Below are 72,089 nucleotides of genomic sequence, written 5' to 3' on the forward strand. Positions count from 1 at the left end.
ATAGAGAAATTATTGATAATCGATCCTAATAACATAAATCTAGGACCTCTCCTAGAATTAACCAAAATTGAGATTTGTCTAAGTATTTGGACCCTCCACTGGTCCACAAGATTTTTAGAGAGAGAAAATCTATGAAGAGAGAGAATCTTAGAGAGAGAAAGTAGAGAGAAAGTGGAGAGAAAATCTTCGTATCCTTCAAATGAGGCAATCATAGTCGAGATCATCAGAGGTCCTATCAAGATGACTTAATATGAATTAACTTTGATTGATGTTATCAATTTCAAATATGGATCGAACCGGGATCTAATCTATTATATGAATTTCGAAGCAATCTCTGGTCATTATATTTTTATCTCAAGTTTATCCTAGAGTCCGTGATGCAATCAGAGACAGAGAGAAAGACTCTAGAGAAACAAAATCTATATAAAGAGAGAAAAGATCTAGAGAGAGAATTTAGAGAGAGAAATTGGAGAGAGAAAAGTAGAGAGAGGAGAAAAAAAAGAGAGAGAACTCTTTCTTATTTTTCTTCCCTCTTTTTTCTTTTCTTTTCTTTTCTTTTCTTTCCTTTTCTTTTTCCTTTCTTTTCCCCCTTTTTTTTTTCCTTCTTTTTCTTTTCTTTTCTTCCTTCTACTTCTTTTCTTTTCTTCTTTCTCTTCTTGGCTGAACATAGGATGGACCAAGGGAGGGCTCTGTGGCTCGGCTTCGACGAAGGGTGGCGGCATGGTCGGATGTCCGACAATGGCGGTCGACGGTGGTGGGGCAAGGGATGGCCGGTGGCAAGGTTCGGCCGGTGAGATTTTTTTTTTTTAAATTTTGAAAAATAGGGGACCCACCCCTTTTTCTTTTGTTTTTCGGTCATTGGCCGGTCACCGATAGCTAAAGCTTTCGAGAAAGAGGGATAGAGGTATGAGGGTCCTATCCTAGGGGTGAGACGTTGCAAATGACGGCGCCGGTGGCCGAAAAAGAGGAGGAAGATTGTTTGGTCGAACAGAGCAAAACAGAGGTTCAGTTTTTCATAAATTTTTTGATGAGCTCGACGGCCGGCGAGGGTGGACCGTGCCATGGAAAGGAGGGGAAGGAAGAGGGGAAAGAGGAGAAGGGCTTACCTCCGACTCGGTGAGGTCTCCGACGAGTATTTGAGATGAATATGATAAGGACATCCATGGCTTCAACGAAAAAATTCAAGAAAAATAAAAGGAGAAATCCGGTGCTCGTCGTAGCTAGCCATGGAGAAGGGAAGGGGGATTTTATAGAGGTCTTCCTAGGGTTCCTTGTGGCCCTAGGAGTCCTCCTCCCAATTGGATGCGGGGAAGAAGAAGAAGACTCCAACAGGAGTCTTCTTCCAGAATTTTTTTTTTTCTTTTTTATATGGCTTTGATGGTTTGGGCATCTCAAGTTTTGGGCCAAGTCCAAGGCCCAAATGGGCCGGGTGTTACAATCATCGACTTCATTTTACAGGCCATTGAGACCACAGTAGTTGGAGCAGCATATCCAGTTGGAGTTGCTACGGATGTGTGGACCAAAGTATAAATATTGGCTGCCGAACATAGAGAAGACCACTTTCTTCCACCCAGATTGGTTGAGACACTGTGCAAGAGGAGGAATGAATCTTGTGTAGGTTCAATCAATCTGCCTCCCTGCTTCGTGACTGATCATCGACATCCTGTTGTTCTATGGTCATCACCTTTTCCTCCCAACTTCAGCTTCAATCGAAATACTGATATTGTGGCATCCGGCCAATGCTCGTACAGCTCTCAAAGTCTCCCAATGTCGAGCCTTGTAGAAGAACTTCACCTACAAAGCCATGCTCTGGGATCGGGTTTACAGTCTCCCTTTCTGCCTCCTTCTTAGTCACATCCTTGTTATGAGTAGTTCCATTTTGTTGGGCTTATTCATCTCGTACCAACATGTGGGAGACTCCCCTATGCTCACTGTGGCCATGCCTTCAGCTTAGCCACCAAAAACTCTGCATGTTTGGATGGAAAGTTCCTGTATGTAACCTATCATTATACATATTTACTACTAAAAGAAGGGTGGCCCACAACCTCCATCTTTTAAGTCAAAAAAAAAAAAAAATCATAAGCCACTGCTATATGCTGTTCAACATTGTTTCTTTCCTCTCCTTCTATTGGTACCATCCTAGAAGAGAGGATAGAAGAGAGCAGGTGAATGTGAAGGCGGGGGTCATCAAGAGTTTTTTTGATATCAGACTTTGAAGCAGAAGAGGATTCTTCCATTTTAGAAGATAAGACTTCGCTCCATCACGGCCCACTAAGGCACCGAATCCTTTGAGCACACCAGATGTTCAAGTTTCACCTTGAGTCAGGTGCACTTGAATAGACTTCCAACTAGGATCAGATCTAAAAAGTTGGTTAGACACCATAATCACCTTCAGCTGGTCATGAACATTGGAATCAGCAGAATGTGATTCACCTAATTCTTCAATAATGAGCAACTTATTTTCCAGTTGTGTAGGAGTTCCTTTGTGGGGAGCATTTCCTTTTATCTTTTTTATTTTCATTAAGAGATGGGTAAATCAACAATAAATGTCTACCAGTTAACTACCAATAACTCTATCCTTAATATGGGGTGCAGATCCTCTACGGTACTTAAAAAGTACTATAAGATGCTGTGCATGGTTGGGCATCGTCCATTTTAAGATGGACGGCCAGCGTGCTCATTTGCATATGTTAAAAGAAAAATAAAAAAAAAGAATGTATAAACCCCAAAGATATTTGGATAATTTAGACAGCTATCCATTATATGATGGATGACATGTAACCATGCACAGTACTTTATGGTACTTTTTAAGTACCGCAGAGAATCCTAGTCCCTTAACGTGATATTCAGTCTGTGCTTGAAACCGTGATCTACCTTCCTAACCATTTGCTAATGAGATTTGCATCAGGAAAAAAATCAGATTTAGAAGGTGTGGTTTGCAAACTGGACTTTATGAAAGCTTTTGATAGGATCAACCTAGCTTCATTATCAGATGGTCTCTCGAAGGAACTTCCCCCAAAATGTAAATAGAGATATCAGGGACTGGAACCTCTGTAGACATGGAGTTAGACAAGATGATCCTCTCTCATGTTATCTATTCATTCTGGTAGCTGATCCTCTTTGTAAATTACTCAATGCTGCGTTTTTTAGGGGCATGGGAATCCAGGGATCTGTCGGGGAATAAAAATTTTGCAGTATGGTTTTCTTAAGAGCCACCAAAAGACACTGTGCTGTACTGAAGATGATCCTCTATTCCTTTGAGTTGATCTCTAGATTGTCCAAGAACTTCCACAAAGCTCAATCTCTTCCATTCCATTGGCAGAAGATCAGAAGGTGGTTTAGATTATGCCGGGTGGCTCAATTGCCTGCTTGTCCTAACTCCATTAAAATACCTTGGCCTCCTTTAAGTAGAAGGAAGCCTACAAAAGCTGATTGTTTGATATTGCTGCAAAAAATGGAGAGCTGGCTAGCTTTATGGAAAGGTAAACTACTCTCTTGCGGCAGATGGCTAACTTTGGTAAATGTGATCTTCATGTCTCTGTTTAAACTCCCCTCATCGGTAATCAAAAAGATTGATAGATACCAAAGATCTTTTCCATGGGTGAGTGATGCAAAATCTAATGGGATCTCTTGTAAGGTCAAAACAATTGGAGAACAGTGTGTACAAGGAGAGGAGGGTGGACTGGGTGTGAAAGATGTTGCCCAATCCAATAAGCCATTGCTTGCCAAATTGGGATAGAGATAGCAGAGATCAAGGTACATTGAGGAACCAAATTGAGTTGCTTATCATAGGAGAGTTAAACTCTCTCTGTCTTGAAAACCTAAGTGGTGCCGTTTGGAAAAATGTGGTCAATGTGCTCCCAGCCTTCTAGAATAGAGGGCATTCTTCCATTGGAAATGGGCAAAACACTATATTTTGGAAGGACAGCTGGTTATGTGAAGCCATGCTCCAAGTGGTCTTCCCCTCTCTGTACTCTAAGTCGCAAGAAGAATGGGTTAGCTGCTGATTTCTCTGATGCTAGGAATCTCACTTAGAAGATCAGAGCTCCTTCTTCATCTAACGGAGAGATTTGGGATCAGTTTCAACATCCTTCCTTGCAGCTGGCTTCAGTGTATCTGAACTCCAAGGAGGATTTGGTTTGGAAGCGAGTGTCTCTGCTCTCTACATATATATCAAATCATAATAATACATCGGGTGGACCTCCCTCTCATTATTCATAAAAAAAAAAAAAACTCTAAGTGGAAAGGCAGCAAAAATGGTCGATTCTCTTCACCTTCCCTATATCTTTTCATCAGCACCGGTGGAATTAAGTGCTATTTTGCTAGTTCGCTTGAGAGTATCCATTGTTGTGCCTCTCTGACAATGTGTGATGGGGCAGGACAACTCGGATCGCCCATCTAGTTAGAGTTGATCGGCGACAGCTTGGATTCTGATCACCTACAAAGAAAGTCTACACACACCAGAGAAGGAGATGGGGGATTCTTCAGTGGGGGACCCTCTGATGCTTAAATCAAAGAGTGTCGGAGAGGGAGAATAGTGAACAAAGACAGTGAGAATAGTCTAAATAGTTAGTGTTCAAAGAGCTCTTTTCTTTCTCACTTTTTCTTTTTTTATAGGAGAAGGTTTGTTAGACGGTTAGCAACCACTATAACTAGAGTAGTGGGTTCTTGGTAGGTTGCTAGCGATTGGTTATTGGGCCAGCTATCCATGTGTGGAAGTAGGCTCCATCATAATCAAATGCTAACTCAGCATCATCTATGCTCCAATATCTTTTCATAGCTTCTGAATTATAACATCGCTTGTTGGAAATCCGGGTGGAGATAAGATGAGATTGGTTGAACACTGATGATTCACACCTCATCCAAGAGCCGACCTTATGTGGTTGGTCATCAGATGATGATATCATCACTGCGAAGGACACATGTCCTAGGTTATCTATGTCATGATGTCAGATATCTATCACATCTTTGAAGATCAGACATATCATCAAGTGGATCAAATTTGGCCCAACACTTGCCCCCACTTCCCAGTTCGAAAGCATTTCGTATTGGGAAGTAGATCATAATTTAGATTACAAGGTCGGATGCCATCGTGAGCTCCTCTACCTTTGTGAAGCTTCATTGATGTAAGTGAAGGAGTAGAACATCACTTCGGATCTTCACCGATGTGGCAAGAGTTCTACTTCGACTTAAAGACATTGACGATTAGCATCGGTTTGTTGCCAAAATGGTGCTTTGACTTGGATCTAGGGTTATTAGACACTTTTGGATCCAATTACCATTTAGCACTTGTAACGACATGATTCCCATTGGTGAACCATCGCACTATCATTCTATATTAATTATCGATCGTGGCATATAAGGGGGCATGCCGTTTGATTTCAGAAAACTAACTGGCTTATCCTCTTGCAATAATGTCAGAGCAAGATTTAAAGAGTTGTAATGATTTCAAAAAGAGACAATTTCCAATCTGCGACCTCAACCCACCAAATGATGCTGAGTGGTAATGCCTTAAGCATTGGATGGTGAGAGTCAGAGGATCACAGCCGTTGATATTTCCAAATAAATTCGATCATTTGTTCTTGGCTTCCATCTTTTTGCCATTGCTACTGAAGTTCTTGCTCTCAAAGATTTCTTCCCAGATAGGGTTTCACTGTCTTCCAAATACACTTTCGATAAGAAGTCTTTCGGCTAGTTCATTCTTTCTTCTTCTTCTTCTTCTTCTTCTTCTTCTTTTAAGTTTAGGTTCTTTAGCTTCCTTGTAGTTTCATAAATTTCTCATCTTGTTTTCTTGGACATCAAGGCTCCCCGTAGGTATAGTGAAACCAATAGTTCTGACCCTACTAGTTTCTCATCTTCGAAAGGGTCTAGGGTAGCACCAAATAAGGATGATAGGGTCACTATTCCTATAGAGGATTGTGTCGCCTTCTATATGAGGAGGCACTTCTCTCTGATCTTCAATTTTCTCTTCATCCCTTTATTTGTAACATATTAGATTGCTATAGGATTCTTCCCACTCAGATAGCTCCGAATGAGATTCAGTCCTTGATGCCTTCATTTTGATATGTGACGTTATCAAAATTTCTCCTAGGTGTCCGCTCTTTAGGTCCTTATTTTTCTTAAAGAAGCACCCCTATATTAAGGATTGGTGGTACTTCTTCCCCCGTTCGAAGTGTAAAATAGTAGCTAGCCTCCTATATTCCATTTATAGTTAGAAAAATAGGTATTTCTTTGTCTCTTTGGATCGGCCTTGGGTCTTTAGGACCATTCGGGGCAAATCTTGGCTCAAGCCAAACTCTAAGAAGGATCCTCCCAAAGAGGATCTAAAAGATTACCAAAAATTAGTTGGTATCTATGTCTCCTAGTTCAAGAATCTTTTAATTGAGCAGGGACTGTACAACATAGGCATCAGCCATATCACTCCCCAACATAGGTTATTATTCTTCATGCTTTTTATTATTTTGTTTCCTTTTGTTGTGTGCCCACTACAACAAAAATGGCCATTAACGGTATTTTTTTACTACCGCTATAGGTTAGAAAGAATGCTATAAATATCTTTACTTATATTTTTATGGCATTTTCTTATGTATTGTCTTAATATGGTGTTAGCAATTAATTATCGATATTTTTAAAAAAGTATCAATAAAAATTTTTATTTTAGCAGCATATGTGAGTGCTTTCAAAATTTTAATACTGATATTTTTTATATGTTGAAAAAAATTATCAAAAAATAAAATATATATTCTAAAATTAGAACAAAAAGAGAGAATTCAAATTAGTGATCTCTTTTGTTTGAATGGTAAGCTCTTGTCCACCAATCTATAACTTATATTATTAGCATATAAATATAGTTTGTTTAACTTAGTATCATATATTCATGTCATTAAATAAGTAATACTAAGAATATATATGTATAATAACATATTTTATGAGATTGATATGACTAAATCAAGTCCTATATAATAATTAATAATTTAAGATTTAGCGATAATTTTTCAAAATCCTACAAAATATGATATTATTTACTTGCATATTAGTTAAATGCCATAATAGTAGTTTTGATTTTCTAACTTGAAGTAATATACCATAAAATATAAATTTATAACAACATTTATAATTAAGTATCATTAATAAAAAAATACTTATTAAAAGATAGCGGTATTTTTACCAAAATGCAGTAAAAAATAAGATTTTAGCAGTATATAGTAAGAAATTTCATAAGTAATTTACTGCCAAAAATCATTTTTGTTGTAGTGGGGCTTCTAATTCTCTTTTTATTTTCATCATTATGGAGAGGAAGTTAACATTTGACAAGATCATGGTTCCATAGGCGAAGAAGAGCGAGAAGAGATCGGGCCCGCCTTCAAAAGCCAAGCCCTCAAAGAGGAAGAAGGTAGTCACTTCCAGTCCACCTCGACCTCTGTCGAAGCCTTCTGCTGTGAAGGTTGCCTCACCAAATGAGGCTTTGAATCATAACAGACCGAAGTGGAGGTCATCATCCCTATTGGTGTGGCTTTGGGGCCATCTTTGGTGGACAACCGATCTCCTTCTGACCCTATCATTCAGGAGGAGAAAGTAACACTGATGAAAATGCTAAAGAAGAATGCATCAGTATTTTTGGATGCTCAGCTTGCTAGAGAGCTGATGAGTCTTTTGATTCTTTCAACAAATCGAGAGATGTGGAGGAGTCTTTCTGCTGAGGATGCACTAGATGCTTGTTCGATTAGCATCATTTTGGTGAGTTCTTTCTCCTTTTTCTTTTATTTATCCTCCTCCTTTTCCTATCTTTCTTCTTCTTTATAACTTGCATTCCTTGTGTAGATGTCACACTCAATTGTCTCCATCGGGAAAGCCTTAGCCTCTGCTAGGAAAACCTTAGTTAAATGTGATCAGACTAAGGCTTCTCTAGAGGAGAAGCTGAAATCAGCGAAGGAGGAATTGAAGGCTACCTCCAAGAAGGTTGATGAGGCTAAAGAAGAAAAGGCTTGACTGGAGGCCAACCTTGAAGGTTCTCAATGGAAGATAAAGGATTTGGAGCATAACGTCGAGAAGGAACAAGCAGAGAGGAGGGACTTGGCCGAACACCATCGACATAAAAAGAAGACCAAAGCGTCTCTTCTTGCTACTGAGGAGAGAGTTAAGCATGCGGGAGTGAAGGTGGTAGAGGAGTATAAAGCATCTCACGAGTTTAGGTCTGAGGTTGCTAAAGGTGCCATTTTCTCTTACCACATTAGCTCCAAGGAGTGCCTTGGAAAGGTAAAGGAACTCTTTTTTGAAGTTGATGTTAGCCACATTGTCCCATGGATGAGTGAGCCAATAGAGAGCGAGGGCAAAGAGGATGAAGCACCTATTCTCGAAGCAGTTACTTCTTTGGAAATTGGTGCCATAGCCGAGGCCACCCTTTCGGACGTTGCTGCTCATGGCGAGGTGACAATCACTACCATCATCACTTTATCCCTCGACCAGCCACAAGAAAAAGTATACTTCGAGGTCACTACCGATGTCCCCTCTGCTCCAGCTGAAGACCTCGAGATACAATTGCCCGAAGATTGGCAAAATCAAAAGGTCAACTGATAAACATTTGAGTTAAGTTACTAGAAGCATACAATTTTATTTAATTATTTTTTATTTATTAAAAATTTAATGCTCTCTAATTTATTTTTCAGGCTTTTGGGCTGAAGCTATGTGACTCATGGGCTAGACACCAAGGATGGGTGCACGCACAAAAAGAAGAGGATGCACACGTGAAGGAGGAACGAAGTGTCTAGCAGGCTTCCAAAAGAATAAAGACAGGGAGATGCTTTAAAAGGAAAAGAAAGCATGGGGCCCATGCGGTTTGGATGCTGAGAAGTTCGGCTTTAAATAGAGGAAGTGGGCATATGGCTTGTACGGGTGCTGTGAGCAGTGGTCCCGCGGTCCGCAAGGGAAAAGAAAGGGACGTGCACAGCTTCATGAGATGCATGGACACAGAAAGAAGCTTAGGATATGGAAGCTGGTGTACAGGCCGGAGGCCTGAACATGGCAAGCATTTCAAATGTAGGAGCGCGCGCGGTTTAAACGCGTGATGGGATGCTGCTTTATGCAGAAATAGAAGCGAGGCTGTTGGGTTGTTTCTTCACGTGGGATTTAAATGCCTGGGCAAGCCGGTGCAAATGTGGAAAGTGGGTGCTATTGGAGTTTGAAGTAATGCGGAAGTCAGCAGGTTTTGATGCGGTACAGACGCTTCTCATTGCCTTTAAAAGGGGGCAGCAACGCACGGTTGAGAGGACTGAATATTTTATTCTTTCATGTCATAAACAATGAGCCATCCACCACCATTCTCCATGCCTCCACCATCTTTCTCCACACTTCATCTAGCCTAGCCATCCAAACACCTAAAAGCCTCCACAATCCATCACACGCCACCTCCTCTTCCATCTTCAAACCTTTAAACAACCAACCTAAAGCCCTCTTCTTCTCCGCAAAAAGCTCTTCTCCGGCTCTTGATCCTTTTTTCAAGCTCTTGGAAGGAAGCCCTCAGAGTTTCAGGATGAAGAATTCAGCGAGAAGAATCCCCATAGCCAGCTAATCATCACGTCTCAGAAAATTGTTGTAATCTTAATCTGACCGTGTGCTTTCTTTTCAATTTTTTTATACTTCTCTCTTAATATGCAATAAAGATCTGTTTTGCTTGTATTTATCTTTATGTCTTTATTTTTCTTGCATAAGAACTTTTATCTGAAATAGTTTATGACTCTTGAGATAAGTCATGATCTACGGGTACGGTTCATGCTCTTGAGATAGATTATATTTAGATAAAATTTTTTATTTTTTGTATCTAAGTAATTTTGACTAGCCTATAACTTTAAGAGATGGGCCGTGATCCAAGGATACGGATCGTGCTCTCTAAGATATGTTATATCTTTATTGATTAGATACCAATCCAAAGTATGTTAAGAAGGGTACCAACTGTCTAACAAGAAAGTAGTTGAGATCCTAAGAATCCATCCTCATACTTGAGACCAATCTTAATTAGTCTTAATTTATTTGCTCTTTCAATTACTAGTCTTTAATCAATTTTTATTCTACTTTTAACTTAAATCTCAATCCCTTAAATGCAATGAACACGATCCCTATAGATATGATCTTAACTCACGCTATCTACACCGTAGTGAGTTAGTTTATTTTTGACATCTCTGACAGCGATCAAATTTTGGCATCATTATCGGAGATCATGGTATAGTTATTTTTGAGTCTAAAAAAAATCAAAAAGAAATTTATTTTCTTTTTTTGCTTTCTGCCTTTTATTCTTAGTCTATTTTTAGTTTTTAGTGCTTTCTAACTTACCTAGTTTACTTAGTCAAACTTACATTCCTGCAAAATCAATAAAAAATCTCTACATTGACATCTTAGAAGCCATTTAGGGAACTAGAGACCTAACCACAAAACTTACAAACAAAAACAAACTAAACTTGAGTGTGTGCTAATTACAAGCTTAGACATCTTGGTTTGCTGCATTGCATAGTCATAACATATTCTAAGGGCTAACCCATTAATTAGATAAGGTGAAGATTTCATCACCTCTCTTTCGCCCACAAACCATAATCTTTATCTTGCATATCCAAGCCTAACATAAAATTAATTAAACATTGACCACTAAGGTGTTCTAGCTTACTAGGACAAGGCTTGTGGAAAAGTTAGACCGGATCAGAATTGGCTAGTTGACTGGTGTCTAGAAAAGGGGTTTAGGGATAAGAGCTTGAAAAAAAGTGGTTACTTAATTAGATTAATTGTGAAAGCATGGAGAACCTTCCCGATGTTATCCTTATTTGGCTAGTTAGCTAGTTGATTTTTGACTTAGAGGGCTCTAAGGTAACCTTGGTAGTTAGGAGCTGTCTAGATTTAGGATAACCTAGGATAGATGTTTGCTTGAGTAAGTGTTTGACAAATCAAAAAAAAACTTAACTCTTCTCTTTTCTTGGATTAAGGACTCTTAGGCTCTTCTCTTTGGACTTCTTTTACTCTTCTCTCACTTCTAAAAAAAATTCTATAAAAATTGAAAATTTCTGTATTTGCTCTAAGGTATAATTATAGAGTGTATGCTTGATCGTAGATCATTACGATCAAAAATCTAATCTTTTGATCCAGAAATAGAAAAAATCCTTAGAGCCAACAAATGTAGAAATATGGACCAAAATCAGAAGAATGATCCATCTAGGTAGTTGAAGGAGTACTTTACTCCTTCAACATATACCTACTCTCCTTGCATTCAGATGCCTCTAGTTGAGGCCGTACAGTATGAAATCAAGTCTAGTATTATACAAATACTCCCATCTTTTTATGGACTTGCCAATGAAGATCCATACAAATATCTTGATGAATTTTTGAAAATATGCTCAATAGTTAAAATCCAAAATTTCTTTAACAATGCTTTCAGGCTGAAATTGTTTCCTTTTTCATTGAAGCACAAAGCCAAATATTCGTTGAACTCTTTAGATACCATAATAATTTGAACTTGAGATCAACTTAAGAAAAAATTCTTCAAAAAGTACTTTCCAATAGGAAAGACTAATCAAATCCGTAAGGCCATAACTAGTTTTTTCTAGTTGGATGGGGAGATGTTTCATGAGATTTGGCAGAGATTGAAAAAACTGATTAGGAAATGCCCCTGCTATACTATACCCAAATGGTAATTAGTCCAGTGCTTCTATGATGGTCTGTCAGAGAAGCACTAGCAAATGGTTGATTCCTCCTGTGATGGAACCTTCATGCTAAAAAACAAGCATGAAGCCTGATAGCTTTTTAAAATATTGAGTGAAAATTCACCGCACCACATGTCTGCTGCCAGAAAAGACCTTCCCATGACTTGACCTAAACATGTGGGATTTATGAAATTGGAAGTTCAATGAATATCCATAGTAGAATGGATGAATTATCTCAAAAATTAGATCGATTGCTGCAAGTAGTACCCACCAGCACCCCACCTACACCTTTGATAGATGTTTGTTCCATATGTTCGAATTTTGCTCATACTATTTAGATCAGGACATAACCCTTACTCTAACACCTATAATCCAGGTTGGAGAAATCATCCCAATTTTTCTTGGGCCCAACAACCTGTTGCTAGGCCCCCAATGCCAAGACCAAGTTATTCTGAGGGAGTCTATAAACCGGCTCCATATCCATAACATGCACAGAACCTATAACCTTTTTCAAACACTATCTTTGAGGAGAAAGTGTTGCAAGCACTGAAAGGGCTCAAGATGAACACCCAACTCCTCTACTTCTATACTCAATCAATAGCCAAGCTAGAGACCCAAATAGATCAACTAGCCACTACTTTTAGTAGGAGGAAGGTAACCCAAAAGGGCAGTATATGGCTGAAAGCTCTATTGGCCCAGAGACTTTTCTTGCACATGCTAAGTCTATCATTACCCTTAGAAGTGGAAAAATCATAAATCAGCCTGAGATAATCCAACAACTAGAACAACTAATGCTGGCTGAGCCAGAAAAAAAAAATTGTAGAGAGGGAAGAACCTACTGACCTAGCACTTGCACCTAAGGCCCCAATCCCAAGTACTTTAGAATCTCCTTTGCCTCTCAACAAGAAGGGCATGAAAGTGAATGAAATGCTTGAACTATTTAAACAAGTCTCAATAAATTTACCCCTTCTTGATGCTATTAAACAGGTCCCAACCTATGCTAAATTTTTAAAAGATCTGTGCATATAGAAATGAAGAACTAAGGCATGCACACCAAAGAAGGTCCATTTGACTGAATAAGCTAGCTCAATCTTTCAACAACTAACCCCATCCAAACTTAAGGATCTTGGAACCCCAATAATACCCTATGTCATAGAGGACCTAACGATTAAGAAAGCATTATTAGATTTGGGTGCGAGTGTTAACCTTCTCCTGAGCTCTGTCTATGACCTATTCAAATTTTGAGAATTGAAACCCATGATGGTAACCCTACAATTAGCAGATTGATCAATTAAGGTACCATATGGAATGTTGGAAGATGTGTTGGTTAAGGTAAATGAATTTTACTTTCTTGTAGACTTTCTGGTACTAGATATGAAATCTGATAGCAACTCCAATCAAATATCTATCATCCTAGATAGATCCTTCCTGGCGACTGCCGATGCTTGCATAAACTTGGGATTATAGATGTGTCTTTCAGAAATAAGAAGCTAAGGTTGAATATTTTTAATGTGGCTCAAGGATCACCCACTTTTGACCATGATGAGATCAATTTACTAGAGAAAGTTTTAGAAGACAAAACCCCTACATTGCTCGACCCAGATCCTTTACAGGCATGCTTAGCACATTTTGGAGTGGATGATTTCGATATTGATGAGTACACTAAAGCAGTAAATACACTTTCAGAGCCACCCAATTTTAGCACCACTCCTCCTTGGACTGTAAAGTATGAACAAGTATCAATCCGATCAAGCCCTCTAGTACCATCCCTAAGAGCTCCATCTATCCTAAAGTTAAAGCCTATTCCTGATACATTGAAATATTCATTTCTCTGGTCCAATAAGACCCTGCTAGTAATCATTTTCTCCAACCTAACTATTGATCAGGAAAACTAACTTATAGGTGTGCTCAAAGAGCACAAAGAGGTCATAGGGTGGACAATTGCTGATTTGAAAGGCATTGATCCTTCTGTTAGCATACATCATATTCATTGCGAGGCTGAGGCCAAACCACATAGGGACATACAATGTAGATTAAATCCAAACATGTAGGAGGTAGTAAAGAAAGAGATAATAAAATGGTTAGATGCAGGCATTATCTATCCAATTTTTGATAGTAAATGGGTCGGCCTAACCTAGATGGTACCAAAAGAGTTAGGTATCACTGTGGTAGAAAATGAGAAAGGTAAGTTGTTATCCACTCACACAACAACTGGCTGGTGAGTATGTATGGACTACAGGTGATGTAATACCGTGACTAAGAAAGACCACTTCCCACTATCTTTCATTGACCAAATCTTAGAACGGTTAGTGGGTCAGAGTTATTTTTTCTTCCTGGATGGATATTTAGGATACAATCAGGTGCTTGTATTCCCAGAAGATCAAGAGAAAATCACCTTTACGTGCCTTTATGGTACTTTTGCCTTTCAAAGAATATCTTTTGGACTGTGCAATGCACTAGCCACTTTTTAGTGGTGCATTATGGCTATCTTTTTTGACATGGTTGATATATTTTTAAAAGTTTTTATGGATGACTTTTATATTTTTGACCCTACTTTTGATGACTGTCTTCAAAATTTAACTAAAGTACTTAAAAGATGTGTGGAGATGAATCTACTGTTTAGCTGAAAAAAGAGCTATTTCATGATTCATGAGGAAATTATGCTCGAACACATTGTATCTGAGTGGAGGATCAAAGTAGACAAAGCTAAAGTTGAAATAATCTTAAAACTGCCACCCCCAACCTCAGTTAGGCAAGTATGATCCTTCTTAGGACACGCATGATTTTATAGGTGCTTTATTAAGGACTTTAGCAAAATTTCATGATCTTTGTGTAATCTTTTAGCTAAATTTTTTTTTTTGATTTTAATGAAGATTGCTTAATCACCTATAATATACTAAAAACAGCATTGACTACTGCACCGATTATCAAATCATCAGATTGGACCCTAGCATTCGAAATTATGTGTGATGCTTCTGATTATGCGGTAGGGGCAGTTTTAGGATAAAAATTCAATAAGGAACCACATATGACTTACTATGCAAGCAAAACTCTCTCAGATGCTCAATTGAACTACACCACAATCGAGAAAGAATTGCTTGTAGTTGTGTTTGCCCTAGATAAATTTAGGTCATACCTTTTGGGCTCCAAGGTCATAGTTTATTTTGATCATGTCACATTGAAACATCTGCTATCCAAGAAGGATACAAAGCCTAGACTGATTAGATTGGTCCTTTTGTTGCAAGAATTTGATCTGAAAATTTTGGATAAAAAGGGTTCCCAAAATGTGGTAGCATATCATATCTCAAGGACCTTGGTAGAATACAATAATAAAATCATTAAAGATAGGTTTTCTGATGAATAACTCTTTCCAGCATTCTTTAATATTTTTTTCTGATTTGCACATATAGTTAACTATTTGGTGATAGGATAAGTTCCATCCTACTGGACCTAGCAAGACAAAAATAGATTCTTTACCCAAGTAAAACATTATTTTTGAGAAAAACCAGAGTTGTTGAAAATTTACCCAGATCAAATTATCCGGTGATGTGTCTCTAAGTGTGAAGTTTAAAGTATTCTGACCTTTTGCCACTTATTAGCCTATAGGAGATATTTTAGTGGAAAGAAAACTACAGCAAAAGTGCTGTAGAGTGAATTTTACTGGCCAACACTATTTAAGAATGATCATGATTTTTTCTGTAATTATTTGAGATGTCAACAAACAGAGAATATTTTGAGGAAAGATATGATGCCCCTGTTCTCTATTTTAGTAGTTAAAATTTTTGATATTTGGAGAATCAACTTTATAGGCCCTTTTCCTTCCTCTGATGGTTATGAGTATATATTGGTGGCAGTACATTATATTTTTAAGTAGGTAGAAGCCATGGCAGCATGAACCAATGATCATAAGGTGGTAATAAGGTTTATTCAAAGAAATATTATAAGTTGGTTCAGTTGTCCTAGGGCCATAATCAGTGATGGGGGTATGCACTTCACGAATAGGCATTTTGAAGCTTTAATGAGGAAATACGGAATAACACATAGGATAGCCATCCCATATCACTCCCAGACCAGTGGACAAGTAGAAGCCTCTAATAGAAAAATAAAGAAGATATTAGAGAAAATGGTTAGGGTCGATCGAAAAGATTGATTTGAGAGATTAGATGATGCACTGTGGGCTTACCGTACTGCTTCCAAGATCCCTATAGGAATGTCTCCTTATTGGCTTATTTTTGAAACTTTGCCATCCATCGGTAGAATTCAAACATCACGTGTATTGGACAATAAGAAAATTTAACTTTGATATGAAAAATATGAAGTTGAAAAGGAGACTTCAATTAAATGAATTAGAGGAGTTACACAATTAGGCATACGAGAGTGCTACAATCTATAAGGCTTGAACCAAAGCTTACTATGATAAAATCATTTCAAGAAAAACATTCGAACCTAATCAAAAAGTATGGTTCTTTACTTCTAAATTAAGACTCCTCCCTAGTACACTTCGCTCACATTGGGATGGCCATTTATTGTGACCCAAATTTTTCCCCACGGAACTGTAGAACTTAAAGATCTAAAGCAGAAAAATACTTTTGAGGTTAATAGGCAGAGAATGAAACATTATGTGGATGGTATAAGGGATGGAGAGCAAATCAAGTTGATGGATCTGGTTAAATCGATCTTTGAATCACCATGAACTTTGGCTTGGTCTAATTGAAGACCATAAACTTAACACTTGTTGGAAGACAATCCAGTATTTTATTTTTTAAATTATCTAATTTCTATTTTGTAGGAATCTATTAAAGACGACTAATTGGGGAGAGCACATTATCAACATCCAACAAGAATCTGATGGAGTACAAGAAAAAATCTACAAACAACAATAAATCAGATGGTATCCCTCCTTGGTGAGTATTTTTATTTTTCTCTTCTCCATTGGGCATAATGGAAATAAAATTGGGGGAGAAAATAATTAAATTAATCAAGTCCTTAAGAATGACCATAATCAATTTTGTGTACCAAATTTTGTCTCGATTTGAAGTTAATCGGATATTCTAATTGATGAATGATTAACGGTTTAGATAATTTTAGAGATATTGAGGGATAAATTATTAAGAAAGCTCAATAAATAGTAGGATTTAAATCAGAATAAATTTTGAAGTGATTTCAGAACCTTCTACCTAATGATCTCAATGAAGAATCTACTTCATGGGGGTATAAGTGAAAAGGTCAAAGTATGCATAAAATCTACCTTAAAGTTTATTTAAATTAATAAATTAGATTTTTAGCATCTCTTATTAAGGAACTAGATCCCTTCACCTAAGTAAGTATTAGGGTTCACGTCAAAAGATGAGAATATAAAGAAATCTTTTGTAGAACCAATCTTAACTCGTAATCTTTTTGACTCGAGTTAATAAGCTTGAGAGATACTCTACATCTAATATTCTAAAGTTAACTGATTTGGGAGTCATTGGCCTAAAACTGATTATAAGGATCAAATAGAAAGCTTAAGGGATTAGGACATTATACTGACTATATACGTAAAATTATTTTCTTAAAAAGAAAACTAAACTGCAAGAAGACACTACACTAAGCCCATAGCAAGTTAGAGGACTTAAAGAGTGAGGTGGAAAGTTGGCAAAAGAAAAGTTCTAGAAATTTTTATGGACTTCATAGAAATTTTTATGGACTTCACTTAACCATTGAATAGATAAAATTGATAATCCAATGAAGTACCTCTTTGATGGTCTAGTCAGATATCAACTGATTTTAAAACTGCCTAGGATAACTTTTAATTCAATGATGCGTCGGTGTATATTGTTGATTTATCTATTTTACTCGAGGATGAGTAAAGTTCAAGTTGGAGGATGTGATAAATACTTAAGTTACTAAAAATATATAATTTTATTTAATTACTTTTTATTTATTAAAAATTTAATACTTTCTAGTTTATTTTGCAGGCTTTTGGGTTGAAGCTATGCGACTCATGGGCTAGACACCAAGGATGGGTGCACCAACGTGCGGGGCACAAAAAGAAGAGGATGCACACGTGAAGGAGGAATGAAGGGTCCAGCAGGCTTACAAAAGAATAAGGCAAGGAGATGTTTTAAAAGGAAAAGAAAGCATGGGCCCCATGCAGTTTGGATGCTGAGAAATTTGGCTTGAAATAGAGGAAGTGGGCGCATGGCTTTCACGGGTGCTATGAGCAATCCGCAAGGGAAAAGAAAGGGACGTGCACAGCTTCGTGAGATGCGTGGACACGGAAAGAAGTCTGGGATGCGGTAGCTGGTGTGCGGGCCCGAGGCATGAATGCGGCAAACGTTTCTAATGCGGGAGCATGTGCGGTTTAAATGCACGATGGGATGCTGCTTCACACGGAAACAGACGTAAGACTGTTGGGTTGTTCTTCACGTAGGATTTAAACATCGGGCAAGCAGGCACGAACATGGAAAGCGGGTGCTATTGGAGTTAATCTTAAAAAAAGAGATCCGAGGGATATTCTATATTTAGTATCTTAAAGTCATCTGATTTGGGAGCATTGATTGAAAACTCGCTACATGGATCAAACAGAAAGCTTAAGGAGTTTAAACATTCAACAGCGGTACAATATTAAAAAAAAAAATTAATAAATGAAAGACAGAAGTAATAATATACTTGTCCAGATGAAGGTTAATAATTTGGAGATTAAGGTAGCGATAATTTAGAAAAGTTCAGAAAATGTTTAGTATTCTTAGTTTAACTCTTATATTGACTAGTATTAATATTCCAATGACATACTTCATTTACACTCTACTGAACATCAGTGGCCTTTTTAAAATTATTTGGTAAAATTTGAGACTTTAAGTTAAATGGTACTTAAATCTAAATTCTTTCTTTACTCGAGGACGAGCAAAGTTCAAGTTAGAAAGTATGATAAGTGGTATATTTTTACATTTATTGAAGGTATTTTTGGTAATTTATGGTGCTAACATCTTCTTAAAAATCCTAATTTCATGAATTTATTGAATTTTTCTAAAAAAATAAGTGATTTTGAAAAAAATATGAAATTAGATATATTTATAAAAAAATAGATGTTAATTTAATTGAGCAATTTAAGCACCAAAATGAAGAAAAATTTTTAAAAAATTTAATGTATATTTTTTCTAATTTTTCAGGTGAAAATCGGAGCGAAAATGGAGCTAAAATATCCTAAAAAAATAAAAAATATTACCTCCGGTGCACGGTGGACCGGTCGGTCGGTCCACAGAGTCAGGACGCGGTCCACAGGAATAGTTACGCGGTCCACAAGCGCGGCTCACAGCAAGAGAAAGATCCTGGGTGCGATCCAACGGCTGAGATTTAATCCGACCCAGATCCGACGGTTCAGACTCGTTGCCGACTTTGAATAGGACTCTTTTGTGCGATCCGACAGTCCAGAAGCAATCCATCACGCGATCCAATGGCTGTTATCGCTCCCGACTGTGTTAAGGACTCTTTTGCGCAATCCGACGGCTAGAACTTCATCAGAACCCAGATCGGATGGCTGACATTTGATCCGACCCTGATAAGGATTATAACTCTGATTTTTGAGCTGATTTGGGCAGTCCAAGCTTGATCCGACGGCCAAAAAAAATTTTAGAAGTTTAATACATTTTCTAAGGGTTTTAGGACTCCTTTTGTGATCAGAAAAATATGAAAAAATTACCTATAAATAGGGGGTTCGGGAATAAGCTAAAAAGGAGAAAAAAAAATCAGAGAAAAAGCAAGGAAAAAAATAGAGAAAAAATTCAAAGAGCTTTAGGGATCAAATATTAGGAGATTATGGAGCTAGAGAGCTTGATGCGTGGCTAAATCCCTTCAATCCAGGAATATGATGAAGTCTGTAAATGGATTTTTATTTTTTTTTATATTTAATTTTTATACAATAAAATTATGCTTTTATTTCATATCTTTTTATTTTTTTTTTGAGGTATTGATCCAGCCTACACAGCCTATATCCTCTATTGACGTGCCGTGATCCCTAGATTCGGTACGTGCTTTGAAGAGATAGATCGTGGTATGTTAGATTGAATCTTAGATCTTGTAATTGAATTTAGATAGTTTATACTCTAACAGAACGAGTTGTGATCTACTGATACAGTTCGTATCCCTTAGAGATAAACTATACTAATACCATAATTATAAGAATTAAATATTATAATATAGAAAAAAAAAGAAAATAAATCTCTTTGCATGGTGGATTCAGAATTCCTAGATTATTTCTCTGAATTATTTTTTTTCATAATTTAATTTATACTTTTGATTTTTTTTTCTATTCTATTTCTTGTTAATCCTTCTACAATCAATTCTCTTTTTATTTCTTCTTAAAAGAAAAAGATAATCATCCTAGATCTCCGTAGAAACGATCCCTACTCACCTTATCTATATAGTTTGAGTTGGTTTTTATTCTTGACCACCTACGACAGCGATCAAATTTTGATGCTGTTGTCGGGGATCTAGGCATGATTATTTAAAAAAAAAATTTACATTGACACCACATAATCTACTCAAGGAATTAGATACTTAATCACAAAACCTAAAAAATAAAATAAATCAATTTACTCTTAACTAACTATCAAATCTGGTCATCTTTTCTTCTTGCATTACATAAATCCATAAAACATCTTAAGGGCACAAACCCTAAACAAGATAAAGTGGGGATTTCATCACCCTTCCTTGGCCTACAAACTACCATCCTACATATTGCATTGACCTAAACCTTAATTTAAAATCAATTAGACGTTGGCCCCTAGGGACTTTCGAGCTCAATAGGACAAGGGATCCTAAGAGTAAGATCGGGTTAGGGTTAGTCAATTTGACTGGTGTCTAGAAAAGTGGTTCAAGGACTACATCCTGAAGGAAAGTAGTTATTTAATTGGTTCCGTTCACTTACCTGGCCAACTCAGTTGGTGTCTAAGGAAAGCAACGGGGGGACCCCCACCGACCTTACACTTACCTGGCTAGTTGAGTGGCTAGTCTTTTACCTGGAATGCTCAAAGGCAACCTTAACAAGTTAGGAGCTGTCTAAATCTAGGGTTACCCTTAGCTAGGATTGATTGAGTAACGTGACTACTAACCTACAAATATTAACCCTAATTAAAATGCTCCTCTATCGTCTCTAGATTTAGGACTTCTTAAACTCCCATCTTTAGAATTCTTTTCTCTTTTTAAAAAAAATAATAAAAAATAATAAAAAAAATTGCAAAAATAATTGAAAATTCTCAAATTTCTTCGTGGACAAGGTTATCTGGTCGATTAGTGAGAATAGATCCAAACTTTACATTGAGTCCAGTAGACCTTAAGCCCACCATGGGTGAACCCGAACATAAACCTAAGATCTTGAAAGACCTTTGCTATCTAGCTAAGACAGCCCAGCCCTCATGTATTCGACTGCCATAAACTGATGCCAATTTTGAAATTAAACCTCAAATCATAAACATGCTTCCCAAATTCACCGGAATCAAGGATGCATATTTTTTTATGAGAGAATTTGAGGAAGTATGTGCCACGATGCGGCTTCAACAACTCACTGAGGATGCTGTAAAACTTAGGTTGATCAACTTTGCCCTCAAGGATAGTGCCAAAAAATGGTTATACAGTCTTCCTAATCAATCCATTGCATCATGGGAGGGTTTTGTTAGAGTGTTCCTAAAAAATTTTTTTCCACACCATAAGACTGCCAAATTTAAGAATGAAATTAATCAATTTTATCAATTACCAGATGAGTTTTTTTGGAAGTGCTTTGATCATTTTAAGAATCTTTTGAGTCAATACCCACATCATGGAATAGAAACTTGGAGGCTGTGCCAAATCATTTATGAAGAACTAGATCCAAACTCAAGAACCATGTTAGAATCAATGTGTCAGGGTCAATTCATGAATAAAGAACCCATAGAAGCCTGGTAATTTTTGGAGGACCCAGCAGAAAAGAGCCTACAATGGAAGATTACTAGAGAATTCGACAGACACACACCTTCCAAAGGGGGTGTATATCAAGTTCAACCTTCCCTAGCTGAAGAGGCTAAATTCGCATATTTGATCCATAGGATAGAGGCTCTAAAACTCAAGGAACATACCCAAGTGAACCACGTTGCAACAACAACTTGCAATGGGTGTAATGCCATAGACCACACGATGGAAGGATGTCCTTTCTTGATGGGTCCAGTCGAGAACGAAGTAGCACAGGTAAACGCAGCCTATCAAAGATCCACAAATGACCCCTACGTACCAACATACAATCCAGGATGAAGGAACCATCCCAATTTTTTTTGGTCACAAGGGTCAAACTCAATTAGACCTGCTTTCACTCAACCCAACCCCAGATCCACTCAATCATCAAATACCCCATCAGGTTTTAGCTATGATCAAAAGCTTAACTCACTAGAAAAGAGTCTGAAAATCCTAGCAAAATCATCTGCTAGCACCAACACTACACTAAACAACTTCATGCAGACCACAGGCCAGCTTCTAACTTCCAACATCCAGGCTATTACCCGTTTAGAGATGCAATTAGGTCAATTAGCCACGGCTGTAAGTGAAAGAGAAAAAGATAAACTACCGAGTCAATTCGAGGCTAATCCTAAGACCCAGAACAATCAAGGACCACAATAAGGAGCCCAGATCAACCAATTAAATGCAATTCATACTTTAAGGTCTGGAAAATAAGTAGACAACTATGTCGGTACACCTGAAGATCAAAATAAATCATTATTTAAACCACCTCATGAGCAAGTAATTGATCAGACCGAGTTGGAGGATCCAGATAAGTCTAAGGAGTCAATAGAGATTAACAAACCACCCAAGCCACTGGAAGAATCCATATCAGGATTAAGCAATTCGAGACATCACCCACCAATTCTGTAGCTCCTTTTCCAAATAGACTTAGGACCAACAAATACTCAGCCCATATGAATCAAATCTTAGAGATGTTTAAACAAGTTAAAGTGAATATCCCTCTATTAGATATGATCCAACAAGTTTCCACATATGCCAAATTTCTCAAAGACCTATGCTCAAAGAAGAAGACCACCAACGTTCCTAAGAAAGCCTTCTTGGCGGCTAATGTAAGCTCATATCTATCAAGCCACATGCCTGTCAAGTATAAAGATCCAAGATCTCCTACAATCTCTTGTGTTATTGAGGAAACCATCATTGACAGGGCTTTATTAGACTTAGGAGCTAGTGTGAATATCCTACCGTATTCGGTCTATGAAAAATTGAGGATAGGAGAATTAAAGCCTACAGAAATTATATTGCAATTGGCAGATCAATCAGTGAGGGTCCCCAAAGGAGTCGTGGAAGATGTGTTAATCAAGGTAAGTAATTTTATTTATCCTGTGGATTTTATGATCCTCGAGACTAAACCTGTGATTAATCCAAAAGGTCACATTCCAATAATCTTAGGAAGACCATTCTTAGCGACCACCAACGTCCTAATCAATTATCGCAATGGACTCATGAAACTCTCATTTAGAAATATGACCATTGATCTTAATATTTTCAATCTTGAAAAAAAAAGGGACCAATTCGTTGATGTAAATCTAATTCAGGATGAGATCTATGAGACCATTGACCTAGGAGAAGAAGATTTTGACTGTAATCTCTAATCAAATCAAGAAATTAAAATAGCTTATGAAATATCTCCATCTAGTAATCAGAGAGTTCATCCACAATGGCAACCACCTGTCGAACCACTTGTGAGGATGGATGAACCTATACACAAGCCATCGATTGAGGAAGCACCTAAACTAGAATTCAAAACACTCCCTCAGCATCTCAAATATGCATATCTAGGTCCATCAGCAACTCTACCCGTAATTATCGCATCAGACCTAGATCAAACTCAAGAAGAGAAACTTTTAGCTATCCTCAAAGAAAATAAGGAAGCCATAGGCTAGACCATGGCTGACATCAAAGGGATCAGTCTTTCAATTGTCCAACATCGAATTTATTTAGAGGAGGAAGCCAAGCCAATCAGAGACCCCCAAAGAAATCTTAACCTAGCTATGAAGGAGGTAGTGAAGAAAGAAATTTTCAAGTTACTAGACAATGGAATTATCTATCCTATTTTAGATAGTTCATGGGTTAGCCCAATTCAAGTAGTGCCTAAAAAGTCTAGGATAACAGTGGTCCAAAATGAAGCAAATGAGTTAGTGCCGACTAGAGTCCAAACTGGATGGAGAGTTTGTATTGATTACAGAAAATTAAATGCGGCTACAAGAAAGGATCATTTTTCCCTACCATTCATTGATCAAAAAAATTTCAAGATTAATCAGCAATGCGGAAGTCAGCAGGTTTTGATGCAGTACAGATGCTTCTCACTACCTTTAAAAGGGGGGCACCAATGTACGGTTGGAAAGATCGAATATTTTATCCTTTCATGCCATAAATAACGAGCTGGCCACCACCATTCTCCACATCTCCACCATTTTTTTCCATGCCTTATCTAGTCTAGCTATCCGAATATCCAAAAGCCTCCACAATCCATCACACGCTACCTCTTCCATCTCCAAACCTCTAAACAACCAACCTAAAGCCCTCTTTTTCTCTACAAAAATCTCTCCTTCGGCTCTTGATTCCTTTTTCAAGCTGTTGGAATGATGTCCTCAAAATTTCAAGATGAAGGATTTAGCGAGAAGCATCCCTATGACCGACTGGTCATCACATCTCAGAAAATTACTATAATCTTATTTTGATGGTGTGCTTTCTTTTCAAATTTTTTATATTTCTCTCTTAATATGCAATAAAGATCTATTTTGCTTGCATTTATCTTTATATCCTTATTTTTCTTACTTAAGATTTTTATCTGGAATAGTTTATGACCCTTGGGACAAGCCGTGATCTATGGATATGTTTCATGCTCTTGGGATAGATTATATTTAGATAGAATTTCTTATCTTTTGTATCTAAGTAATTTTGACTAGTCTATAACTTTAAGGGATGGGCTGTAATCCAAGAGTACAGACCATGCTCTCTAAAATAGGTTATATCTTTATTGATTAGATACCAAACCAATGCATGTTACGAAGGATACTAACTGTCTAACAAGAAAGCAATTGAGATTCTGAAAATCCATCCTCATACTTGATACCAATCTTAATTAGTCTTAATTTATTTGCTCTTTCAATTATTAGTCTTTAATCAATCTTTATCCTGCTTTTAACTTAAATCTCAATCCCTCAAATGTAATTAACATGATTTTTATAGATATGATCTCGACTCACGCTATCTACATAGTAGTGAGTTAGTTTATGTTTTGACGCCTATGATAGTGATCATCAATGCTGAAGCCTCTTCTATTCCTTGACTTTATGTACTTTTATCTTTTGTTTTGTCTTCATCCTCTGTGAAAAATATTGTAACAAAAGACTTTGTAATGAAATAAAGTACATTTCATTTCTAAGAATTTTCTCCTCCGATGTCTTTTTCCTTCTTTCATCATCTTTTTGATTATCTTGTATTTGCAGCCAAGTTGGAAGGCCTGTTCCTTTTGTAGGAACTTAGTATATTTTGAAGATGAAGATAAGATTTCAAAAACAACCATTGCTGCAGCTCAGATACGAGCAATTATCGAGAATACAGGTATATTCTTCTAGGCGTACGAGATGGGCTTCAACCGATGTATCGCCTAGACGAAGGAGTTCTTTTCCAACATCGACCCTACATTCCTGGGTTTGATAGATATGGACGTTGAATAGCTGTGCCAAGAGATATGGAGTGCTCCTTCAGACACATATGTCCACATCACTGAGACATCGCTTGTTATGGCCATCACCACTGACGGGTCATCAGAGAGCTACGGCTATGTTGAGGGATTGAGGACCGAAGCCCCTAAAGATTTGGGGAGGCCACCCAAGCATCAAGAGGGTTTCAGAGGTCATGGGAGATCGTCATAAAGATCCAAGGGATGCAGAGGATGACGAGATCTTCTGTGTATTTTTTGAATCTTTTTTCTCTCCTTTTTTTTTATGAAGAATGTAACAGATGAACTTTGAATGGAAAGTTTTTCTAATAAAACAACTTCCTTCATGAATTTTTTTTTGTTTGTCATCTTTGAATTCAATTTTGAATCTTAAAGACTCAAAATGAAATTGCCATGCACAATGTAGAACATAGGCCGAAGTGACATCGATGAGAGCCGAAGCAAATCATAATATTTAGCAATATATGTAATTTGAAATAGAAATTATATTGGTAATTCACCTAATAATAAGACTTTTTAATAGTACATCCTTAGATTTTCAAAATTTCAAGTTCGAGGTTTAGGAGTACAATCTAGTTCTTTAATTCGATAGGATCTAGGTCGAATTACTGTGGTAACTCAATAGGATCCTTTTCAGTTTGTGGCTAGCTTGTCTTGTTCAATAGGTTTAGAGACTTCGAATTGATAAAGGACAAGGTCATCGCATTTGAAGGACTTCGGCTTTAACCGGGAGTTATAATAGCAAGCCACCTTTTGTTGATAAGAGGTAATTCTAATGCGAGCCCGATCCCTAACTTCTTCAAGAAAGTCGAGATCGGCTAGGAGATGATCATAATTTTTTTCTCATTGTAGTTCTCTACTCTATGTGATGGTAGACCGATCTCCACAGATATAATGCTTCTACACTGAAGGTTAACTTGAAGGGTGTCTTACTAGTTGGTTTTGGAGTGTTGTCTGATAAGCCTATAACACATTGTAGAGTTCATCTATCCAGAGTTCTTTGACTTAGTTTAGTCTTTTCTTTAATCCTTGGAGGATAGTTCGATTGGTGACTTCAACTTCTCCATTAGATTGGGGATGCCCGACAGAAGTAAATTGATGCTTAATGTGAAGTTCGAAGTAAAATTTCTTGAACTTCATGTTATCAACTTGATGACCATTATCAGTTATGATCACCGTTGGAAGACCAAATCTATATATTATGGACTTCTAGATGAAGTCTCTAACCTTCTGTTCACTGATTTGTGCTAAAAGTTCAGCTTCTACCCACTTTATGAAGTAGCAATAGCCACAATGAGGAATTTTTTTTGACCTGATGCCATCGAGAAAAGATCAAGGATATCTATGCAACACATTGCAAAAGGCCATAGAGATGAGATCAAGGAGAGTTAAGATGCTGGCTTCCGCTGGACGTTTACATACCTTTGACATTGGTCACACTTTTGAACAAAATCTTCTACATCATTTTGCATTGAAGGTCTGTAATATCTTTGATGAAAAATTTTATAGGCTAATGATCTGCCCCTCAAGTAATTGCCACAAATACCTTCATGTACTTTCAGAAGTCCATAATCAATCTCAGATGGTCTTAGGCATCTGAGCAATAGCATTGAAAATGACTTCTTATGTAATTAGCTATTCAGAAGGACATACCATAAAGCTTATTGTTTAATCCTTCTTGCTTCTTTCTGATCGGCTGGAGCAAAATCATTGGATAGATATTCAACTGGGAGATCCATCCAGCTCAGCTTGTTGTTGATCTGGTTGATACTCAGAGCTTCTTTGATGTTTGGGACATCTAGATTCTCGACATAGATTTTTCATCCCAAATCAGTAGAATTTGAAGTGGCTAAATGAGAAAGTGCATCAACTTAGACATTCTCCGATCTTGGGATCTGCTAAACATCAAGCTTTCTAAAGCTTGTGGAGAGATCCTTCATCTTTTAAAGATATTTAAACATTGTGGGATCCTTGGCTTTATACTTGCCTCGCACTTGGTTCATGACGAGCTGAGAATTAGAGAATACCTTAACTTTTTTTATGCCAAACTCTTTAGAGATATTTAGTTCGATGATGAGTACTTCATACTTAGCTATATTATTTATAGTGTTGAAGCTGAATCTCAATGCGTATTCGGTGACAACTCCATCGGGGTTACCCAGAATCAATCCTGCACCGCTTCCTTGAGAATTTGAAGCTCTGTCCATATGCAAGATCTACCAATCATCTCCTGCATCGATCTTTGATTTACAAGTATTCATATTTGACTTTTCTTCAGGGATCATACATTCAAAGATCAAATGCATCGGTACTTGTGCCTTTATTGTCATACGAGATCGAAACTCAATGTCAAACTCTCTAAGCTTGACATCCAGTTTGCTAGATGATTAGACATTTCCAATCTCCAAAGTATTGCTTTCAAGAGCTGATTGGTTAATACAACAATAATATGGGCCTAGAAGTATGGCCAAAGACATTTGCTGGCGATAAAGTGAATAGATTATCTTCTCGATTCTTGTGTATTTGATTTCTGCATCTCTTAAGACTTTACTGATGTAATAGATCATCTTTTATCCTCCAACTTCTTCTCGGATAAAAACCGAACTTATTGTCTATGAGGTTATAGGTAGATATATGTATAATTTCTCACCTTCGATAGGCTTTGACAGGAAGGTTGCTAATCCCAAATACTTCTTGGGGGCATCGAAGGAAGATCAACACTCATCCGGCCACTCGAAGTCCTTTGCTTGTCTTATTGCTTTGAAGAATAGGAGGCACTTTTCAACCAATTTGGACATGAAACAGCTTAGTGCTGCTACCCTTCCAATCAAGTATTGAACTTCTCTTTTATTGGTTGGATGTTTCATTTCTAGAAGAGCTCAAATTTTCTTCGGATTTGCTTCAATTCCTTGCTGGGTCACCATGAAGCCAAGAAATTTTTTAGAGTTCACGTCAAATGCATATTGCTTGGGTTCAGCTTTATTTGCTTGGGTTCAACTTTATTTGATAACTCCTGAGCTCATTGAAGGCTTTATTAAGATTGGTGAGGTGCCGATCAGCTTCTATACTCTTGACGAGCACGTCATCCATGTACACCTCCATGTTATAACTAATCTATTTTTTGAATATTTTATTGATGAGGTGTTGCTAGGTTGCATTCATATTCTTTTATCCGAATGGCATCATCTTGTAGCAATACAATCCTCTTTCAGTTACAAAAGCTATTTTCTCTTCATCTTCTGGTGCCATCCGAATTTGATTGTAATCTGAGAATGCATCCATAAAACTTAAGAGCTTGTGGCACAAGGTGGCATCTACCAACTGGTTGATCCTTGACAACGGGAAGCTATCTTTGGGGCAAGCTTTATTGAGATTGGTATGGTCAATGTAGACCCTCCACTTACCATTAGCTTTCCTTATCATGACCGCATTGGCAATCCATTCGAGGTAATATGTTTCTCGAATGAAGTCTATTTTGAGGAGCTTATCAACTTCCTCGTTAATCATCTTTTGCCTTTCTAGGGCAAAGCTTTTCTTCTTTTGCTAAATAGGGCAATGATGACAGTTAATATTCGGCTTATGTGTAATGACATCAAGAGAAATATCTGGCATGTCAGATGCTAACCAAGTGAATACATTAGCATTTGCTTGAAGAAAGTCAATCAGCTATCCTTAAAAAATTTTGGTAAAAGTCTTCCAATATTGACGGTTTGATCAGGATCATTTCTAAGTGGAATTTCAATAAACAGCTTCATCTTCATCCTTTCTCAAGTCCAACCCTTCAATTGATAGGGTTTTCTTGGGCTTATTTCTTTGGACTGTCATTATGAAGCATTTTCTAGCAAGTACTTGATCACCTCTCATTTCTCTTGTTCCATTCTTTATCGAAAAATGGATGAGCAAGTGGTATGTTGAGACAATAGCTCTTGAGCATTCAATCCAGATCATCTAAAGATTGCATTATATGTTGAGGACATTCAGACCACAAGAAAGTTGAGTAGGATGGTCGCTTGCCGAGGTGATTTTTTTGCGATTATCGATAGTTCCACTTTACCTTCTATTATTATTGAGTCATTAGAGAATCTGACCAGTGGTGCTTTGATCCACTTGAGTCATTCTTTGAGTAATTTTATTCTTTGAAAAGTATTATAAAACAAGACATCGATATAGCTTCCATTATCAACCAAAATTTTTTTTACATCATAATTTGCTATTGTTAATACAATGACAACAACATTATTATGAGGAGTTTAAACTCTGCCTACGTCTTCATTGAAAAAAGAAATAATATCATTATAGGAGTTTGCTTTCTCAATTCACTGCCTCTTCTGGGTAGATCCTTCAGCTTCTTCTTCCTCTCTTACCCCCTGCCACCAGCTAGTCCAGAAATCATGTTGATTACGCCAGTTGTCAGGAGATTGCCATGATTGTCATCCACATCGGCATTTACCCAATGTGATAATTTCGTTGGACTTATTTCTTTCTTTTAGATGTACTTCCCTTGGTATCCCTAGTGGATCAGATCTTCAATCTCATCTTTCAATTGGTGACATTCTTTGGTGTCGTATCCGTGATCTTGATGGAAGTGATAGTACTTCTTCCTATCTCTTTGGCCTGATGGCGCTCTCATTTTTCTCAACTGACGTACATATTCTTGGCCTTTGATCTCCATCAAGATTTGAGCGCATGGGGCAAAGAGTGGAGTGTAGTTGTGGAAGTGCCATTGGGGACTCATTGTCCTCTTTTGCTTTCGGGAGTAGTTTTCTCCCCCTTCCTTTCGAGCTTTGTAATCTTCTTCGCGAGCTCTTTTCTTCTTGCTATTCTTTTTGCGTCCCTCTTGCTATCGAAAGACTTCACTCTCCTCGACTTGTGCATATTTTCGTGCTCAGGAGAGGAGATCAGCATAGTCCTTCGAAAAATTTTTGTTGAGGAAGAAGATCAGGTATTCATCCTTGAGTCCTCATTTCATCACCGACATGGAGACGGACTCATTGAAGTCTCAAACTTCAAGCATGGTGGCATTGAAACATGCCTTGTGGACTCTCAACAACTCCCCTTCTCTTTGCTTAATAGAGATGAGGCCGTTGTTGTTCTTCAATTGTGGCCTTTGGCTGTCAAAGTGCATAATAAATTACCTTTTCAACTGCTTGAAGGAATAAATTGATTCTTGGGGGAGGTTGGAGAACCAGACTCTCACACTCTTCTTAAGAGTTGCTGGGAAGGCGAGGTAGAGGAGGGCATTAGAAGTGCCTTGTAACATCATGAGGGCTTCGTATCCCTTCAAGTGGTCGAGTAGGTCGATCGAGATATCGTAATACTCGACCTACGGTATCTTGAATCGATGAGGGATTAGTTTGCTCAAGATTTTTTGAGAGAATGGTGGCTGAGTGTTGAAGCTGAAGCCATCATTCTACTGATGACTCCCTATTTGAAATTCACCAATTCAATATTCTAGCTCTTGAACCTTTCTTTTGAGATCATCTTCACATTGTGAATAATGCTGGCATGTAGAGAGGCTTGAAGTGGAGTCTTCTAACAATCGATGTCTTCGATCGTCTCTTCTTGGACTTCGAGGGCATTGAGATGAGTGGCCAGGAGCTAGTTCGACTGATCATGATTGTCGACACGAGGCTTAAGCCGTGTTTGAGCGTCAGTGCCCTCGTTCAGACCCTTCTATGCAGGTCTAATGGTTGTGTTGAGATGGGGCCACTGAAGGAGCTTGTGTCCTCATGGCGCTTTATTGCAGATGCTGTATAGCGACTGTGAGCACTTGGACCTGCTCGGCCAGGACATCAATTGGATTTGGTTCCACAGTCATGAATTGTCGGGGAGGTTGTTCCCCTGTAGTTTGCGTATTAGGTGCACTATATAGAGATGACTACTGGCATGATATGATGAGATGATTTTGTGATCTGATTCTCACCATCTTCCTTCAAAAATGAGATAAGGCCCTTTCTCTAACGCCAATCTATTGTTGCACCTCTTCGATAATGTGTGATGAGGTAGGACAGCTTGGACCGCCTGTCTAGTTGAAGTAGGTCGATGACAGCTTGGATTCCGATCAACTACAAAGCAAGTCCACACAAGCCGGAGAAGGAGATAGGGGGTTCTCCGATGGAGAATGCCCGATGCTTAAGTTAGAGGGTGTCGAAGAGGGAGAACAATGAAGAAAGATAGTGAGAACAGTTTAAAAATTTAGTATTTAGAGAGCTCCCTTTTTTCTCTCTTTTCTTTTTTTATAGAGGAAGGTTTGTTAAGCGGTTAGTAACCGTTGTAACTGAAGTAATGGATTGTCGACAGGTTGTTAGCGATTGATTATGAAGCTAGCTGTCTATATGTGGGAGGTAGAAATCGTCATAACTGAATGCCAACAAAGCATCATCTATGTGCCAATAGCTTTTCATATCTTCTGAACTATAGCATAGTTCATTAAGAATCAGGACGGAGATAAGATGAGATCGGTTGAACACCGATGATTCAGACTTCATCCAAGGGCCGACCTTATGTGGTCGGTTATTAGCCAATGACATCATCGCTGCAGAAGGCACACATCTTAGGTCATCCATATCATAATGCCAGATGTCTACCACGTCTTTGAAGATCAGACATGTCATTAGGTGTACCAAATTTGGTCCAACAGTATCTACGCACGTCTTAAAAACCTCTTAAAATTAAATGCTTTCTATGTTGCTGTGTTGGAAGAACAAGTTAAATACCAAGGAGGTAACTGACAGAAAACTTTAGAAAAACTTAGGAGGATGTGTGTTTTGTATGCATGCATCAGAATCATTGGATCATCCTTTTGCCAATTGCACATTCTCTGGCTCTATTTGGAAATCACTCCGTTGTTGGGAGTTCTGCCTTCTTTCAAATCATTTGAGGAGCTATGTTTGGGTTGGATCGAAAGGAACTTTCCAAAGATAGGTCATCGTGTTATGCTAATCTTTGTGGTTGCTATGACTTCAATTGCTTCTGAGGGTCTTCATTTATTTAACAAATGGTTGATGCTGTGTACCAACAAGAAGCTGATTGAACACGGCAGAGACTGGCATAAAATCAGGAGACTGGCTACTGTAGCTTCTAATGATTGAAAGTTTCGATGACAGATCATGCTGTATCTCATCTTACTAGGGGATCAATTGACAAAACCATAGAACTCAAAGTCTCCATTTTTATATGCATGCTTCCTTCTACTCTGGACTGGCATCTTCTAAGATCATATTTCTTCTGTGCCAACTTGCTGTACTCTTCTGATCAAAATTCTTCGGTGCAAAGTAGCTTCCTTCTATTTGCTGCACCTTTTAATGCCAAGTAGCTGCCTTCCTCTGATCATATATCTACGGGCTGGCACTCCGTTTCTTCCAAGAGCACTACATTGCATACCCTGCTGATCTAACTACTTTTGCAAATCTTTCTGTTCTGACTTCATTCTAGTTTTATGTATGGTTATCTCCATGTTTTTCGCTGCTAGTGCTATCCTCATTCACTCATGTGTAAATCCTTTCTTTTTCTGCAATAAAGGCTGGGTAGTATTCATACCTCCCTTCTACTCAAAAAAGAAAAAGATAATTTGCGATACTTTGATGAAGATTCATATATTCCTGAAAAGGATACAAAAGGCTGATTTTTAATTACATTAGCACTCTTTTGGTCAATCTAGTTGGAAAGAATAGAAGCACGTTTCAAGGCAGGTAAATATCCGCTATGAGTTCTCTTAGGCAATCCGAGAAATTTTTAAGGATTTGGTTCTATACGCCCTTAAATGATGTCAATAGGGTGAAGATAATTTTCCAGAAAGTTGGATTGAGAATCTAAGGAATGTAGTGGGTTGAATACCTTATTGGGACTTTCTCAACCTCCTCCTCTCTCTTTCCCTCCCCCCCTCTCCTCTCCCTTTATTTCTCCCTTCTCCCTCTCATTCTTTCTTTATAATTTCTCTGATTTTTAGTAAAATTTTGGTGCATAGCACTATTCACCTTAATTATTAAAAAAAAAAAACTTGCGCATCACACCATTTCTTTAAGCTAGCCTCTTGCAATTGCTTTGCATGTGAGTTTGATAAAGGAAAGAAAGGAAACTTCTTTAGGAGCCACATGACATAAAATGAAACAAAAAAGAAAAAAACAATTCTAGAGTTGGTAAGCACATAGGAGATGTGCACAAAAATGAAAGTGGAGTGGAGTCATGTTGGCTCCACAACAAAGAGCATGTATTGCTTATAGCAGAGATATAATCATGGTTTTTGAGTTCAGAGTGCATATCTTCAAGGGCACCACTCTACTATGGGCAAAACACTAATATATATTATTTAAAAAGGTAAAATCCTAGAATCAACCACATTTGACCATCCTCCAAAGCTTAAAATATTCTCTTGTATGTATTGCTACAAGGCTCAAAATCTCAGATGAAAAGATCGGACGAAGTCATGCTGGAGTCGCTACAACGATCCGATTCGGATCTCTTTCGAAAGAACCTGCAAAATAAGTTAAAAATTGGTTGGGATACTCCGATTTTTAACCCTTCAATGCTGAAGTCAGTTTGAACCTTGAGAACAGAAGGTGAGAAAAATAGAATAGAGAGCAGGAGGATTTATGTCGAACTAGATAGTTTGTGACTTTGTGGGAGCTAGAATCCCAACGGCAGAGTCTTCTTCTAGTTTGAGCTTGAAACTTGAGAGTTAGAACTTACCTGGAGGATCCCCTAGCCTTCTATTTATAAATAGACTGATGAGGCCATTAGGAAGTTTGTTAGGCCGTTGGAGGAGTTTATTAGGCCATTGGAGGAGTTTACTAGGCCGTTGGAGACCAGCTATAAGTGAACTAGAGTATAGCTGTATGTATTTGTTGGAAATGATGTCATACTTAATTGTATATGTCAGCTGGAAATAAATTGAAGCATGGCTGTATGTGAGATCGTGGCCAGCTGGGGCTTAGTTGTAAAGATTGTGGTGGGCTCTCGCAGAATGATTGCTGTCGCTAATGTAATGGCTCATCTCAATAAAGGATCGAGGAGAGATCAAGTATCATATGAGACCGGACATCTTGAATATATAGAATACTTTGCTTTAAGTCGGTATTTATATGAGCTGAAATGAGTCAGATCGATATTTATCTGAGCTGATCATAATACTTTACCTGAAGTCAATTCAGGTAGCTCAGGTCGATATTTAGATAAGCTAGATTGAGTCAGGTCAGTATTCAGCCTCCAATTCAGGTCGGCATTCAACCTTCAATTCAGGTGGCTTTATATGAACTCAGCTTTCAATTTAGGTCGACTTTCTTATGAGCTCAGTCTTTGATTCAGATCGATTTTATATAAACTCAGCCTTTAATTCAGGTTGACTTTCTGTTGAGGTCGGCTCCTATTGAGGTCGCTTTTATGGTGACCTCGGCCTCAAGTTGAGGTCGGTTTTGTGGTGACCTCGGCTTTAAGTTGAGGTTGGCTCTATGATGAGGTGAGGTGGGATAACTCCCACAACAGTATGTCTTCAGTAGGAAAAGAATAAAAAATTGCACTCCCTTTTCTTGTATTTTATAGTCATATCTCATACCAAATAAAACTACAACAAAACCATGCATCACACATCCAAGATATTGTTGTCCATATATCATCCCCGCCAAACCTATTTTACATGCATATGTCATTAGATATAATGGAAATAATTATATATGAAGAGAACGTTTGTTGTTGGACAAGCATAATCGGACTCTATAAATGTAAAATCTCTACATGTGTTATTTAGTTATAAAAATTCTATGATAGAAGTCATGCGCTTTTCTTCTCTCTTCTCTTTCCCCCATTCTCAAATGGCATGTGCATGATATGTGGAAAATACTAGTGAAAAACATCATGCATGTATATCGAAGACATTGGTGTCCATATCATCTTCATCAAGCATTTGTCTAGCATTAGAGATGTCAACTAAAACTTGGTTTAATGACATCAAACTTGTTGATCAAGAACATATGTTTGAGGTTTTCAAAATTTATTCGAATAGAAAATTTACATGATAAACCTGGCATTTATCATACCACTACAATTTTTAAATGCTGATATGTATAAGATCCATGTTAAAACATAATTTATAGGAGACAAAAGCAATTAGAAAGCACATATTGTGCTAAATTTCTTATCAGGTTACTGATCAGCGCCGGAAAAAGTTGCGTGACTCGGACTCGTTCTTCCCTCCAATATTAGCATTTAAGCATTCGAAAATGCATGCACTAGATATTTGAATTTTCCAGAATAATTCAAATGGATTTTGTTAAACAGTATTTGAAAAAGAAAAAGATAAGATCAGTTAGAGATAACTATTTGAATAGGTAGTTAACCAATTTGAGTAAACTCTAATAATTTGAATAACACATCACCAAAATTTTGTTTGACAATGTCAGCTAAAAACCTGAGAAAGGCCTCAATTCGCTTATTTAGACGTAGTTTGAATAAACAGCAACATCATTTTTTCTCTATTAAAAAAAAAAAAAGGAGAGCATCACCATTTTCAAATATCACTCCCCGGAGGAGTGGGGAGCCAATGAGGATTGTTAGTTAAGTGATTACTAACTCAATCGTCACATTATTTTTGAAGATAAAATTTCCCAACCGGATCTGATTTATGTAAAGATTCCACCTCAACTGCGTCCTCTAAGCCCCTCTCTCCTCATCTCCTCTCTCCTCTTATTAGAGTCGAAGCAGAGGAGAAAGAGGAGAGATTAGGTTCATTCTTCATTCCACAATAAAGGGAAAAGTTGACATCGAGAGAACCTGAAGGTACGTTCTTTTTAAAAGGCTTTTTCCAACTGTGTCTATTTGATTTTGATGTGGACTTTCTGTGATTTCTTTGATTCTGGTTTCAAATGTTCAGTTTCATCTCTAGGCATTCTGCGTACATTTTCTCTCCATTGTCTTATTAGCTTTCAAACCATGCTTGGATTGAAAGACTTGTTGTTCTTATAGTCCATTATTTACAAGCCTTATATAATAAAGATGGTAAGTGATTTGCTCCAGTGCACGATGGCCTTTGGACTACTTTTTGTTGTTTGTGAACATGCTCAAGATTGTTTCAGATCAAAAAACCTGATGGAAATAATCCATCGATATTCCTTTGTCACTTGTGCTAGAATATGTATTCTTTGAAGATTTTATTTTGGTGATAAAGCTGACTGTAATTTGTTTCATGGGTTCAAATGTTACCTTTAGATGTGGCATGATAGTTTTTATCAGTTTGGTTATTGCATGTTGTTTGTTGTATGCATTGATGTTCCAATCTGCTGCATGATTATGCTGCACTTTGCTTTGCTTCTTGCAGACCTATTACATAAAAGAAAATAAGATGAAGAACAAAGATCTCAAGCCAGGGACTTATCTTGGAAATAGTTTCAGGAAAGCACCTATTTTTCTTATGATGACTTCACTCTGTGGGTTATCTTTCTATTTTGGAGCCAGTTACTGCTCTATGAAAAACATATTCTTCGCCATGGATGCTCCGCATAGAGTTCAATTTCACATGAAAAGTAACGTAACTCCTGAAGTCAAGCCTGTTGCTTTTCCTGAGTGTGATAGTGACTATCAAGACTACACACCATGCACAGACCCAAAGGTATGTGCCATATGAATCTGCTTCTATTTGATGCTCAGTATTTTTTCAAATGTTGCCATGGACCTTGACAATTAATACTTGTTAGTTTTCAAGTTGCACTAGTTAATATTTGTTGTATTTACTATGCCAAAAAGTTGGCTCTTTTGTTACTATAACCAACGCTATTTCTGTCTTACTGTTGCGAATTGTTTGTTATTCTGCAGAGATGGAGAAGGTATGGTAACTACAGACTGACGCACAGGGAACGCCATTGTCCACCCATCTATGAAAGAAAAGAATGCTTGGTGCCTCCACCTGATGGATATAAGCAACCTATCAGATGGCCAAATAGCAAGCATGAATGTTGGTACAGGTGAAGTACTAATTGCACATTTTTCTTATCATATTGTTTGATTTGTTGCCTGATTCATTACATAGCTTAATTTCTCAATGTTAATATTGATGAATTTACATAATATCAAGGTTTCAAATCCCATGAAATAGGATGTGCCACCGTCCCCGATATTTGGGACGGAGGATGTCCCAAGACGTCTCGATCGGGATGCTAGGATACTAGTGGGATAGCCCTGTCCCAACATATGGGATGGTACTCCATCCCAATATCCTGTGGGACGTCCCATTGGGATCTGAATCCTTGTCTGATATACTTTGTGTCTGCGGTTCAGAAATGTTCCCTATGACTGGATAAACAATAATAAATCTCATCAGAATTGGCTGAGAAAAGAAGGCGAGAAGTTCCTTTTCCCTGGTGGTGGTACTATGTTTCCCAGAGGAGTTGGTGCCTATGTGGACTTGATGCAAGATCTAATTCCTGAAATGAGAGATGGAACTATCCGGACTGCCATTGACACTGGGTGTGGAGTAAGTGCCTTTCTATCCACATATGCCCACGGTATAAGATGTCCCCTTAAATGTGTGTCCCCCTTGTCACACTTTTCTAACCCTTTTAAGCGAAGATTCAATATCTGGGTACGCTCCATGTTAGAATTATAGTAGGACAGAAGCATCTGAAGCAAGAACTTATGCGGTCTTCAATTCACTGTTTCCATATCTTTGCAATTGCATGTGAAATCAGAACATCTTATGCTGGTTGATTGACAATGATGTTTATGACTTTGAAGATGTAGGCATAATCCAGCCTGTCCATTGGATTATATTTTTAATGATTTTGGTGCATTTTTATGTTGCCGGTATGCAGAAAATCATTTTAATAGTTAATTCATATTTTTTTGTGTGAAGACTCATACAGACATATGTTTAGTTCTATATCGGCTATACATTGGATAGATCTTAGATGCTTATACAAGATCAATAAATCCAAATAACATCTTCTGACAAGTCTTTTTAGGTGAGGTACTATGTCATGACCCTTTGTTCATATTGTGTGAACTTTCCGATATGTTCATGTTGATAGAACAGATTTGAGATTCTCCTTCGAAATAGAATTGATTGTAAGATCCCTTTTCTGGGAAGTCCTGCACATTTTTCTTGTCAACGTAATAAAACCTAGTCCTTAATCCTCAACGTCTTGAAACAAAAACAGATCAAAAAGTAATAGAAAATAATTTGGTTCAGCCAATGGCCTTTTCCGAGTGAGCAGACAGCCTCTATGTTATGTGCAAATTGCGTGCGCATCCCCTGCAGGTGTAGTAGCTTCAGATTGTTTAAATGAGGACTTTTTTCTTTGAAAGCTGCTTCATAATCCTCCTGCTTCTTGATGGATCATTGGAGGCAATCGTACTTGCTAAACCTCTCTAGAAATAGCTTTTTCCAGCACTCCAAGCATGCCCTACCATATTTATAAAGAAAAAACCCTCATTCCTTGAACCACATGCCTTTGTGTTAAAATATGCTTGATTTAAGTGCCAATACCATGCTTGCAAGAGGAGAGTATGCTCAATACTGCACCTAGAAATAAAAGAGTTTAGTAAGCTTTTTTTAGCAATAAAAGAGCTTAGTAAGTTAAGCATGAAGTTCCTCACTAATCTAATAAGCTTTTCATACATTATTGCAGCATATTGGAGTACACTTTACAAAACTACACTGAGAAAATTAAACTTAAGGCATTTATATCATATATTTGCAAGTCTAAGGAGTTCTTAACTATTAGGGTTTTGGTACTGGATTTTGTGCAATTAGTAAACTTACATATTATTCATGCATCTGCAAATTGGCTATAAACAGGATGCTCTCTGTTCTCGCAGGTTGCAAGTTGGGGGGCTGATTTATTAGACCGAGGAATTTTGACCGTTTCTCTCGCACCTAGAGATAATCATGAAGCACAAGTACAATTTGCACTTGAACGAGGTATTCCAGCAATTTTGGGCATCTTGTCTACTCAGCGCCTTCCTTTCCCAGCCAACTCATTTGATATGGCCCACTGCTCCAGATGCCTCATTCCATGGACAGAGTTTGGTAATTTCTCCTCTCTTAAGTTGTCATTTTTCAAAGAAGGAGCACCGTTCCATGTATTTTTAATTTGTATCAGTTGTCAGAGTAGAAGGTTTCTTTGAAATAAAAGAGCTAGAACATGCATAGACCTGTATGGACTTTCAATAGTATGATATTGCATTAGTGTTATATAAGTTGAAGCGGGGGATCTAAATTTATCCTTCATCTACCAATTAGCATTCACTTTGTTGTGTCCCTTCAGGATAAATTGGCTTTTCAAAGCACAGTACTCTTTAAACAAAATCATCATTAACTAACCTTATCTATTTGCAGATCTCATTATATATATATATATATATATTCATTGTAGCTGATTTTATCTAATGTTCAAGTTTTTGGAACAATTTGAGAATCCTTGTTAGTGTTTGGGAGTACAAAATGCAGGTAGTTCCACAAAGCTTAATTCATATTCTCTCACACATATGGAGAATGGTTCATGCTAATGGGTACCTGAAAAGTGTTATATATATTTTCCTGAGAAGTATTTCTTCAATTGTCTCAAACTGTAATCATTTTGAGGAGAGGCAATTGCCACTTCAGCGTTGCACAATGTCATGATAATTCCATTTCATTTTCATATAGTTGGTAGCCATACAGCCACTCTAAATCAAAATCATGTTGCAGGTGGGATTTACCTTCTCGAAATACACCGCATACTTCGGCCTGGTGGTTTTTGGGTGCTCTCAGGACCACCTATAAACTACAAGAACCGATGGCATGGTTGGCATACAACAGTGGAAGAACAGAAAGCAGAATTTGGCAAGTTAAAGGAGATGCTGAGAAGCATGTGTTTCCAATTCTACAATATGAAAAATGATATTGCTGTGTGGCAGAAATCATCAGACAATAACTGCTATAATCAGCTAAGTGTATCCAATTCTTATCCTCCAATGTGTGATGACAGCATAGACTCAGATGCAGGATGGTACATTCCACTCCGCACTTGCCTATCTATTCCACCCCAAAAATTGAAGCTGGGACTGGAATTTTCTCCTAAATGGCCTGATCGGTTGCATGCAACTCCCAGACGTATTGCTTGGGGAGCTGGTGGGTTCAAGAATGATGAGAGCAAATGGAAGCGTAGAGTGAAACACTACAAGACACTTCTTCCAGCACTTGGAAGTGAGGAAATTCGAAATGTAATGGACATGAATACGCTGTATGGAGGATTTGCAGCATCCCTTATTAATTCTCCTGTATGGGTCATGAATGTTGTCTCTTCCAATGGTATAAATTCCCTTGGAGTGATCTATGATAGGGGATTAATTGGTACCTACCATGACTGGTAAGTATATTAAGATGTAATCTTTTTGTGATTCAAGTACATGCTCATAGTTATGCATAAAAATTTATCCACAATGGTTTCAGGTGTGTGGAATCATGAGATAGCATATGTAGTTTGTACATGTAGGAAACTTGAAATGGTATGTTAGGAAAGCAGTACTCATATGGTTTTTAAGGAACTTGATTTGGCCTTTTGACTACATCCTTTGTGGGACAAGAAATTAAATTTCGATGTAATTGTGGTTCAATCTTTCAGAATTTTCACTTTTGCAAATGATGAACCAACTTTTTGCAGATCTGTTTAATTGTTATTTGTCTAATATAATGTAGGTGTGAGGCTTTCTCAACATATCCACGGACTTATGACCTCTTGCATCTTGATGGCCTCTTTACTGCAGAAAGTCACAGGTGAAATTCTCTACTGAATATATCTCAATGTCTTCTTAGGATAATCAACTATTGTTAGACTTATTTCGCTATGTACTAAACATAGACCCAAAAGTTTCAACATTCATAATGCACCTCAGAGCACAAACACACTCACATATTGGACTCCCTTAGCCGTATCTGTTTAAGATACGTCTACTAGTCAAGGTGTACTGACCCATCAAGCAGTGAGAACTTTATGATGTATCTATTAATCATGGTTTGATCGATTAAACAGTGAAATTTTATGATGTGTCCTCAATCTAGAGTCAACCATGTATCAAATTGTGTGGAATTTCTGGCCAGTTGAACCTGGCATGAGAAAGGGGGGCTATGCGAAACTCAAAGGCCACTTGGCTGGAAAGAAAGATGTGTTGTTGGTCTGATAACCTAAGCTCATGCATCTGGAAGGCAACCCTTAACTAGATCTAAGAATGTGTAGGCAGAAAGGAGGTGCCAACGTTTAATACGGGAAGTTGCCTTCATCTCTAAAACCCTGTACCTGTGATGTGCTGAATCCAATCCAAGTTTTAGAAAATAGAAATGTTTACTGATAATCCATGTTAACCACTGCAAGATCTTCATATTAGATTGACATCCCCTAAATCACTTAGTTTGTCATTTGTACTATAATGTTTTTAGTGTTATTAAGTAGCATCTGATAGTTCCTCATGGTTCTCTTCATTGATTGTAATGGTTATTCATGCGGCAAGAAAGTGGTTATCATTCGATTCTTTCATTAACTTTGTGGTGTACAATAAGCTTGTAAAAATCCAGTGTTTCCATGCTTATTTACACAAACTTTCAAGCAGTTATTTTAGTGAATTTTTGATCACCATGCTATCTACAGACCTATGTTCAAATGCAAATGTTCAAACCCTGACATTCGCATCCGTTTTGGCAGATGTGATATGAAATATGTTCTGCTAGAGATGGATCGGATCCTACGTCCAAAGGGATATACAATAATCAGAGAGTCAAACATTTTTATAGATGCAATAGCAGCCATTTCCACAGGAATGAGATGGAACTGCCAGAAACATGACACTGAATACAAAGTACAAAAGGAGAAGTTGTTGATATGTCAGAAAAAACTTTGGTACTCTCAGGCACAATGAGCAGTGAGAACTATATGAGAAGCTCACTGCAGTACTTTTGTTTCCGGGATTATGTTCAAAATTCAGTGCATTCTTTCTCTACTATTTGCCATTGGTGAAAGCCATCTGCTTGCTTCAATTTGAAAAATCTCATAACCTTATTATGTTTCTGGTTTTTCGTGACTGAAGTAAAGTGGAATTAGATATGCTAGGAGAGGAAGATGAGTCTTGGTGAAATAGTAAGATTGCTTTATTGTGACTTGGAGGTCATAGAGCTCAAAATATGAAAACAGTCCCTTTATAAGCAAGGGTAAGACTGTAAATATCTGATTTTTCCCAAATCCTGCAATGGCGAGAGCCTCATGCACCGAGCCACCCTTTTATATGCTACGAGGGTTTTGGTGCTTTGTATCATATGAAAAGGTCCAATAAGGTCTAATGCTAGGTGGTGGAGCACAATTAAGTGCCATTTTGTTTGGCAAATCTTAACCAAACCCTATTGATACTGCAGCATCTGTTGAACTTGTTGACTTGCTGCCTTATAACAAGAGAGAAAAGGAAGGGTGATGGAAGAAACAATGAAATCAACTGGGTCTCTTCCTACCTCTCTGGTAGTTTGAAGCATATGTTTAATGAATTATTCACAAGTATATTCACGGATGATCCATAAAGTTTAGGCTATTGGAGTCAATGATCTCGTTTGATTTGGGAGTGAGATAATGGGACAGGGCTAGTAGTCTTGTGATTTGGCCTAATCTAGCAGAGTGGGTTACAGAAGTATATTGTCTATCCATGTGAGATATTGTAAGATAAATAATTGACAATTTTCTAGGCTGCTTAAATATGTGATGGTAATGATGAGTGCAGAGTTAAGAGGGCTCTCACAACCATTTGAGAATCATTGATTTGTGCAATTTTTTTGAATAATAACCGGACTTTTTGGATATTGGACTTCCTAAAAAGGAAAGCCCTTAGGGTTAGGTGCCGAGCAATTATACTAATAGCTGCTGATCACTGCTTCGTACAAATCAAGAAGAAGAATGATCTATCAGTTGTAAGCCCTTTGAAATAACAAGCATTTCTTCTAAAATAACATGTAATAAACCTCTCCACTAAGCTTGGACATTAACTCCAATTCTACTCATCCCTTGTTTGCAACCAAGGCAATATCCATCTACCAAATAAAATCATCTCCGTAGAACTTAGTGATTTTACCATTTCAGGAGTAGAAGAAACAATGATTGGATCAAGTTGTTCTTCTATACATCTGAATGCCTAGCTGCAGTATTACTTCTAGTGTTTAGTCCCAAATGTATCACTAACTCATTCTGAACAGTTTATCGTTCAGGTCATGTGGTTTGTTAACGTTGTATTAGAACGTAGTTTGATACCATTTTTTAGCCTTCTTCATGGGTGGGATGGAGCTGGTAAATCTAACAGATATTGTTGGTTTATTTCCAAAAATTTTGAGCTTTTGGAGTCAAATGATTAGTTAAAAAGTAGTTTTCATAGTATTCCACTGCAAAGTTCTAAATATAAGATCATTTGTAGCCTTCTATAGAAACCATAGCATAGTGAAGCAAAGAGAAAAGGATTTTGTTATCCTTTATTTTATCGCATCTTCAGTGGGGGACAATATATTCATCTTTAAAATTTACAAGCATCCAATAAAAGAACAGGAGATTAAACCTGAAAAATATAGATGTACTGAATTGGATTGATCTTTGAAAAAACAATCAATCACTAAATGCTACATTATTTCTTGATGGATGTCACAAAGTGAGCAAGACTAGGGTTTAAAAGAATAAATTCTATTCTAAATTAGAGTTTTGAAGGAAAGGCTCTCACTAAATAGCTTCCTAAGAAAATTTGGATCCTTGAAAGAACATATTTGCGTTTCCAAATTAAATCTTAAAAGCTTCTACGTACAACTATTTTTGTATAGATAAGGATATTTGAAAAGTGGAACTCCACATTTCTATTAACTTCTTGGACAAAAAGTAATTTTAAAATCAATCATTAGTTAAGAACCTGTATGTTGATTTTATGAGAAAATAGTAGTAGATTAACTGATTTCCTATGCCCCCAAAGCCCCACCCAAGAATAAAGCAGGTTAAATTGGCATTTTCATAATTGCTAATCCACTTGATTATAGGAAAATCTTTGTTGGAATTTGTAAGCCGAATTTAATATAGTTCTATTATTAGCAATGACCTTTAGTATTTTTTATGAATTCCACTTAGAATTCCTCTACATATATAGACCTAAAGTGTCACTTATAAATATGGCTCTTAGTATTTTGTGTAGAAGATAATTAAAGAGTTGTAAAACCCTCTATATAAAGGGATATACTTTAGCCATTTTAGATCAAGAGAGTTGAAAAAATTTTAAACAAAGTTAAAAATTCTCTTCTACCAATAGGGTCTACTATATTCATCTCTTGTGGGAGAAATACAACAAATACTTCTTTCCTCTATCTACCATAACAAAGTGGTATCAGAGCCCTCTTGAGAGAAATAGCAAGTGGGTTAAAACTTCAAGTACCTCACCTCACCAATGAGAACTATGAGAATTGAAGTATCCAAATGAAGGCGTTGTTTGTCTTACATGATTTGGAAAGCTATTGAGATGAGCTATGAGGAGCCTCAAGATGAAACAAATGGCACGGCAAACCAAACTTTCAAAGAGTCAAGGAGGAAGGACAAAAAGGTACTCTTCTTCATCTATCAAGCCTTAGATGAAGCAAACTTCGAGAAGATCGCAAGTGCCACAACCTCCAAACAAGCCTAGGAGATCCTTGAGAATGCCTATAAAGATGAAGAAAAGGTGAAGAAGGTTTGGCTCCAAACACTCCGAGCCAAATTTGAAGTATTGCAGATGAAAGAGTTTGAAACTATTGCGGACTATTTCACTCAAATTTTTTCCAATGGTGAACCGAGGAATGACAAAAAATTGGAGGATGCCCATGTTATCAAAAAAATTCTATGCTCGATGAATGACAAGTTCAAGCATGTTGTTGTGATGATCGAAGAATCAAAAGACCTGGAGTCTACATCCATAGATGAGCTTATGGGCTTATTAATAACATATGAGCAAAGAAAAAAAAGAAGTAAGATATAATTGAGCAAGTCCTCTAGTCAAAGTTGTCTTGGAAGGGTAGAAATGAAGCTTCTAAAAGCGATAAGAGTCCAAATGAATGAGGTTGAGCTGAGGTCATGGACGTGGCCATGGCTTTGTTCATGGCCGTGGCCCTGGTCATGGAGGACAAGGAAGGTCTGAAGAAAGAAATCAAAGCCCAAATAGTGGACAAGGAAGAAGAGAAACAATAGGCCAAAGGTACAATAAATTTGAAGTTCATTATTATGTTTGCAAAAAATATGGCCATTATACTTCTAAATGTTATGATAATAAAGAGAAAGCCAACTTTGTTGAAAAGGAAAAAAAAAGATTCTTCTTATTGATAGCTTACAAAGAAGATAGAGCCATCATGTATGATAGTTGGTACTTGGACACAGGAGCAAGTAACCATATATGTGGTCATAGAAGCATGTTTGTGGAGTTAGATGAGTCAATTAAAACTCAAGCCTATTTTAGCGATTCTTCAGAAGTTCCAGTGAGAGGCAAAGGTAAAATCTTTATTTACCTCAAAGATGGAAGCTGCCAATTTATTTCTGATGTTTATTATGTGTTGGAAATGAAAATAAATATATTAAGCTTGGGCCCATTATTAGAAAAAGGTTATGATGTGCACACGACAGATAAGAAACTTTGTATTAAAAATGGTTCAATTCAGGTGACTGCCCAAGTGGAAATGTCAAAAAATAAAATGTTCAATCTAAAAATCAAAACTAATGTGGCAAAATGCTTGAAAAGTTATATCAAAGATTCTTCATGGCCATAGAATTTGAGGTTTGGACATCTCAACTTTGATGATCTTAATCTCTTATAAAAACAAAAGATGGAGCATGGCTTACTGCACATAGACTATCCTGAGCAACTTTGTGAAGAGTGTGTGCTAGGCAAACAATCAAGGAGTTTTTCCTAGAGGTATGATTTAGAGCAAGATAGCCACTCCAACTTATTCATACAAATGTTTGTGGACCCATTGTCCCAACATCTTTTGTCATGCCCCGAATCCGGGACATAACACGGCCATGCTACCGAGGGATGGACCCACGATAACACGAAGCCAAAATTCATCTTCTTAAATATAATAACATGTGTATCTCCAATAAATGTAATAATAAAGTTCAATTCAATTATTTAATTAAACCAAAACTGATTCAGAGCATCTAAATCCAGAGATAAAATAATTCAAGTCTTAAAATTCATAATGACTACAATCCATAAACATAAACTGAATTCCTAGAGCAAAATTTCTAAACTTGCTTTGCTGATCTCCAAGCTTGGATTCTCTTTCCTTCGATCCTAGCCTTATTTCTCTGTACATAAAAGAGAAAATAAAAAGAATATGAGCTACACTAGCTCAGTAAGTAGATTTTCGCTTCCTTACCGGATCAGGCATAAGTTTTCTATGCTAATGCATCATTTAGCAAATAACAATTATTGTAAAAATAATTATTTCATAGAGCATATAATATAACAAGTTATAAGCTCATCATGCATGCATAAATCATATATATTTCACAATTATAAATCGTAAATCATTTTCATCATGTATTCATGTCATGTTTCAAAACATTGCTCACAGACATTCGTGCTAAGGTCACTATTATACCTGTGACAGGACCATATTTCTTAATCGACAGAGTTCTTAATTCATGTGCCAACTTTATACCCGCTGGCAGGGCCATGTTTCATGTGGATGCTAGCTCCGGATGTCGACCTTCCCGAAGGAATTCATTCATAGCCATCTGAGAGCCTTTGAAATCTTTATATCTTTTTCTTAAAGCATACATATATATATATGGAAAAATAATGAAATTCATGCTTCATAATCATACTATTTTCATAAGATATATTCATGAAATCAATGCTCATAATAAAATATACTTTTTCATATCATATATGCTGATCCTTATTTTATGAAAAATTATGATTTTATCAATAACAATTCTTTACATAAAAACATGATCATTTAAAAATAAATAAGGAGCATAAGATCTACTTACCTCGATCGTCCCGGACCTTTTAATCTTCCTTAAAAGAATCAGACAGTCCTATTTAAAATATTAAATTATTAATAAATTTTATATTTTTAATAAAATTACCTAATATAAAGAAATGACTGATTTGATAATCAGTCCAATAAATCTCTCCCTTCGGCTCTAACCCGATTTAAGGTCATAGGTCCCTAAAAGTGAAGAAGATAGCCTAATAAGGGATTCATAGGATTTTTTTTTTAGAGAGAGAAAGTAGAGAGAACGAATCCAATTTTAGAGAGAGAAAGACTTTAGAGAGGGATGAGAGAAACTTTCTCTCACATATATATATATATATATTTATATATATATATATTTTCTTTTTCTTTTTCTTTTTCTTTTTAGAGAGAGACAATAGAGAGAGAGAGAACGAATCCAATTTTAGAGAGAGAAAGACTTTAGAGAGGGATGAGAGAAACTTTCTCTCACATATATATATATATATTTATATATATATATATATATTTTTTTTCTTTTTCTTTTTCTTTTTAGAGAGAGATAATAGAGAGAGAGAACGAATCCAATTTTAGAGAGAGAAAGACTTTAGAGAGGGATGAGAGAAACTTTCTCTCACATATATATATATATATTTATATATATATTTTTTTTATTTTTCTTTTCTTTTCTTTTTTCTTTTTCCTTTTTCTTTTCTTTTTCTTTTTCCTTTTTCTTTTCTTTTCTTTTCTTCTTCTTCTCGGGCTTTTCATTGGGCCGAAACAGGGGACCTTAAGGTCCCCGTGCCTTGATCGACCGATCACGGCCATCTCATGGCCGGTGGTGGCCGGCGGCAACGGCCGACTCTCCCGGGTTCGGAGAGACCAGGGCCGGCGGTCGGCTTGACCGTCGGCGCCGAAAAATCAGAGGAAAGAGGCGGCGAACAGGGGGTTTCTTTCTCCAACTAAATCCGGCGACACCCGTCGCCGGCCATCGTGCACACAGGCACAGAAAAGAAGGGAGAGAAGAGAGGGAGACCTTATCACAACCTCCGGTGACCCCCACCGACGAGAAATCACGGCGAACACGGGTCGAGGAGTCGCGGCTTCAAATGGGAAAATCGAAAAAAAATCTCCGGCAATCGGCGGCGACTGAAGGGTCTACCCATAGAGGAGAGAGGGGGGTTTCTTATAGGGTTCGTCCTAGGGTCTTTTAATGGCCCTAGGACTCCGATTTTTGATCGGAGAAGAGGAAGACTCCGATCGGGAGTCTTCCTGCTCTGTTTATCTCCTTTTTTTTTTTTCAAATCGGGCTAGTGGGTCGGGCCTTCACATTCTACCCCCCTAAAAAAAAATTTCGTCCTCAAAATTTAACATACCTTCATTTTCAAATAAGTGTGGATATCTCGACTTCATATCGTCTTCAAGCTCCCACGTAGCCTCTCTCTCTTCATGATTACTCCAATGAATCTTTACGTATGGAATGGTACGCCATCTTAGAACTTGCTCTTTTCGGTCAATAATTCGCAGAGGAAATTCTTCATAGGTTAGATCTTCATGAACTTGCAATGGCTCATACTTTATCACACTGTTTGGATCAGGTACATACTTCCTCAGTAGTGAAACATGAAAGACATTGTGTACTTTGGATAAATCTGGTGGTAAGGCTAGTTCGTATGCAACATCTCCTATTCGATTTAAAATCTCAAAAGGTCCAATATATCGCAAACTCAGCTTGCCATGCCTCCCGAACCTCATGACACCCTTAGTAGGTGATACTTTTAGAAAAATATGATTACCGACCTGAAATTCTAATTCTCTTCTTTTTCTATCTGTCCAACTCTTTTGTCTATCCTGAGCTGCCTTGAGTCTTCTCTTGATTAGATAAATTTTATCTCTGGCATCTTGAACTAACTCGGGACCAATTAATTTCTTTTCACCCACTTCATCCCAATACAGAGGGGATCTACACTTTCTTCCATATAGGGCTTCATAGGGTGCCATCTGCATACTAGAATGAAAATTGTTATTGTATGCAAATTCAATCAATGCCACATGATTATCCCAATGTCCTCCGAAGTCAAAAGCACAAGCTCTTAACATATCCTCCAGAGTTTGAATTATCCTTTCAGATTGGCCATCGGTCTGAGGATGAAATGCAGTACTAAGCCTCAATTTTGTTCCCAAGGCATCTTGAAAATTTTTCCAAAATCTAGATACAAATCGTGGGTCTCGATCAGATACAATACTTATTGGAACACCATGCAGACGTACAATTCCATCAATATACATCTGGGCTAACTTATCAAGCGGAGTGCCAACTCGAAAAGGTAGAAAGTGAGCTGATTTAGTAAGTCGGTCAACAATCACCCACACAGCATCATTTTTTCTTGTTGTCCTTGGAAGTCCAGTAACAAAATTCATCGTGATATGTTCCCATTTCCATTCTGGTATCTCTAATGGTCTTAGCAGACCAGCAGGTCTTTGATGTTCTGCTTTCACTTGCTGGCATACCAAGCATTGAGATACAAACCGAGCTATCTCCCGCTTCATTCCATTCCACCAGAAGAGTTGTTTTAAATCTCTATACATCTTTGTACTACCGGGATGAAAAGAGAAACGAGATTTATGGGCTTCTTCCAAAATTTTCCTTTTAGTTCAAGATCACCTGGTATACATAATCTGTTCCCAAAATAAAGAGTTCCATCTGTATGTAGTCTAAACTCAGTTCGTAACCCTTTCTCTATGTCCTTCTTAATCTGACATAAATGAATATCACTTTGTTGGGCCATTTTTATCTGTTCGATCAATGCTGGTTGTACCATTAAATTTGCTAATACATTCTTATCATCAGTACAAGTCACTTCAATTTGCAAATCTTCAAGATCCCTAAGAATTTATTGCTGAAAGGATAGCAGAGTCATCACATTCGCTGAAGACTTCCTACTAAGTGCATCTGCCACCACATTAGCTTTTCCAGGATGATATTTAATATTTAGATCATAATCTTTTAATAGTTCAAGCCACCTTCTTTGCCTCATATTCAGCTCTTTTTGAGTAAATAAGTATTTCAAACTTTTATGATCAGTAAAGATTTCACATGATTCTCCATATAAATAGTGTCGCCAAATCTTTAAAGCAAAAATAATAGCTGCTAACTCCAAATCATGGGTCGGATAATTCTGCTCATAGACTTTTAGTTGTCGAGAAGCATAAGCTATGACCTTATCATTCTGCATCAACACACAACCTAATCCTTTCTTAGAAGCATCACTATAAATGACAAATCCTCCTTCCTTAGATGGTAGGGTAAGAACTGGGGCAGATATCAATCGTTGCTTCAGATCTTGAAAACTCTGCTCACATTCACTGCTCCATACAAATTTTATTCGTTTCTGAGTTAAGCGAGTCAGAGGAATTGCAATTTGGGAAAATCCCTTGACGAATCTTCTATAATAACCAGCCAAGCCTAAGAAGTTTCTAACTTCCATCACATTAGTCGGTCGAGGCCAATTTACCACGGCTTCTATCTTCTTTGGATCGACTGAGATTCCTTCCTTGGATATTACATGATCGAGGAAGACAACACTATCCAACCAGAATTCACACTTGCTAAGCTTGGCGAAGAGCTTCTCTTTTCTCAAGGTCTGAAACACGATCTTCAAATGTCTCTCATGTTCCTCTATATTTTTAGAATACACTAGGATATCATCAATAAAAACAACAACGAATTGATCCAGATACGGCTTGAAAATCCTGTTCATCATATCCATAAAAGCAGCCGGTGCATTGGTTAGTCCAAAAGGCATTACTAAAAATTCATAATGGCCATACCTGATTCTAAATGCAGTCTTAGGTACATCTTCATCTCTAATTCTTAGTTGATGATAGCCTGATCGTAAGTCAATTTTGGAGAAAACTTGAGCACCCTTAAGTTGATCAAATAAGTCATCTATTCGTGGAAGAGGATATTTGTTCTTTATGGTTGCCTTGTTCAACTCCCGATAGTCAATGCATAATCGCATGCTCCCATCTTTCTTTTTCACAAATAACACAGGAGCTCCCCAAGGTGAAGTGCTTGGTCGGACAAACTTTTTATTCAAAAGTTCTTGCCGTTGATCCTTTAATTCTCATAATTCTATGGGAGCCATCCGATAAGGAGGTTTCGAAATAGGTCCGATTCCTGGGGTGATATCAATTTTAAATTCAACTTCACGCTCTGGGGGCAATCCGGGTAGTTCATCTGAAAAAATATCAGAAAATTCCTTGACAATTGGGATATCATCCAGCTTTATCTTTTCTTTCTCGACGTCTATTACATGGGCCAAAAATACTTTGCATCCTTTCCTTAAAGCTTTTCTTGCATTCATAATTGAGATAATACCCAAAGATTATTTGGATTCCGTATTATGAACTTCGCCTTGAAAGAAGAATTGCGGTTCATCCGGAATTTGAAATACCACTCTTTTTCCAAAACAATCAATATGTGCATGGTATGAAGATAACCAGTTCATCCCAAGAATAACGTCAAAATCATACATATTTAGCTGAATCAAATCTGCTGCTAATTCTTTTTCTTCTATTTGGATTATGCAATTCTTAAAAATAATGTCAGCAATAACAATATTTTTAAAAGGTGTGCTAACATATAATGGTTCATTTAGTTTTTCAGGCACACAATTCAAAGAAGTAGCAAACTTGAGAGATATAAAAGAGTGTGAAGAGCCAGAATCGAATAACACACGAGCATAAATAGAATTGAATGGGATAATACCTGTCACCACTTGATCATTTGCTTTGGCCTCTTGCTAGTTTAAAGTAAACACTCGTGCGTTTCCTTTTTATTTTTGATCAATTGGTTTGTTAGATCTAGTGTCATCTCTTTTTTTATTTGGGCAATCACGAGCCATATGTCCTTTTTCACCACATAAGAAGCATGCTCCAATCCTCTTGAGACAAGGTCCATTGTGATTTTTTCCACAGTAAGAGCAGGATGAAGATTCTTTCTTCTTATCAGAGTTATTACTTTTGAAATTTTTTTACTGATCCTTTAGATTTCCTGCTGATCTCGGTCTCTTCTTATCTCCTCTTTCTAGTTTTGCTCTTTTCAATTCAGATTTCACTTTCAAAGCTCGCTCCAGTACGTCCTTGTAGTTATTGAAAATATGAGAAGACAGACGGGATCGAATTTCATATCTTAAACCTTGTTCAAATCTGTTAGCTTTACTCCTTTCGAATTCCATAAGTTGGGGGCAGAAGCGGCCTAGCTCATTAAACTTGTTAGCATATTCTAGCACCGTCATATCATCCTTTTGCTTTAAGGCTAGAAACTCATTTTCTTTTACCAATCTCATTGTCCCCGAAAAATACTGATCATAGAATATCTCTTTGAATTCTTCTCAAGTGAGCTGATCATCATTGTTCCCATAGGCAGCTTTTATTGCAGTCCACCAAAACTCGGCATTTCCTTTTAACATAGGAATGGCTAATCGGACCTTCACATTCTCAGGATATTGCAGGGCATCAAACATCTTTTCCATCTCTCGAATCCATGTCTCTGCAGCCATAGGATCAGATCCACCCTCAAATAGAGGTGGGTTGAGCCTTTTGAATCTCTCATAGTATGACTCCATAGATAATGTCGGTCGAGGAGCAGTCTGTGCCTGCTGCTGAATAAGCTGAGCCACCACTTGACATACACCAGCAATATCTGCCTGTGTGGCCGGTGTGTCAGGAGCCCGCTCAGCTGGTTGATTGTCAGCTCCTCGTGATGTCAGTCTTGCTCCTCTTGTCCTAGCGGCCATATTTGCCAAAGTCTCACCCTCCCTATCGCTCATCGCTTCCTATTCAAATGCCAATCATTATTACGTTATTTTATAACGGAGTTACAGTATAGTTAATAATTTAAGTCAGAGTCTAACTATGCGTAACCTAGCTACTCACTGTTAGGTTTTAAGTTCTATCCTTGATTAAACCTATTGCTCTGATACCATAAAATGTCACGCCCCGAATCCGGGATATAACACGGCCATGCTATCGAGGGATGGACCCACGATAACATGAAGCCAAAATTCATCTTCTTAAATATAATAACATGTGTATCTCCAATAAATATAATAATAAAGTTCAATTCAATTATTTAATTAAACCAAAACTGGTTCAGAGCATCTAAATCCAGAGATAAAATAATTTCAGTCTTAAAATTCATAATGACTACAATCCATAAATATAAACTGAATTCCTAGAGCAAAATTTTTAAACTTGCTTTGCTGATCTCCAAGCTTGGATTCTCTTTCCTTCGATCCTAGCCTTATTTCTCTGTACATAAAAGAGAAAACAAAAAGAATATGAGCTACACTAGCTCAGTAAGTAGACTTTCGCTTCCTTACCGGATCAGGCATAAGTTTTCTATGCTAATGCATCATTTAGCAAATAACAATTATTGCAAAAATAATTATTTCATAGAGCATATAATAAAATAAGTTATAAGCTCATCATGCATGCATAAATCATGTATATTTCACAATTATGAATCGTAAATCATTTTCATCATGTATTCATGTCATGTTTCAAAACATTGCTCACAGGCATTCATGTTAAGGTCACTATTATACCCGTGATAGGGCCATATTTCTTAATCGACAGAGTTCTTAATTCATATGCCAACTTTATACCCGCTGGTAGGGCCATGTTTCATGTGGATACTAGCTTCGGATGTCGACCTTCCCGAAGAGATTCATTCATAGCCATCTGAGAGCCTTTGAAATCTTTATATCTTTTTCTTAAAGCATACATATATATATATGAAAAAATAATGAAATTCATGCTTCATAATCATGCTATTTTCATAAGACATATTCATGAAATCAATGCTCATAATAAAACATGCTTTTTCATATCATATATGCTGATCCTTATTTTATGAAAAATTATGATTTTATCAATAACAATTCTTTGCATAAAAATATGATCATTTAAAAATAAATAAGGAGCATAAGATCTACTTACCTCGATCATCCCGGACCTTTTAATCTTCCTTAAAAGAATCAGACAGTCCTATTTAAAATATTAAATCATTAATAAATTTCATATTTTTAATAAAATTATCTAATATAAAGAAATGACCGATTTGATAATCAGTCCAATAAATCTCTCCCTTCGGCTCTAACCCGATTTAAGGTCATAGGTCCCTAAAAGTGAAGAAGATAGCCTAATAAGAGATTCATAGGATTTTTTTTTTTTAGAGAGAGAAAGTAGAGAGAGAATGAATCCAATTTTAGAGAGAGAAAGACTTTAGAGAGGGATGAGAGAAACTTTCTCTCACATATATATATATATATATTTATATATATATATATTTTCTTTTTCTTTTTCTTTTTCTTTTTAGAGAGAGACAATAGAGAGAGAGAGAGAACAAATCCAATTTTAGAGAGAGAAAGACTTTAGAGAGGGATGAGAGAAACTTTCTCTCACATATATATATATATATATATATATATTATATATATATATATTTTTTTTCTTTTTCTTTTTCTTTTTAGAGAGAGACAATAGAGAGAGAGAGAGAACGAATCCAATTTTAGAGAGAGAAAGACTTTAGAGAGGGATGAGAGAAACTTTCTCTCACATATATATATATATATATTTATTTATATATAGATATTTTCTTTTTCTTTTCTTTTCTTTTTTCTTTTTCCTTTTTCTTTTCTTTTTCTTTTTCCTTTTTCTTTTCTTTTCTTTTCTTCTTCTTCCCGGGCTTTTCATTGGGCCGAAACAGGGGACCTTGAGATCCCCGTGCCTTGATCGGCCGATCACGGCCATCTCATGGTCGGTGGTGGCCGGCGACAACGGCTGACTCTCCCGGGTTCGGAGAGACCAGGGCCGGCGGTCGGCGTGACCGTCGGTGCCAAAAAATCAGAGGAAAGAGGCGGCGAACAGGGGGTTTCCTTCTCCAACTAAATCCGGCGACACCCGTCGCCGGCCATCGTGCACACAGGAACGGGAAAGAAGGGAGAGAAGAGAGGGAGAGGAGGGAGACCTTACCACAACCTCCGGTGACCCTCACCGACGAGAAATCGCGGCGAACACGGGTCGAGGAGTCGCGGCTTCAAACGAAAAAATCAGAGAAAAATCTCCGACAATCAGCGGCGACTGAAGGGTCTACCCATAGAGGAGAGAGGGGGGTTTCTTATAGGGTTCGTCCTAGGGTCTTTTAATGGCCCTAGGACTCTGATTTTTGATCGGAGAAGAGGAAGACTCCGATCGGGAGTCTTCCTGCTCTGTTTATCTCCTTTTTTTTTTTTTTTTCAAACCGGGCTAGTGGGCCGGGCCTTCACATCTTTTGGTAAAAACTAATACTTTCATATTTTTATTGATGATTATACTAGAAAGACTTGGGTGTATTTTTGAAAGAAAAAGTTAGAAGTTTTAGCATATTCAAGAAGTTCAAGGTAATAGTGGAGAATAAAAGTGGCTGCTCTATCAAAGCTATCTGATCAGATTAGGGTGGCGAGTTTACCTCGAAAGTATTTGAAGAATTTTGTGAAGAATATTGTATTTGGCATCAACTAACGGCACCTTATTCTTCTCAATAAAATGGCATGGTTAAGAAGAAAAACCATACTATTCTCAACATAGTGCTAAGTATGCTTAAAAGTAACAATTTACCAAAGGAGCTTTGGGCCGAGGTGGTGGCTTGTGCTGTCTACATTTTGAATAGGTGCCCTACATCAAGTTTGGAGAAGAAGATGCCACAAGAAGCATGGTCTAGAAGGAAGCCAAATATCTCTCACTTAAAGGTTTCCAGGTGCATTGTCTATGCACATGTTCCCAAACAGAAGGAGGTCCAAGTTAGATGACAAAATCTCTATATTCATTTTCATCAGATATAATTCTAAATCTAAAGCCTAAAAATTATTTGACTCTTACAATTCTAAAGTTGTTGTAAGTAGAGATATGGAGTTTGATGAAGAAAGAGCATGGGATTGGCACAACAAAGTTGAATAAATTCAAGAAGAAAAACATGTGAATATGGAGCTTCAAGAGCCATCGCCACCATTTTCACCAACACCTTCTATTTCTCTTCATCATTAGAAGATAGTTCAAGGCAAAACAAAAGATAAGATCCTTAAGAGAACTCTATGAGGTTACCAATGAAATCCATCTTATTTGTCGCTTTGCTGATTGTGAGCCTTTAAAGTTTGAAGATGCCATACAAGGCAAAAGATAGAAAGATGCTATGGATGAAGAAATCAAAGCGATAGAGAAGAACCATACATAGAAATTGATTTCCCTCCTAAAGGACAAAAGGCCATTAAAGTTAAGTGGGTGTACAAGATAGATCAAAGAATACACAAGACCAAGTTGAGAAGTATAAAGCAAGATTGGTGGCAAAAAGGTACAAGCAAAAGTCTAGCATCAACTATATGATGAGGTATTCACTCCTATTATTCGAATAGAAATCATTCATTCAATTATTTCAATTGCCGCACAAAATAGTTGCTCTATTTTCAAATAGATGTTAAATCTATTTTTTTGAATGGTTATATTGAAAAAAAGGTAGAACAACCTTAGGGGTATGTTAAAAAGGGGCAAGAATCAAAAGTTTATAAATTGTAAAGGCTTTGTATGGTCTCAAACAAGCATCCAGGGCATGGAATACAAGAATTAATACTTTCTTTGAGCAAAATGGCTATATCTAATATCCATATGAAATTATCCTCTACATGAAGTTAAATGAGAATCGTGATATCTTGCTTACTTATATATAGATGATCTTATTTTTATAGGCAATAATCCACACATGTTTGAAGAATTCAAAAAATCTATAGTTCATGAATTTGAGATTATGGACATCGGGCTTATGTCATTCTTTTTCGGCATTTAAGTGAAGCAAAGTAAAGAGGGTATCTTCATCTCATAAAAAGCATATGCAAAAGAAGTACTCAAAAGATTGAAAATCAAAGATTGTAAACTAATTGGTACATCGGTGGAATGTAGTATTAAGCTCTCAAAACAAGATGATGGCAAGGTGGTTGATCCTATTATTTCAAAAGTTTAGTCGGAAGCCTAAGATATTTAACATGTACAAGGCCAGACATTTTCTATGGTGTTGGGTTAGTGAGTAGGAGCCCATATCAATCCATTTCAAAGCCACCAAAAGAATTCTTTGCTACATCAAAAGTACACTAAGTCATAGCCTATTGTATTCTTTCTCCAATGAATTTCAACTTGTTGGCTATTCATACAGCGATTGGGGTGGAGATCTTGATGATCGAAAGAGCACAACATGCTTCGTGTCCTACATGGGTGATATAGCTTTCACTTGGCTTTCAAAGAAGCAACCTGTAGTTTGCTTTTTCTCCATGTAAAGTAGAACATATAGTTGCATCTTCATGTGTATGCCAGTGGTGTGGTTAAGAAAGTTGTTAAAGGAGATTCAACATCCTCAAAGTGAAGCTACAAAGATCTATATGGACAACAAGTCTGCAATAGCATTAGCAAAAAATCTTATTCTTCATGAACGAAGCAAGCACATTGATGTTTGCTTCCATTTTATTAGAGATCAAACAAAAGAAAAGGAGGTTTAATTACAGTACACCAAGTGTGGAGAACAAGTCGATCGTCGATATTTTTACGAAGCCCCTTAATTCAGTATTGTTTCACAAAATGAAGACATTGCCTGGAATGGTAGATGATAAGAAATTTAGTTTAAGAGGGGGTGTAGGAATTTGTAAACTAAATTAAATATAGTCTTGTTATTAGCAATGATCTTTAGTATTTTTTATGAAACTCACTTAGAATTCCTCTACATGTATAAAACCAAAGCATCACTTAACAATACGACTCTCAGTATTTTGTGTAAAAGGTAATTAAAAGGTTGTAAAATCCTCTATACAAAAGGATGTACTTGAGTTATTTGGATCAAGAGAGTTGAAGAAATTTCAAACAAAGATAAAAGTTCTCTTTTACTTATAGGTCTATTCTCTTCATCTCTTGTAGGAGAAATACTACAAATACTCCTCTCCTCCTCTATCTACTATGACAATCTTCACCTAGATCCCATGTAATACTATTGGCATTTGAAATCAACTATGTAACAATGGAAATAGTAGGTTCATTTAAACCTGCAATCTAAAATGTTAAAAAGAAAATAGCTGAAATTAAGATACAAACTGAAGCTGAGATAAGTTAAATGCCAACAATAAGCTAAAAGATGAAACAGAAACTTTCAAACATTTAGAAACAGAAGGTGTAATGGTAGCAAATATTTTTCTTGTTCTAGAGAGACTAATAAAACAGAAATCATGGTTACGCAAGACAACTGAAAATCCTATCCCTATTCCGATAAACATCAAAGCAGAGCAATGAGCCTAAGTCATGCTAATGTTGAAACTTCAGAATCAGCAACATATTGCCATTTTGACCAATCCTACATGGCTAGCAAAGTAAGGCTGAAAGAAACATGAGCCAACCTTTTAGAACCACTAACAATCAGACAAGATCTCTGGAACAACTCTAATCTAGTACTAGATTTCCCCCAAAACAGACAAGATTTGCTAATGACAAAGAGTCGACTTTCACTAAACAAGAGGAGGCCTTCTTAGGTGACAAACACAACTGAGGATAGCTTATTTAAGATTTCTCTCCTTCTAATAGACCCAGCTCATGGATGCTAATAATAGTAGGATTGGCTACACCTGTTTAGAGATACACTTCCACCTCTAGTCTAGGTAAAGGGACTTAAAAGAGGATTGAGGGTGAAGCACACCTAGAGAGAAGCAAACTTCCTTCCATGTAGATGAGAAAAAGGCATAGGTATGGGTAGAGAATAAGTGATCCACCATCTTTGGTGATTGGCCACACAAAGCACATCCTCCAAAGTTCTTTCTAAGCTTCTTTTCCAGCCAGTCCCTTGTATTGAGCCTTTTTTACAGCATAACCACATAAAACATTTGATTTTGAGAAGTGCATGAGGGTTCCAAAGAGGGATCATGAAACAACATTTGATTCTCCTTGTGCTTAAAAAGTGATACATGGATGCAAAACATTCAAGTCAACCTATCCTCCTATTGGTAAATGAAATCGAAGCATGCAAAGGAGACAACTGATGGAATTGTGCTTGAGCTTCTCTAAATGGATGAGCCAGTAGGCTAATCTTCCAAGCCAAAGATCTTGAATTGAAGAAGTTAGGAAGATACCTTGCAAAAGAGCATCATAGATCCATAAATCCTTCCAAAATAGGGAGTTTTGACCATTTTCAATCTTAACAAAGGATCTATAAAAAAGGTAAGGAGGTAGTTGAACTAATCAGAGGACTTAAGTTCCTTTTCTTTCTTTTTTATGATTAAAAAAATAAGGTACATAGTCTCTATTTATAATAGCAAGTTTCGGATCAAATTCTTCTTTCTAGCTTCTAAAAGAATTTCTATCCTGCACAAGTTCTAGTAAGATTTTTTTATCTAAAATAAACATGTCTCATGAAAATAATCTAAAAAAAAAATAAAAAAAAAAATCTTCAGAAGATAGATTTCGACTTACATCAACTTTGTCTACTATCACTCTACTGGATTCTTCTTAATTAGAAGCTATAGCCGGTCAAAATCTTATCCGAAAGAAAAAATTTTGGTTTAAGTGGCGCATTTTGAGCCTCAAACTCTAAATGAAAGAATTTGGATTTGATCACTAGGGGCATCGCCCCCTAAAGGATATGGCATTATGGTGTAGATTTTAAAAAATTATCTGATATTTAAAAAAAAGATCATCGAAATTGAACGTCATATAACCAAGTTATGACTTTTGAAAATTTGGCTTATGACTCGACTCCTAATATGAAAGATCTTGCTCCTAGACCTTGTCCAGCCCTACCTATAATGGTCAAAGTGATTCACATCAAGTTCAATGATCTTTCTAAATCAAGAGTTGATGATATTACACCAAAAATTAAAACACCTCCTAATATGTTTTCAACCATGAAAAGTTTAACCATTTTATGGTATGCAAATTGTACTTGCTTGCTCTACAAACCTAGGGCATTTATTAAATATCTCCAATCCTATTTAGCTAAGAGAGAGAGAGAGAGAGAGTTTTAGATAATGAAGATCTTTGACTCCTAAACTGCCCTCATCTTTTTATAGGTACACTGTCTTCTAGTTGACTTTGCAAGAGATCTTCTGAACATCTGAGGACCTCTTTCAAAGAAATGATCTTCTAATATTATCAATTCCTTGATAACTCAAGCAAGAAACTTGAAGAGAGATATGAAATAGAGCAGAAGCATAATAAAGATAGAAATAATAAGAGTGAATCTCCCTACAAAGGAGAGATGGTTGCTCTTCTAGGAGGCCGATCTATTGTTGACTCTCTACACCAACAATAGCCAACCAGGCTTGGAGGGCTTACCACTACACAATAGCAATCTGAAAATATCTATTAGAAAAGAGACAAGTGAACAATTCAACCATGCTACATAGTTTATTCCAACAGACAGAATGATCAACAGAAGAGACTGAACTCTTTCAACAATTGATACCAAACCCTAGGATCAGCTCAAAACTTTAAAGGATGACCTTCAATGTAGCAAAATATTCCTTCTTAGTTTGGGTGCAGACCAAGGTATCATTAGCATGCTGGAGGATTTTGGTCCCCTCATTATCTATGGGTTTCCTAGCCCCTCAAAGATCTTGATCGAAGCTTCAATATTCAGCATTCTACAAAGAGGATTAGTGACAACAATATACATGAAGGTACCAGTAAAAGGGGTCACCTTGCTTGAGACCTCTTCTACATTAGATTTAGTCACCAGTTTTATCATTCATGTTAGCTATAATTTTATTAGAAAGAAGAATACTCTACAACCAACGCATCCATCTCAAATGGAAGTTCCACAATGACAGCAAGTCAAGCAAATAACAAGGAATAATTCTATCAAAAGCATTTGAGAAATCTAACTTATAGATGACTCCTTCGATCTACCTTCTTGGAGTCGTGTATGATTTCGTTAGCATAGAAAATATCATCTAAGATTGATCTTTTGTATGTAGTTTGAGTTGGTCCATAAAAGGCTAAATTATATTGGCATGTACTTTAGAGATAATTTTTAGACAATTGTGAATGAGACTAATAGATTTGAATTCGGAAGGTGATTGGGAGTTTCTTTGTTAGGATGAGAGAAAGAATGACATAATTAATTCTAACTAGGTCAATATTGTTATCATGCAGCAGCTAAAAAATAAAGAAAATGTCACCATTTAACCGCTCGCTCCCAGAAGTGTTGGAAGAAGCAGATGGAGAAACCATATGAGCTTGGGCTTTTGTCTCTTTTGAAATTAAAAATTGCACCTCTAATTTCTTCTAAGTTAAAGATATATTGAAGTTACTAAGGCCAAGTTGAGATGGAGGATAGATGGAGTTCCAATCCAAACCTATAGGTGGAATTGTAGGCTTATCAAAAATGCCCTTAAAGAAAACCAAGAACACCTTTTTAATATCCTCAATATCTAAAGTCTCTACACCATTCCACTCCATGTTGGAGATCCAATTAAACTTTTTTCAGTTGTTGGCCACATTATAAAAGAAGGCATTATCTCCATGAACTAACCATTTAATTTTAGCCCTTTGCTTCCAATAGATTTCCTCCATCCTATGAAGCACCGATACTCTTATTTCAGATATGTACCAACATCGAGTACGTTTTTAGTGTGGATATATTTTCGATATAGTATTCGTACTCCTATCTCTGCATTCTTGAGATTGTAAGTTTATCTCTTGATGAACCAGATGTAGAGAAGCTTTTTGTTGATGATGCAAAGAATGAAGCAGTTGAAACTATTATCACTTGATTATCAAGATTTATTATTTTAATTTTTTTACTTATTTAGATTGCTAATTTTTTTCATTAATTGCAAGTGTTTGTTTATTTTTTATGATGATACTTATAAATTTAGTTGAGATTTGAGAATTTAATTTTATTAATATTCGAATATTATATATATGATTCAATTTTTTTATATATTTATATTAATATTAAATTATTATATATATTTAAATATTAATAAAAATATAAAATATCTAACCGTATCTGTATCGTAATTTTTTTAATTTTTATCGTATCAATGTATCCGTACGATAAAGTACCCATACCGTATATTGATATCTATGCTTCCTAGCCTCTATCTGATAGATACGGTGGATCTTTTGTTTACAAAAATCTATAAGCTCTCTTTCTACAGAGAAGAGAGTACATCTTACTTCTCCTTTCGATCCAGGTATTGAATCTAACAAAGCAACCTATCTTTATCTACTTTCTTAACAAATTTAACCTCGGAAATCTAGTTCTTTAAGGCCTTCATAGTTGCTCTGAATTTAAAAATAATATTCAATGTTGAATCTTCATTCAAGCCAGAGGAGGTCCATGCCATGGTGACCACATCTAAGATTCCATCATACAACTAATTTCCATCAAATTTAAATGAACCTTGCTTTTTGGTGGACTTGATAAAAGGAGTTTGATGGAAACATGATTTGAGCAAAAATCGAGTAAGACAATCTGATAAGAATGAGGGTACAAATCATCTCACTTGGTAGAGATTGAAAATCTATCCAATGTTGCTGTGATGGGAATTTCTCTGTGATTGCTCTAGGTGAAGTCTTGACCCTCTAAATAGAGATTCATCAACTGCGAAGATCTAATGAAAGAAAGAAAGTCTTTAGAAATTTTTTTCAGCTGGGGTGAGACCATTTCTCTCTTGCATCTTACAACTAGCATTGAAATCACCACAAACAATCCACTGCCCTAGAAAGGAGGATCTCACAAGTTTCACTTCTCTCCGGAACAAATGCTTGAGGTCATGGTCATTCGGCCCATATACAACTATTAAAGTCCCGCGACATTTGAGGACTTGATCTTGCCATTGAATGGCAACAAAGAATCTTTGAATTTCTTTCCTCTGAACATCAAATCTAGAGTTATTTCACCCTTACACAATACCACCAGCTGACCCAACTATATCAGAACTAATCCCAGAGTTAATTTTTCCGCCTAAAATTGATCCAAGTATTGAAGAGGAAGGATTTTCAAGTTTGGATTCCTATAGACCCACAACATAGCAGTCATTAGTAGCCAAAAAATCCCCGACAACCTTCTAACAGGATCTCTGAGGGCTATGAGATTCCAACTGATTAAGGACATACTAATCGAATCTAGTCAAACATAGCCACACACATGAGTGCAAGAGCAAAAAGAAGAGGTGAGTAACAAGCCAGCCAAAGCATGATAAAACAGATAAAAGATAACCTATGAGAGAGACATTGAAAGCAGCCAACGAAGCACTCAACTTAAAGAATCAGAAGCATAGAAAAGAAACCTCATTCAACATAATAATCAGAAAACACAATGGAGTAGAATGACAGTAGCTGAGGCATTGCAAAAATCAGCAATATGATTCTCGTAAGTCAGAACATTGGATCATGAAGCCTACAAATTTGCCCTCTCCTTTTCCAAGCAGAGTAATTAAGATTTCTACAAATCTCTCCATTTCCATATCAGATATCATGACACCACATGTATGAGCACAATTGATTAGGGTTACTATTTTCAATAATTAAATGATTAGAGGTGTCATTAGATAAAAGATGCACGAGTAGTTCATTGGATAAAAGATAAACCATGAGCCCTCATCTTGGCACTCTTCCACGTCAAGACGATCCACATGAGGCCGATCTTGTTCACTGTGATTGCCCAAAATGACACCAGACCGGCTTCCATCTCTTGGCTCCATGGTATGGTCCAAGGCCTCATGCACAGAGGGCTTGATACCCCCGGCTTGAGTGCCATTCACATCACTGGGTGGACCTTCACCTTCGAGGTTGCTAGCAAGTCCACTCGGTAGGCCCTGGACTGATCTGGCTTGTTCAACAAATGGGCTAAGTGGACCAAACGCCCAGCCCACAGGTGTAGGGATTGAACTAGATCTTTGGCCCACCCAGCATCCTTGTGTAGGTGATGAGACGAGTAAGGGAGCGGTCAAAGGAATTCAATATTATTTGACCTGGCAACAAAGACGAGAATTCAATTAAGGCATGGGAATGCAGTAGCATGGACTTGGGACAATTATTTTCTCAAGCCTCACAATTTCAGCAGATGAATAAGCAACATTAAATGAGAGTCCCTCCGAGTTAGGAACATGGTCAGGTCCCAAATGAGTCACCGGATTGGAGGACACGTGAGTTGACCGGTTTGAGGGCAGTCTTAGAGATGGTAGAAACAAAGGAGGTACCACCACACTTCTGGTTGTGGAGGGGGTTGAAGGTTGGTTCTTCCACATTAACGGCGATGTTGAGAGGTGGGTGGGGGGTTGTGTCCTGGATCTCTGGATCTACTGGAGCCTTGGAAGCTGGAGCAACCACCATCTCCCCTCCTTTAACAACCCTATTGGCTACTCCATTCAGCCAAGAAGAAGATTCCTTTGCTTGTGTCGCCGCTTGGCTTCGATACCACCGTGTTAAAAAATTATTATAAAAATTTTAATTTTTTATGATAAAATTTTTACAACGAAAAAATTTTTCATCGTAAATAAGTATATTTTTACGATAAAAAAAATTTTATTATCAAAAATTAAATATTTACGATGAAAAAAATTTTCATCATAAAAAATTGAATCTTTTGTGACGAAATATTAATTTTCATTGCTAGAAGTAAATTTTTAACGATAAAATTATTTCATTGCTACAGTTTTTATTTTTTTATGATAAAATAAATTTTTCATCATCAAAAATTAATTATTTATGATAAAATAAATTATTTATTGCTAAAAATCAATTATTTGCAACGAAAAAATTTTCATTGTAAATTTTTTTTTGTGATAAAATTTTTTATATTTGGCAATGAAAATATTTCATCGCTAAAATATTTTTTATTGAAAAAAAAAATTAGGAAAAAAATTTCATCCCAAAACCTTTCATGCGTGTCGACACTGTTCGTCTCTCTCTCGCTCTCTCATGCCGTCGAGTGCACCACCGGCCGACCGATCGAAGTCCTCTCCAGTCGTCGGTCAGCATCCTCCCTCCATGCCATCGGTCGGTAGATTGAAGCCCTCCTCGATCGTCATCCTCCCTCCGCGCCACTGCACCGATCGAATCGAGACAGTCATCGTCGTCCTCCCTCTGCCACTACCGTCGTCATCCTTCCCGATTTCTCCCTCTTCCTCCCTCACTTTCTCTCTCTCTCGCTCTCCCTCTCTTATGGTTGTTGATTCTCCTAGGGCCGCCACAGTCATCATCGCTCCGCCTCTGCCACCATCATCATCGCTCCGCCTCCACTTCTGCCACTATCCCTCTTTGAAGTTCGTCGGGCCATGATCTCTCCCTCTCTCTCAAGATCTCTCAAGTAATCAGCTAGGCATCCCGATGTGTGGAGGTCGCCCTCCATGGTGGTCGGACCTGCAAGGAAAGCCCACTCGCTAAAGTGTATCCGATAGGGGACCCTCTGATGCTTAAGTCAGTCAAAGTCTAAGGAATAGATGGAGGGAAGAAGAGATAAGAAGGAGCAAAATGAGAGTATTGGATCCTTTGTTGGACTTGACTCTCTTGGCCTTATTTGAGGATCCTTTTTTGCCTCTTTATATAGAGATAGGGTTGTAGGTTGCTGTGTCGGAATTGCATAGGCTGCCAGGGGCTTGCTAGGCCATGATCTATGGGTTGTTGGAGGCCACTTGAGCCTGCGGCATCATGATCTGACACATTGTTTTGTCACCCACTATCCCATGCTCAAGGTTGTTGGTCGAGGGCTCTAATGATCAGTTGCACTCGCAGGCTGGGTTGGTTAGTCATGGATATAAGTCGCAATCCGTGCCCTCATCTAAAAAGCTGAAAGAGTGTCCCAGGACTTTGCATATGTTCAAGGGGGTTGGAGACCTGAGGTCGGGGTGGGGGCTGAGATCTCGATCACCTCGAATATATTAGTGTCCGCATGATGCATGAGGCATCCCTCCTATTTGTCGTTGGCTCCCGACCTCGAGGTCGGCAATAGATCGAGATGGAGGGTCGGGGGTCGACCGATGCCACAGCACCATTTTTCCTGGGTGCCTAGGCACTCACTTGACCCCCTGGCACGATCTCGCCCAACTTGGGCATTAATGGGCGACCTACAGCGACCCGAAGAAAGAAGGTGGGGTTCAAAAATCAAACAATCTTCATAATAGCTGCCCACCACTCTAAAGCTGAGAGCAGCTTCCCCACTTCGGATGAAGGGAGTAGCTAGCCACTGATTATCGATATGACCTCTCCCCTTGGAGCATTCATGATGGATGGAGTCTCGGGAGCCCCAAATCGATTTGCCATGTATTGGGTGCAGATTGGCCTAATCTTGCATCTCGCTGGCCATTAAAGGTGCAGATTGGCCTCATGTTCCTTCCTTGTACTTCTCCAACTTAGTGCTTGATAGGGAACCCCATCAACAAGTAACAGGTTGATACCACAACTCTTAATATACTCAAGCTAGACTAACCTAAGATGGCATTGTATGCTGTAGAGACCTTTACCACTAAAAAATCCAACATAATAATCACCCGTTGAGTCTCCCCCGAATGGCAGTGATCGAGAGCGTAATAGTGCCCTCTACAAGAATAAGGTCGCTCAAGGGAGAACCAATTCTCCTTAAACGATCCATGGATAAGCTCATTCTATGAAAAGCGCTATAAAATAAAATATCGGCCGAGTTTGTTTTATCCACTAAGACTCATCTTATATCATAATTGGCCATTATGAGGGATATTACAACATCATCATTGTAAGGGGTATATACTCCGTCCAAGTCAACATCCAAGAAGAAAATAATCTTTAGTCCTTTATCTCTTCTGGCTTGTATCTTTTGCTTGGGCGGCCCAAACATAGTTCCTCCAAGTTGACAAGCATGTCCTTCAAACCACTGGTCCTCTAGAGATTTTGTTGATCACCCTCAATTTTGGTCGATTGTTGTTTGGATGCGAGGGGGGTGCACTAATCCTGACCAGCATCATCTCAATCCCACTAATTATTGATGTAGTCACCGAGGTGCCTTCATTAGATGGAGGCCTCGATCTCATCTTTTAATTGTAGGCACTCCTTAGTGTCATGCTAGTGATCTTGATGACACTTAAAATACTTTTACGAATTTCTCTTGCCCATCAGTGCCTTCATCCTTTGATGCCACTCTAGAATCTATGCCCTTGAAGCATTGAGATGGGTGTATCTTTCAAACTTCTGAGGTAGATTTTTAGTCAATGAGAGCTTGCTTCATCTCTCCTAGACCTCCTATTCGGCTCGTTCTTTACATCTTGGCTCCTCTTTTCTTCTGTCTGAGCTTATCCTTGGCTAACTCTCATTAAGCTGCCATCACCTCCTAGGCACTGATATACTCCTCAACTCAGGTGAGAAGCTCTAAAAAGTCTCTTGAAAACTTCTTCCCTGATGAGAAGAGAAACCAAGAAGATCTCAAATTGCTCTTTATGATGGTCATCGCGACCAAGTGATTCAAGTCAAGGATCTCTAATGTCGCTGCATTGAAGTAGTTGATATATTCCCTAAGGGACTCACCTTCCATCTACTTCATTGCAAAAAGACTCTTTGAGCCCCTCCTCCACCTCCGGCTATTGATGAAGTGAGCTGCAAACAACTGGTTGTGTTGCTCGAAGGAATGAATAGTGCCTGGCCGAAGGCTATAATACCAAAGTCGAAAAGCATTCCTAAGGGAGCATAGGAATGCTCAATAAAATACTACATCAGTGGTCCCTTAAAGATTCATTAGAGATTTGAAGCTTTCCAATTGGTCCAAAGGGTCTAATAAGCCATCATAGATTTTCAACTAGAACATTTTGAATCGAGATGTGATAGGCCCCTCAATCTTCTATGAGAAGGGTGACTTGGTAGTGAAATCAAACTCATCATCAAGGCCAGGATTTCTATATTTCATGGCCCTAATGTAGTTGTTCATTTTCTTAACCCTTCAATTGAGGTTGTTCTCCCTCCTAGAGATCCTTTCTGATTAGTGAGGGGAGGAATGACCTAGAGTTGAGTCTTCCTTGGACTATGGACTTAGAGAACGACATCTCCTATCTAATCTTGGCCTCCACAGATGAGAGTGATGGCTCCACCACACCCATCCAAGGCTTTGGAGATAGGAACAGTGGCTTGGCTATGTAGAACCTTCATGGTGACTTGGCTTGTTCATCTACTACTGCGACTATCGAGAATTAGCAATCCCTTGCTACAAGTTCTGGACAGCTACTATAAGGGCTTAGACCTACTGTACAAGCAGGTTAAACTGCTCAATGTTGCAGCTGATGCTGGGTAAGGATGCCGAGGTGGAGCTCTTTGTGGGCTCTATGGAGAGGTGTCTATCTTTGGACAAGCCTCTCATTGAGTAGCAGTAGGTATCCAATGATCTTCATGACTTCATGGTGGAAAACTTTCTCAAATATCCAAAATAGGATCAAGAACCTTTCCTCTAGCATCAATCTATTATCGCCAAAATTTATATTGAAGTTGGTGAGATCGGGTGAGCTCCAAGCTGACAAGACTGGATGAATTCTGAGTTGAAATGATGAACTAGCAAGTGGTTAGAGTATTTGAGCTCAGCCGAGCTCGGTAGCATGAGTTTGTCACCTAGGCAAGGCTAGTAAAGTGGTTGGACTATGTGTGTGCCTTGGTAAATAAAAGGAGTCAACCCTACAAAAAGAACCAAGAGTAGTTGAGCTCGGATAGAGAGGCTGGTGTCATCCATCCGACTTGAAAACAAAAAGAAAAGTCCACTTGCTGAAATTTGTCTGGTAGGAACCTTCTGATACTAAGGTTAGAGATGGATTTTGGGTACAAAAAGTGGAGACTGAGAAAGTAGTAGAGTATTAGAGAGTTTAGAAAAGCGTACATGGAGGTCCTTTAAGGGCCCCTTATATGGAGATGGGTTGGTGTCTATTATCGAGTGAAAAAGAAGTGGGCCTTAACTACTCGATAATGGCCAGCATGTTATGCACATGGTAGATCTTAACTACATGAATCATATGTTAATTGCCTATCTATTTGAAACTAGGGTTGGAAATAGGCTAGGCTAGGCTACCCATACCTGAGCCCAGCCTGATTTTTTTAGGCTTTGGACCAGGCTTAGGTCTGAAATTTTTGAGAAACCCAGGTCCAAGCCCAAGCTCAAGCTCGGCCCGAGTTACCCATTTCAAAAATTGAGCTTGCCCAAACATGCAATTACAAGCTTACATACTGCTTATTACATACTACATTAGAAAGATGAAAATAAAATATGGAAAAGAATCAATCAAGTGCTAGTGTGAGAATGGAAATTGAATTTGTTACATCATCATACAATGAGAAGATGAATGCAAAAAAATAACTATTACGCAAAATACAGCATCTGGATTTGGAAAAAAGCATTCTTATACCATATTGACAGGGCTCACTACAAAAAATTAAGGTATTAGCGATGGACATTAGCAACAATATTTTGGCCATCATTAATAATAGGTTTTAACAACGGCATTATTGATGACAATTTTACCATCTCTAATAAAATTTTTTACCAATGAGCTTTGATGATGAGTTCGTACGCCGTCGCTAAAAGTATTATCGATGGCAGTAGTAACGGTAACACCATCGCTATAGTTATCAGCAATGGCTATAGCGACGGATATTTTGCTGTCACTAATGCTAACCCTAAAAGCCTCCCATCGGTTTTCAACTTTTCATTTTCGCTCATCTCGCTGCCACCCCCCTCTTTCTCCTACCTCCGATCCCCCTCTTTTCCCCACCACCAAATCTTGCTTCGCCAAAACCCCAGCCGCCTCTCTGAGCCCCCGACCACCAGATCTTGCTTCCTTGAGCCCTCGGCCATCGGATCCCCCTTCCCCGATCGCCTGATTGCCTCCCCAAACCCCTGATCACCTCTCGCCTCCCTGAGCCTCCGATCGTGAGCCCCCGGCCACCTCCCACCTCTTCGAGCCCCCGATCACCTCCCTGAGTCCCCGATCACCTCTCTGAGCCCCCAGCCCGCCTCCCTCCGACTGCCTACGGTCTTGTTGTGTAGGATCCAATACCACATGGTGCAGTAGGAAGAAAAAAAAATTAAATAAGAAACACAGTACAAATACATGGATCGGCCTCAAGCCTACCTCTACGAAGTGTGCAAGCTTCATTATGAGAGAATAAAATACAATCAATACAAAAAAAAATACACCACTCAACCCTTGTATAAGAGTCTCTCACTGAAAAGCTTCAAAACTCTCACAAAAGCTTTCTAAAACCTCTCTTGAAGTCTTTTTACATCTCTAGAATGTCATCAACTTTCCTACGCAACTGACAGCTCATCAATTAAAGTTTTATAGACTTCACAAACTCCAAAATATTGTTACACTAGAAAATGGAGTCCCAATCAAGTCTAGAATCATCCGTGGCCGTCCGATCGTAACCAACTCACACCAAAACCATTTGATCGTGCACATCAGGGCTAGCAATCACTTGATCAAGCTCGAATGCATCCTCAATCATCCGAATGCGATCAGCTACGATTTGGACCGTCGGATCGCGTAAAAAATATCCTAAATCATGTGTGCACCACGTGTTCGGTCCAAGCGGCTCCTATGGACCACCAGTGCCCCATGGTCCATGGTGGACCGCACAGGAGCACTGGGCCTAAGCACCGACGCGCACTGGGCCAGCCCACACGTGCGCTCATGCTGGGCCTGCCCACACATTGGGCCGCACACGCCTGCGCACGTGCGCATCTCCATCGGGCCTGACCGTACCACCACCGACCGTCGTCGGCCCACCGTTGGTTGCCGCTGCCTCGTGCACCATGTCGCTCGCTCCAATCTTCTTTCGCATGTATTTTCTCTGATTGGACTCCGTTTGGGTTGTTCTTGGACTCGTTGAACTTCGTTCGTCATCCTGAACCTCACTGTGGGCTCAATGTGGACCAAATCTAGAGGTATATTTTCTAACAATCTCTATCTCAACTCGATATTCGACCTTCACTTATCTCTAAGATACTATGATCCGTCTTACCCCCACACCTTGGGGCATGCCTGCTGTCTCATGGATGGACAAATGTGGGAGTCGAGTCAGATTGCTCGATCCCACTTCCATCATGGGCTGTGTCTACTTTGACTAAAGATCTGCTCGAGGAAGTCTCCTACGGTAATAGAAATCTTATCCTGTGATGTCGCCTCTCGTCCTCTCAAGTCTCCCACCTAATGCCCGATCCACCTCCACCTAGAGCTCCACCTCGCTCTGGGCTCCTTCTAGCTCCTGAAGCTCCACCTTGCACTGGGCTCCCCGTCAGATAGTAATATCCTCTCGTCCTCTTCTTCTCCTCCAAAATAATTCTATTGCTGCACAACACCTTCAAGATTTCTCCACCAGCTACCGTCCTGTAGCCTCTTGAATCCAGTCTGCTCAGTGAGATAAGATTTTGCCTGAAATCAAGTATGTATCGAATTTTCTCCAATCTCCTCACTGCACCATCATGTGTCCTCCAGCTGACCATCCCGATGTCTTTAATCACACAGCTCGATCCATCTAGCAGATAAATAGTACCCTCACTACTCTTCAAAGAGTCAAACTGCTCCTCTATGCAACATACATGATAGGTGCATGCAGAATCTAAAATCCATTGCTGGAAAGAAGTAGATACCTCGCCAGATATCTCTAGGACATCATCCTCTGACTCACTACTGGTCGTCGCTGTAGTAGCCCTCGTTCG

The 72,089-nt window shown here is 37.9% G+C and overlaps 1 protein-coding gene across 1 annotated transcript; it reads left to right on the forward strand.

The window, feature by feature from the left end:
- Positions 1 to 9,069: 9,069 nt before the first annotated feature.
- On the forward strand, positions 9,070 to 42,276 carry LOC105059300 (probable methyltransferase PMT21). The gene is made up of 9 exons (XM_073249801.1): positions 9,070 to 9,213; positions 30,910 to 31,149; positions 36,707 to 36,997; positions 37,201 to 37,349; positions 37,663 to 37,858; positions 39,202 to 39,412; positions 40,073 to 40,733; positions 41,063 to 41,140; positions 42,063 to 42,276. The coding sequence occupies exons 1-9, from the start codon at positions 9,070 to 9,072 to the stop codon at positions 42,274 to 42,276; spliced, it is 2,184 nt and encodes a 727-aa protein (XP_073105902.1).
- The last annotated feature ends 29,813 nt before the right edge of the window (positions 42,277 to 72,089 follow it).

The sequence above is a fragment of the Elaeis guineensis genome, chromosome 16 (genome assembly GCF_000442705.2).
Source record: "Elaeis guineensis isolate ETL-2024a chromosome 16, EG11, whole genome shotgun sequence".
Classification (NCBI taxonomy): domain Eukaryota; kingdom Viridiplantae; phylum Streptophyta; class Magnoliopsida; order Arecales; family Arecaceae; genus Elaeis; species Elaeis guineensis.

What these genes read in the sequence shown, in the direction of transcription:
- LOC105059300 (XM_073249801.1), top strand. Translation starts at nt 9,070, where the DNA reads ATGCTGCTTTATGCAGAAATAGAAGCGAGGCTGTTGGGTTGTTTCTTC. An exon ending in AGTCAGCAGGTTTTGATGCG is followed by an intron (nt 9,214 to 30,909) that starts GTACAGACGCTT and finishes GCTGGCATGTAG; the next exon opens with AGAGGCTTGAAGTGGAGTCT. An exon ending in GGCGCTTTATTGCAGATGCT is followed by an intron (nt 31,150 to 36,706) that starts GTATAGCGACTG and finishes TGCTTCTTGCAG; the next exon opens with ACCTATTACATAAAAGAAAA.